The 53,563-nt window shown below is 45.1% G+C and overlaps 1 protein-coding gene and 1 non-coding gene across 10 annotated transcripts; one reads left to right on the top strand and one right to left on the bottom strand.

Annotated features, from left to right (window-relative positions):
- Positions 1 to 8,588: 8,588 nt before the first annotated feature.
- trnal-uag (transfer RNA leucine (anticodon UAG)) lies at positions 8,589 to 8,670 on the bottom strand. The gene has a single exon. It is a non-coding gene; the product is annotated as a tRNA-Leu (tRNA).
- Positions 8,671 to 26,166: 17,496 nt separating this feature from the next.
- LOC115144169 (eukaryotic elongation factor 2 kinase-like) lies at positions 26,167 to 50,371 on the top strand. 9 transcript variants are annotated; one of them, XM_065002484.1, is made up of 19 exons: positions 26,167 to 26,603; positions 29,336 to 29,600; positions 30,278 to 30,343; positions 31,829 to 31,929; positions 34,591 to 34,651; positions 36,304 to 36,341; positions 37,377 to 37,548; positions 37,673 to 37,822; positions 39,370 to 39,502; positions 39,627 to 39,754; positions 41,002 to 41,233; positions 41,558 to 41,625; positions 41,744 to 41,821; positions 42,349 to 42,423; positions 42,878 to 43,012; positions 43,104 to 43,292; positions 47,354 to 47,478; positions 47,666 to 47,844; positions 47,996 to 50,371. In XM_065002484.1, exons 2-19 carry the CDS (start codon positions 29,352 to 29,354, stop codon positions 48,109 to 48,111), a joined length of 2,295 nt encoding a protein of 764 aa, XP_064858556.1. In that variant the 5' UTR covers positions 26,167 to 26,603; positions 29,336 to 29,351; the 3' UTR covers positions 48,112 to 50,371. The 9 variants fall into 9 exon arrangements, with proteins under 9 accessions (XP_064858556.1, XP_064858555.1, XP_064858554.1 ...); XM_065002483.1 differs by having other exon boundaries at positions 29,322 to 29,600; XM_065002482.1 differs by lacking the exon at positions 26,167 to 26,603 and adding an exon at positions 27,803 to 29,056 and having other exon boundaries at positions 29,322 to 29,600; positions 41,005 to 41,233.
- The last annotated feature ends 3,192 nt before the right edge of the window (positions 50,372 to 53,563 follow it).

Below are 53,563 nucleotides of genomic sequence, written 5' to 3'. Positions count from 1 at the left end.
GGAGTTGCATAACAATTACTTATGAAGATCTGACTTTTGAGAAAGTGCTCATCATTATGATCAGATTATTTTACAAGTCTTATATGATCTTTCACTGTTCAAAGCTCTGGCCGAACAATAATACAAGTATGTTAAACAGTCTAATAAATATTCTGCAGTGAAGTGCATTAATAAACATTAATATGAAACTGTGATCTGATTGCACTGACATGGCCCTGTTTGAATTATTTTTTAACCAACCGTGCTATTTTGTTTGTTCTCTTGCATTGTTTGTAACTTATTTTGTACATAATGTTGCTGCTACCATGTCTTATAACCGAAAAGAGCTTCTGGACATCAGAACAGCGATTACTCACCTTGAATTGGACAAATAATTTTTCATTAACGAGTCGGACGGGAGGGATTTACTCCAGACACCCGAACAAGCCCTCATCCCCGTCATTCACAGGAGAAAGACACTGAGATTTCACGGAAGGAGATGGGGTGCCTTGGGAGGATCAGGCGACGAGTGGCTAATCTGCCTTTGCCATCCATACTGTTAGGCAATGTACAATCAAACTAAAAGCACAAACTATATGCTACCAACAGGACATTAAAAACTGTAATATCTTATGTTTCACAGAGTAGTAGCTGAACAACGACATTAATAACATACAGCTGGCAGGTTATACACTGCATCGGCAGGATAGAACAGCAGCCTCTGATAAGACAAGGGGTGGCGGTCTATGTATATTTGTAAACAACAGCTGGTGCACGATATCTAAAGAAGTCTCAAGGTTTTTCTCGCCTGAGGTAGTGTGGTCTACAGCTTATCATGAGATACTCTATCTACCTAGAGAGTTTTCATCTGTATTTTTCGTAGCTGTCTACATACCACCACAGACCGATTAAGACCACAGACCATTAAGACCGCACTCAATGAGCTGTATACCGACATAAGCAAACAGGAAAACGCTCATCCAGAAGTGGCGCTCCTAAAGGCCGGGGACTTTAATGCAGGGAAACCTCATTTCTATCAGCATGTTAAATGTGCAACCAGAGGGGGAAAACTATTCTAGACCACCTTTACTCCACACACACAGACTTGTACAAACCTCTCCTTCACTCTCCATTGGGCAAATCTGACCATAATACTATCCTCCTGATTCCTGCTTATAAGCAAAAACTTGGTCAATAAAATTGGTCAGATGAAGGAGATGCTAAATTACAGGACTGTTTTGCTAGCACAGACTGGAATATGTTCCAGGATTCTTCCGATGGCATTGAGGAGTACACCACATCAGTCGCTGGCTTTATCAATAATTGCATTGATGATGTCATCCCCACAGTGACTGTACGTACATAACCCAACCAGTAATACCAACATGTTTCAAGCAGACCACCATAGTCCCTGTGGCCAAGAACAAGAAGGTAACCTGCCTAAATGACTACCGACCCGTAGCACTCACGTTTGTAGCCATGAAATGCTTTGAAAGGCTGGCCATGGCTGACATCAACACCATTATCCCAGAAACCCTAGATCCACTCCATTTTATTACATTTGCAATCGCAACAAAATCATCTGCTCACACCCGTCAAAAAGCATCAAAAGTCGTGCTATAAATTCACAGACAACACAAAGATTCCTTGATGCCCTTCCAGACTGCCTACCCAAGGACGTAAGAGGACACCATTCAGTTAACCACCTAACTGAGGAACTCAATTTAACCTTGCGCAATACAGATGCAGTTGCACCCCTAAAAACTAAAAACATTTGCCATAAGAAACTAGCTCCCTGGTATCCAGAAAATACCCGAGCTCTGAGGCAAGCTTACAGAGAATTGGAACAGAAATGGCACCACACCAAACTGGAAGTCTTCCGACTAGCTTGGAAAGACAGTACTGTGCAGTATCGAAGAGCACTCACTGCTACGCGATCATCCTATTTTTCCAACTTAATTGAGGAAAATAAGAACAATCCCAAATGTATTTTTGATACTGTCGCAAAGCTAACTAAAAAGCAGCATTCCCCAAGTGAGGATGGCTTTCACTTCAGCAGTAATAAATTCATGAACTTCTTTGAGGAAAAGATCATGATCATTAGAAAGCAAATTACGGACTCCTCTTTAAATCTGCGTATTCCTCCAAAGCTCAGTTGTCCTGAGTCTGCACAACTCTGCCAAGACCTAGGATCAAGAGAGACCCTCAAGTGTTTTAGTACTATATCAATGATGAAAATAATCATGGCCTCTAAACCTTCAAGCTGCATACTGGACCCTATTCCAACTAAACTACTGAAAGAGCTGCTTCCTGTGCTTTGCCCTCCTATGTTGAACATAATAAACGGCTCTCTATCCACCGGATGTGTACCAAACTCACTAAAAGTGGCAGTAATAAAGCCTCTCTTGAAAAAGCCAAACCTTGATCCAGAAAATATAAAAAACTATCGGCCTATATCGAATCTTCCATTCCTCTCAAAAATGTTAGAAAAAGCTGTTGCACAGCAACTCACTGCCTTCCTGAAGACAAACAATGTATACGAAATGCTTCAGTCTGGTTTTAGACCCCATCATAGCACTGAGACTGCACTTGTGAAGGTGGTAAATGACCTTTTAATGGTGTCAGACCGAAGCTCTGCATCTGTCCTCGTGCTCCTAGACCTTAGTGCTGCTTTTGATACCATCGATCACCACATTCTTTTGGAGAGATTGGAAACTCAAATTGGTCTACACGGATAAGTTCTGGCCTGGTTTAGATCTTATCTGTCGGAAAGATATCAATTTGTCTCTGTGAATGGTTTGTCCTCTGACAAATCAACTGTAAATTTCGGTGTTCCTCAAGGTTCCATTTTAGGACCACTATTGTTTTCACTATATATTTTACCTCTTGGGGATGTCATTCGAAAACATAATGTTAACTTTCACTGCTATGTGGATGACACACAGCTGTACATTTAAATTAAACATGGTGAAGCCCCAAAATTGCCCTCGCTAGAAGCCTGTGTTTCAGATGGCTGCAAACTTTCTACTTTTAAACTCGGACAAAACAGAGATGCTTGTTCTGGGTCCAAAGAAAAAAATAGATCTTCTGTTGAATCTGACAATTAATCTTGATGGTTGTACAGTCGTCTCAAATAAAACTGTGAAGGACCTCGGCGTTACTCTGGACCCTGATCTCTCTTTTGACGAACATATCAAGACTGTTTCAATGACAGCTTTTTTCCATCTACGTAACATTGCAAAAATCAGAAACTTTCTGTCTAAAAATTATGCAGAAAAATTAATCCATGCTTTTGTTACTTCTAGGTTAGACTACTGCAATGCTCTACTTTCCGGCTACCCAGATAAAGCACTAAATAAACTTCAGTTAGTGCTAAATACGCTACAGTCACAAGACGCAGGCCTCCTAATTGTCCCTAGAATTTCTAAGCAAACAGCTGGAGGCAGGGCTTTCTCCTATAGAGCTCCATTTTTATGGAATGGTCTGCCTACCCATGTGAGAGACACAGACTCTGTCTCAACCTTTAAGTCTTTCCTTTAAGACTCATCTCTTCAGTGGGTCATATGATTGAGTGTAGTCTGGCCCAGGAGTGTGAAGGTGAACGGAAAGGCTCTGAAGCAACGAACCACCCTTGCTGTCTCTGCCTGGCCGGTTCCCCTCTCTCCACTGGGATTCTCTGCCTCTAACCCTATTACAGGGGCTGAGTCACTGGCTTACTGGTGCTCTTTCATGCCGTCCCTAGGAGGGGTGTGTCACTTGAGTGTGTTGAGTCACTGACGTGATCTTCCTGTCCGGGTTGGCGCCCCCCCTTGAGTTGTGCCGTGGCGGAGATCTTTGTGGGCTATACTCGGCCTTGTCTCAGGATGGTAAGTTGGTGGTTGAAGATATCCCTCTAGTGGTGTGGGGGCTGTGCTTTGGCAAAGTGGGTGGGGTTATATCCTTCCTGTTTGGCCCTGTCCGGGGGTATCATCGGATGGGGCCACAGTGTCTCCTGACCCCTCCTGTCTCAGCCTCCAGTATTTATGCTGCAGTAGTTTGTGTCGGGGGGCTAGGGTCAGTTTGTTATATCTAGAGTACTTCTCCTGTCTTATCCGATGTCCTGTGTGAATTTAAGTATGCTCTCTCTAATTCTCTCTTTCTTTTTTTCTCTCTCTCGTAGGACCTGAGCCATAGGACCATGCCTCAGGACTACCTGGCATGATGACTCCTTGCTGTCCCCAGTCCACCTGGCCGTGCTGCTGCTCCAGTTTCAACTGTTCTGCCTGCGGTTATGGAAGCCTGACCTGTTCACCGGACGTGCCACCTGTCCCAGACCTGCTGTTTTCAACTCTCTAGACTAGAGACAGCAGGAGTGATAGAGATACTCTTAATGATCGGCTATGAAAAGCCAACTGACATTTACTCCTGAGGTGCTGACTTGCTGCACCCTCGACAACTACTGTGATTATTATTATTTGACCATGCTGGTCATTTATGAACATTTGAATATCTTGGCCATCTTCTGTTATAATCTCCACCCGGCACAGCCAGAAGAGGACTGGCCACCCCTCATAGCCTGGTTCCTCTCTAGGTTTCTTCCTAGGTTTTGGCCTTTCTAGGGAGTTTTTCCTAACCACCGTGCTTCTACACCTGCATTGCTTGCTGTTTGGGGTTTTAGGCTGGGTTTCTGTACAGCACTTTGAGATATGTAAGAAGGGCTATATAAATAAATTTGATTTGATATTTACATACCGCTCCAACAGATCCACAGATGCAATCTCTATTGCACTCCACACTGCCCTTTCACACCTGGACAAAAGTAACACCTATGTAAAAATGCTATTAATTGACTACAGCTCAACGTTCAACACCATAGTGCCCTCAATGCTCATCACTAAGCTAAACACCCTGGGACTAAACACCTCCCTCTGCAACTGGCTCCTGGACTTCCTGACGGGCCGTCCCCAGGTGGTAAGGGTAGGTAACTACACATCCACCACGCTGATCCTTAACACGGGGTCCCCTCAGGTGTGTGTGCTCCTGTATTCCCCGTTCACTCATGACTCCAACACCATCATTACATTTGCCGATGACACAATAGAGGTAGGCCTGATCACCGACAAGACAGCCTATAGGGAGGAGGTCAGAGACCTGGACGTGTGGTGCAAGGACAACAACCTCTCCCTCAACGTGATCAAGACAAAGGAGATGATTGTGGACTACAGGAGAAGGACTGAGCAGGTTGAAAGCTTCAAATTCCTTGGCGTCCACATCACCAACAAATTATCATGGTCCAAGCACACCAAGACAGTAGAAGAGGGCACGACAAAACCTATTCCCCCTAAGCAGACTGAAAAGCTTTGGCATGGGTCCTCAAATCGTCAAAAGGTTCTATAGCTGCACCATCGAGAGCATCCTGATGGGTTGCATCACTGCCTGGTATGGCAACTGCTCGGCCTTCGACCACAAGGTACTACAGAGGGTAGTGCGCACAGCCCAGTACATCACTGGGGCCAAGCTTCCTGCCATCCAGCCCCTCTATACCAGTGTCAGAGGAAGGCCCTAAAAATAGTCAAAGACTCCAGCCACCCTAGTCATAGCCTGTTCCCTTGGTACCGCACGGCATGCGGTACCGGAGCGCCAAGTCTTGGTCCAAGAGGCTTCTAAACAGCTTCTACCCCCAAGTCATAAGACTCCTGAACATCTAATCAAATGGCTACCCAGATTATTTGCATTGACCGCCCCCCACACACTGCTGCTACACTCTGTTATTGTCCATGCATAATCACTTTAATAACCGGTTCCCCCACACATTGACTCTGTACCGGTACCCCCTGTATATAGCCTCACTATTGTTATTTTACTGCTGCTCTTTTATTATTTGTTACTTAAGCATTTCACTGTAAGGTCTGTTGTATTCGGCGCATGTGACAAATAACATTTGATTTGATTGACCGGTTGGAGACCAATGCTCAAGAGAAACAAGTTAAATAATTTAGAGGCAATGCTACCAAATACTAATTAAGTATATGTAAACTTCTGACCCACTGGCAATGTGATGAAAGAAATTAAAACTGAAATAAATCATTCTCTCTCTTATTATTCTGACATTTCACATCCTTAAACTAGTGGTGATACTAACTGACCTAAGACAGAGATTTTTTTTACGAGGATTAAATGTCAGGAATTGTGAAAAACTGTGTTTAAATGTATTTGACTAAGGTGTATGTAAACTTCTGACTTCAACTGTAGATGTGACCCAGCCATGGCAAGCTGCAGGTTGGGCACCCATGATCATGGATCTCTTATTTAGAGGGATTCACTGGAAGCCATTTGCAACAAATTTAAATACCACAAAATAATGTTCCAGATACAGACTTATTTCTTAGCAGTAAGCATTCTAACTAATAAATTATGGAATTGTCAACAATGCCCTTGAGTGGACTCCTCTTTGTAATGACTATGCAACACCACAAGATGGCAGTAAAGTGAAGGTCTTTGTCGTGGCTATTGTAGTTTCACCACTAGTCACCAGTCTACGCAACAGACATGTTTTATAGTTCACCTGAATTACCAAGGTTTTCTAACTCGTAATTAGGGCTGTCAGAGTTCAAATCAAATTGTTTTTGTCACATGGGCCGAATACAACAGGTGGTAGACCTTATCATGAAGTGCTTACTTTACAAGCCCTTAACCAACAATGCAGTTCAAGAAAGAGTTAAGAAAATATTTACTAAATAAACTAAAGTAAAAAGAAGTAACGAGGCTATATACAGGGGGTACCGGTACCGAGGCATCTCTGTATACCCGTCGCAAGACCCACCGGTTGATGCTTATTTATAAAACCCGCTTCGGCCTCATTCCCCCAATCTGAGAGATCTACTGCAGCCCTCATCCTCCACATACAACATCCGTTCTGCCAGTCACATTCTCCCCAGAGCACACACATCCCTGGGTCGCTCGTCTTTTCAGTTCGCTGCAGCTAGTGACTGGAACGAGCTGCAACAAACACTCAAACTGGACAGTTTTTTTTTATCTCAATCTCCTCATTCAAAGACTCAATCATGGACACTCTTACTGACAGTTGTGGCTGCTTTCCGTGATGTATTGTTGTCTCTACCTTCTTGCTGCTGTCTGTTCCCAATAAATGTTTGTACCATGTTTTGTGCTGCTACCATGTTGTGCTGCTGCCTTGTTGTGTTGCTACCATGTTGTTGTCATGTTGTGTTGTTACCATGCTGTGTTGTCTTAGGTCTCTCTTTATGTAGTGTTGTGATGTGTTTTGTCCTATAAAATAAAAATGTAATCCCAGCCCCCGTCCCAGCAGGCCTTTTGGTAGGCCGTCATTGTAAATAATAATTTGTTCTTAACTGACTTGCCTAGTCAAATAAAGGTTACATTTTAAAAAATTGTACATGTTGGTAGGGGTAAAGTGACTGCTTAGACAATAAACAGAGAGTAGCAGCAGTGTAAAAACAAAAAAACAAATGGGGGGGGGGGACAGGCTATGACTTGGGTGACTGGAGTCTTTGACAATTTTTTGGGTCTTCCTCCGACCCCGCCTAGTATATAGGTCTTGGACAGCAGGAAGCTTGACCCCAGTGATGTACTGGACCGTACGCACTACCACCTGTAGCGCCTTATGGTCGGATGCTGAGCAGTTGTCATACCAGGTGGTGATGCAACCAAACTTTTTGAGGATCTGGGGACCCATGCCGAATCTTTCAGTCTCCTGCAAATGTGTTGTCGTACCCTCTTCACAACTGTCTTGATGTGTTTGGACCATGATAGTTAGTTGGTGATGTGGACACCAAGGAACTTGAAACTCTCAACCTGCTCCACTACAGCCCCGTCAATGGTAATGGGGTCTGTTCGGCCCTCCTTTTCATATAGTCCACGATCAGCTCCTTTGTCTTGCTCACATTGAGGGAAAGGTTGTTTTTCCTGGCACCACACTGCCTGGTCTCTGACCTCCTCCCTATAGGCTGTCTCGTCGTTGTCGGTGATCAGGACTACCACTGTTGTGTCGTCAGGAAACTTAATGATGATGTTGGAGTCGTGTTCGGCCATGCAGTCGTTGGTGAACAGGGGGTACAGGAGGGGACTAAGTACACACCCCTGAGGGGCCACAGTGTTGAGGATTAGCGTGGCATATGGGTTGTTGCCTACCCTTACCACCTTGGGGCGCCCCATCAGGAAGTCCAGGATTCAGTTGCAGTGTTTAGTCCCAGGGTCCTTAGCTTAGTGATGAGCTTTGAGAAAACTATGGTGTTGAACACTGAGCTGTAGTCAATTTTAATGCACTCATTTGTTTTAATTGTATTGTCTGAAAGCGTTCAAAATACACTGAAAGTATCCAAAATACATAAGCGATGAAAACAACAATGCGATTTCAAAACATTTTGATATTTAGACGTGAGTGCTTTATCAATTTAGACTTCAATATTCTTGTAATGCTTTTTGTATAAAAAAATCTTAATTTACAGTTCAATTTGAGAAAATGAATTGTGATTAATCACAGCAAATCCTGCAACTAACTCTTAATTTTTTGTATATTGTTTGACAGCCCTACTCCTAATACATTGTTCTGTGTAGTGTAGAGATAATTAAGACGTTTAATCAAAAAGATATGGCAGCGGTGGGATTCGAACCCACGCCATCGAAATGACTGGAGCCTAAATCCAGCGCCTTAGACCACTCGGCCACGCTACCTTCCGAAGACTTGCAGCGTACAGAAACGGATTTGAATATATACAATATTTCATAGGGGGTTCAAGAAGCAATAATATTTTAGTTTTGACCTTACCATGCCAACACAACAGACGAAGACGTCCATAACACCAGTGGTGGTAGGTTTACTTCGCTGGAAGATTACTAACTTGTTGCCGCCAGGGACCGACCCTTTCATGGGGCTAACTACCGTAGCTAGACTTGGGCTAGAAAGTTTAGCTGCAGAATCATGCATTGCAGTCTTTTGAAAAGTCGATAACCTTAGAGAAGAAAACTTCAGGTAAATATTGCGATAACAACCCCTTTCATTTGTGGCCACTTACTTGAGATCCACTTTTAACACTAACAGTTGTTTTTAATTTGGACTTTCACCACGTGGCTCACTAATGCTGCGTTCATAACCAAGATGGAAGGTGGTAATTTACCTGGATAACAGAATTTATGGAAGTTAAATCAGAATCACCTTTATTCGCCAGATACATGTGAATGTAAAGAAATTTGACTGTTAAATGGTGCTGCCACAATAAAAAAGAACATGCACACAATAAACAGAATATAGAGACAGGATATATAGACGCAGAATTTACACAAACCACATACAGTATTGTAATGACCTGACTAGATCATAAATGAACAATTGTCCAGACAGAGGCTTGAGTTTGCGAATTGACGGTTTATTAAACCAACTTTACACAGGCTACTGTTTGGGCCGTAGCACACGCCAAATAGATGACAGATAACCCACAAGCCAATCGCGACCTTCTCTTGTGAAGCCCAGACGTAAGAGAGAGAGAACAAAGAGGCTGAACCTGGTCTTAACTTCCAATGCTCCACCCCCCTGCCCAACCCCCCTCCACGCCACTCCGCCAACCACCAGGATGCCCGGCATCAGAACATTCCAGGCATTCCCGTGATTGGCAGATAGCAGGTTGATTGACATGTCGGACCCCGCGAACACCGGGTACTGGTCAGTACAACACAACCACCTCCTAGCCTAACACATAACACACAGCTGTCTGTGCGGGTCGCTACACAGCCCCCCCACCACAAAGTCCCTCGTCCCCGAGGGAACAAACAAAGTCTCTGAAGCGACCCGGAGGTCTCCTTTGCCTGCGTGGCCGTGATGGTCGCAGAGTGCCCCTCTGGGAACCAGGGGATGAAGGCAGGGATATGGGGGACAAGGAAGCGGAACGGGTAATACAGTCCGTGGCTCTGGGGAACCACGCGGTGACACAGGGGGAGACAGGGGAGTGGGCTGTCTGGAGCCTTGTCTGCGGCACCTGAGGGTGGGTGCCTGGAGAATGTCATTGCCAGAGAGGGAATTGTGGGGGTTCCTGGGGTTTGGGGAGAAGAGGCCCCTCTGTATGGGGCTAACCTGTCCCGGTGCAGTGCCACCTTTCTCCCCCCTGGGAGGAAGCTGCACCCGGTACACAACCTCCCCTACCCTCTCAGGACACTGCAGGGTCCCACCCAGTGACTGTCCAACTTGGGGCATCTGCCTTTTTTCCTTCGGGAGCTGTAGACCCAGACCAGCTCCCCAGCCACAAAGTGCCTTCCCCGGGTGTGCACGTCATAGTTCCTTTTCTGCCTCACACCTGCATTCACCAGCTGCTCTCTGGCGAAGGTGTGGGCTGTCTCCAGGCGGTCCTGGAGTCTCCGGGCATACTCCGGCCCCGGAGGAACATGAGGGCTATCCAGGGGCCGACCAAACGCCATCTCCGCAGGGGTGCGGATCTCTCTCCCCAGCATGAGGAGGGCAGGCGTGCAGGAGGTGGAGTCTTGGACAGCGGAGCGGCATGCCATGAGGACCATAGGCAGGTGCTTGTCCCAGTCACGCTGGTGTTTGGAAGAGACGATGGCCAGCTGCTGTCCAAGCGTTTTGTTGAAGCGCTCCACAAGGCCATCACTTTGAGGATGGAGAGGAGTAGTGCGGGTCTTGTGCATACCCAGCCTCTCACACATGGTGGCGAACACACGGGACTCAAAGTTTCTGCCTTGGTCGCTGTGGATGGACTCTGCAGCTCCAAACCTGCTGAACATCCCCGCTGTCAGGGCGTCGACGATGGTCTCTGCCTCCTGGTCAGGCAGAGCATAGGCCTCGGGCCATTTTGTGAAATAGTCCATGGCCGTGAGCACCCAGCGGTTTCCACTGTCTGTGGTGGGGAACGGCCCAACTACATCCACTCCCACCCTCTCCATGGGAGCCCCCACTGGGAACTGTTGGAGCTGAGCATGAGAGCGGCCTGGAGGGCCCTTTCTCGCTGTGCAGTTGTCACAGCGGCGACAAAAGTCCTCCACATCCCTCTTGTGCTTCCCCCAGTAGAAGCCCTGACGGAGACGGCGCAGTGTTTTTGTGACCCCAAAGTGTCCAGTCCCCACCCCCCCATGAGTACTCTGGAGCACAGCCTCCCGCAATGCTTTTGGGACCACCACCTGCCACCTCTCCTCTCCCGTAGCTGACTCCTTCCATGCCCGCTGTAGCACGCCATCAGCCAGCCGCAGTCTCTCAAACTTCGACCACAACCCTTTGGTCGCGAGTGAGAGCGCTGTCACCTCTTCCCATGGTGGCCTCACCTGCGCCTCTACCCACTGTAGCACTGGCTGTAGGTCTGTGTCCCGTCCCTGCTGCTGCCGCCATTCAGCCACGTCGACAGTCTGCAGCTCACAGCAGACAGGCCCGCTCGCCCGACACACTGTGGCACAGACACCCTCCTCTGCCCGCAGCTCTCTCTCCCGTCCCTCTCTCCGTTCACAGTGGCGGCAGCCGTCTGCAGTACAGGGCCGACGGGACATGGCGTCGGCGTTGGAGTGGCGTGCCCCTGCCCTGTGCACCACCGTGAAGTCATACGGCTGAAGCTCCTCCAACCAGCGTGCCACCTGCCCCTCTGGCTCTCTGAAAGACATGAGCCACTGGAGAGCAGAGTGGTCAGTCCTTACAGTAAAGGGCAGACCACCCAGGTAGTACTTGAAGTGTTTGACGGAAGCCACAACAGCCAAGAGCTCCCGCCGGGTGACACAGTAGCGGCGCTCATGTTTGTCAAATGTTTTGCTGAAGTACGCCACCACTCTCTCCCCCTCTGGCCCCACCTGGGCCAGCACCCCACCCATGCCCACATTGCTCGCGTCTGTGTCCAGGATAAAGGGCAAGGTGAGGTCAGGGGGGGCGAGCACGGGGGCCTCGATCAGTGCACGTTTGAGGGTGTTGAACGCCTCCTCACACTCCACTGTCCAAGTGAAAGCCTTGTCCTTCAGCAGCAGGCGGTTCAGTGGAGCAGCAACGCTTGAGAAGCCCCGTACAAACCTCCTGTAGTACGAGGCCAGGCCCAGGAAGCTCTTCAGCTGACGCTGGTCGGTGGGGGTGGGCCAGTCTCTGACAGCCCCTACCTTGTCCTCCATGGTGCTGATCCCCTCCTTCCCCACTCGGTGGCCCAAGAAGGACACCTCTCTCCTCATGAAGTGGCACTTCTCGGGTGGAGCTTCAGACCTGCGGCAGCCACCCTCTCCAGCACACGCCGTAGCGCCCCAGGGCTGACTGGAAGGAGCTGCCATGGGCCAGGATGTCATCGAGGTATACCAGACACTGCTGTCGGGGATGCCATCCAGCACCCTGTCCATCAAACGCTCAAAAGTAGCTGGAGCGTTGCACAGGCCAAAGCACAGGACCTTGAACTGCCAGTGTCCTCTGTTAGTGGAGAACGCAGTTTTGGCTCTGGCCTCTGGGGAGAGGGCACCTGCCAGTAGCCACTGCGGAGGTCTAGTGAGGAGAACCAGGAGGACCCCTAACCAGGTCCAGCGACTCATCGATACGTGGTATGGGGTATGAGTCCTTCCTGGTTACCTCATTCAGCCGCCTGTAGTCCGCACAGAACCTCAGCTTGCCCCCTTCTTCGGAACCATGACGACTGGCGCCGCCCAGGGGCTGTCTGAGGGCTCAATGAAGTCTGCCCGCTGCATCTCCAACACAGCCTTGTCTGCCGCCTCCTGGCGTGCCAGCGGGATACGGCGGGGACGCATCTTGATGGGTCGAGCATCACCTGTGTCGATCTCATGCTGCACCAGATGAGTCTGACCCACCTCTTCCTCACTCAACGCAAAGCTGTCTCTGAAATCAAACAGCAACTGCCACAACCGTTCCTGCTGCTCGGGGTCAAGACCAACACAGTTCCTCCCCATATCTCCCTCACTGCAGACAGTGTCCTCTCCTCTCCCATCTGGGGTAGCTGGGCTGGGGGTGCGGCCCGGGCTCACAGAGGGCTGTGTCATGGAGGTAGCTGGGGGAATGTAACACACCGCCGTAGGTGACAGGGGGACTGGGGAAAAGTCACACACAGCTGTGGGGGAGGGGCGCAGCCATGAGTCTCTGCTGCTTTAACTGTTGGAGTAAAGGGTTTGTTGGGTTGAGTGAATGTGACATTAGGGGGGGCCATGGTGACTTCCGTCCCTCCGTGGAAGCTCAGTGTGCCCCTATTTAGGTCTAACTGGCAGCCTGTGCTCCTAAGAAAGTCCAACCCCAGGATACAAGGGTCCTGCACAGCCGCCACCCACACAGGATGACGCACAGTCCTGCCCCCTACTGTCAGAGTCATTATTCCCTTCCCTTTCATGGGTGCCAGCTCACCTGTGACTGTGCGGAGCTGCACAGTTGTAGGCTCACACTGAGTCCAACCTGGCACAATATCTGGCCTCACCAGGGTTACTGTGGACCCAGTGTCCACCAGGGCGGAGCAGGGCACCCCCTCCACAGTGACAGGGACATGACAAAAGTCCCCAACACAGGTCCGGCCCACCACAACAACAGGCTCCATCCGCTTGCCCTCGTCTGCTTCTGGGGGAAGTGGAGCCTTGCTTCCCCGTCTGTCCCGGTGGGCTCCTCCTGAAGATGATGGTGGTTGGGATAGAAAGCCAGGGGTCCGCACTACCCGGTCTATGCGGACCCCGAGCCGTTTCCCTGAGCTCTGGGGGACATGGGGCAATCTCGGCGCAGATGGCCTGGCTGGCCACAACCCCAGCAGACCCTGGGACCAGGGCTTGTGTTTCGTGCCGCCTGTAGCGACACAGCCCGAATGAGTTTTGTCATTTCGGCCACCCAAGCAGGCTTTTCCGGCTCCGGGCTGCTCTGCCCCCCAGCTCGCACAGAGGGTGTGTCTCCCTGCACCCCCACCAAAGCCCCAGCTGAAGCCCCAGCCCACACCAGCTCCCTCTCCAAAGCCATCTCCAAGGCTGTCTGCAATGACTCAGGATGCGCTACATTACAGATCAGCTACTACAGCGAGTTAAATTACTGCAACACTTAAAGAGCAGCAGTTAGTTTCAGAATGGGTGGCAAGAAATAAGTTAGTCATAAATATTTCAAAAACTAAAAGCATTGTATTTGGGACTAATCATTCACTAAACCCTAAACCTCAACTAAATCTTAAAATGAATGATATGGAAATTGAGCAAGTTGTGGTGACTAAACTGCTTGGAGTAACTCTGGATTGTAAACGGTCATGGTCAAAACATGTTGATGCAACAGTAACAAAGATGGGGAGAAGTCTGTCCATAATAAAGCGATGCTCTGCCTTCTTAACAGCACTATCAACAAGTCAGGTCCGACAGGCCCTAGTTTTGTCACACCTGGACTACTGTTCAGTCATGCGGTCAGGTGCCACAAAGAGGGTTTAGGAAAATTGCAATTGGCTCAGAACAGGTCAGCATGGCTGGCCCTTAAAAGTACACTGAGCTCTAACATTAATAATATGCATGTAAATCTCTCATGGCTCAAAGTAGACGAGAGATTGACTTCATCACTACTTGTTTTTGTAAGAAGTATTGCTTTACAATTCTGGCGAAAACTTGGACAAATGTTGGGATTAAGTGAGTTAAAATCTTCCTAGAAGTCACAGAGGGTACATTGAGGGATGTCAAAATGCTGAATCTTGGCACTTTAGCAAGTATAATTCATATTTAATTCTCCATGTGTTCTATATTAAAGGACACTTCGTTTCATAAAAGAGGCTTTAAATTCAATATTGGTAGGCAATTTCTACTTCAAATATCAAAGGGGCAAAAGGCACTCTTCATGGAATGACCCTCGTGCAGTTGAACGAGTATATAAATAGAACAGCAGTGTCGATTGTGTGTGTGTGTGTGTGTGTGTGTGTGTGTGTGTGTGTGTGTGTGTGTGTGTGTGTGTGTGTGTGTTGTGTGTGTGTGTGTGTGTGTGTGTGTGTGGAGTCCGTGCAAATAGTCTCTAAGGTGCAGGTCTGAGCTGATAGACAGCTAGGGTTAGGTGTTCAACAGTCTGATGTCTGATCGCCTTGTGGTAGAAGCTGTCTCGGGGGCTGTTGGTCCGAGACCCGATACTCCAATACCGTGGTGATAAATATACTTGTGTATTGTGTACAGTACTTACGGTTTCTACTGGCTCGCTGCCAGCTGCACAAGAAGGGGTGAGGCCAAATTCTATTTGATGTGACTATTGGCCAGAAATACTTTGTGGTTGTCAATGACAAAGTAATACGTGCAGGGAGTGCATGTTGCCATGGTGGACGGGTGGACCACAGGCGTGTTTAGCAGGACACAAAGTTTTAAAACATTCGTGAAATTTCACATATTAAGGAAATTACTTTGATAACAGAATTTTCGGCAGTTAAATCAGAATCACCTTTATTCACTAAATACATATGCATGAAAAGACATTTGACTCAGTAAAATAGTGCTGCCACAATAAACAGAATAAACGGACAAGACAAGTATTCAGACCCCTTGACTTTTTCCACATTTTGTTACGTTGCAGCCTTATTCTAAAATGGATTAAATATTTTTTTTTATTTCTTATCGATCTACACACAATACCCCATAATGACAAAGAAAAAACATTTAAAACTGAAATATCACATTTACATAAGTATTCAGAACCTTTACTCAGTACTTTGTTGAAGCACCTTTGGCAGCGATTACAGCCTCGAGTCTTCATGGGTATGACACTACAAGCTTGGCAAACCTGTATTTGGGGAGTTTCTCCCATTCTTCTCTGCAGGTCCTCTCAAGCTCAGTCAGGTTGGATGGGGAGTGTCGCTGCACAGCTATTTTCAGGTCGCTACAAAGATGTTCAATCGGTTTCAAGTCCGGGCTCTGGCTTGGCCACTCAAGGACATTCAGAGATTTGTCCCAAAGCCACTCCTGTATTGTCTTGGCTGTGTGCTTAGGGTCATTGTCCTGTTGGAAGGCGAACCTTTTCCTTCTATCCTGACTAGTCTTCCAGTCCCTGCCGCTGAAACACATCCCCACAGCATGATGCTGCCACCACCATTCTTCACAGTAGGGATGGTGCCAGGTTTCCTCCAGATGTGACGCTTGGCATTCAGGCCACAGAGTTCAACCTTGGTTTCATCAGACCAGATAATCTTTTTTCTCATGGTCTGAGAGTCTTCAGGTGCCTTTTGGCAAACTCCAAGTGGCCTGTCATGTGCCTTTTACTGAGAAGTAGTTTCCGTCTGGCCACTCTACCATAAAGGCTTGATTGGTGTACTGCTGCAGAGATTAACTCTGTCAGAGTGACTATTGGGTTCTTGGTCACTTCCCTGACCAAGGTCCTTATCCCTCGATTGCTCAGTTTGGTCAGGAGGCCAGCTCTAGGAAGAGTCTTGGTGGTTCCAAACTTCTTCCATTTAAGAATGATGGAGGCCACTGTGTTCTTGGGGACCTTCAATGATGCAGAAATATTTTGGTACCCTTCCCCAGATCTGTGCCTCGACACAATCCTGTCTCTCGACACAATCTTGTCTCGGAGCTCTACAGACAATTCCTTTGACCTCATGGCTTGGTTTTTGCTCTGACATGCACTGTCAACTGTGGGACCTTATATTGACGGGTGTGTGCCTTTCCAAATCATGTCCAATCAACTGAATTGGCCACAGGTGGACTCCAATCAAGTTGTAGAAACATCTAAAGGATGATCAATGGAAACAGGATGCACCCGAGCCCAAAGTTCAGTCTCATAACAAAGGATCTGAATACTTATGCAAATAAGGTATTTCTGTTTTTGCTTTGTCAATATGAGGTATTATGTGTAGATTAATGAGATATTTTTTTATTTAATCCATTTTAGAGTAAGGCTGTAAGAGAACAAAATGTGGAAAAAGGGAAGGGATCTGAATACTTTCAGACTTTCAGAATAATGCACTGTATAGTGTACTTCTGTCTTCGTTAAAAACAATTTGTCATCCAGGAGACTTTGATAAAATGTCCAAAATCCTTGCCCATGTTGATATTCTGTAAGAGTAATGTGTATGCCAATTATTTGATAGACTGGCCGTGTGAATGTTAAGGTCTTACTCACATCGGAAAGCGTGGTCACAGTCATCAGAGGGCGACCTGGCCAAGACTTTCGACTATGTCAATCACCACATTCTTATCGGCAGAGTCATCAGCCTTGGTTTCACAAATGACTGCCTCGTCTGGTTCACCAACTACTTCTCAGACAGAGTTCAGTGTGTCAAATCGGAGGGCCTGTTGTCCGGACCTCTGGCAGTCTCTATGGGGGTGCCACAGGGTTCAATTCTTGGGTCGACTCTATTCTCTGTATACATCAATGATGTCGCTCTTGCTGCTGGTGATTCTCTGATCCACCTCTACGCAGACGACACCATTCTGTATACTTCTGGCCCTTCTTTGGACACTGTGTTAACTAACTTCCAGACACGCTTCAATGCTCTTAAATGCAAGTAAAACTAAATGCATGCTCTTCAACCGATCGCTGCTCGCACCTGCCCGCCCGTCCAGCATCACTACTCTGGACAGTTCTGACTTAGCATATGTGGACAACTACAAATACCTGGTTAGATTGTAAACTCCCCGCGATCAAACCAACATAAAAAATAAAATGATACGCAGGCTAACGCGGTCAGAAATCTCTACTAGCAAGCAAGTTGCAGCAATGAATAATTGAGTGCGTGCGCGTTCACGTGAAGGGGGCAGGGGGAGAATTCTGGGAGGTGGGAGCTTTTCGGCACAACACCGGCCCAATGGCAAGGATAGGTGGTTAGCTAGCATGTCACCACCACAAAATCTAACTACACGAACAGTGAGCTAATGTTAACTAGCTAGCTAGCTAGATATCACCTGGTGGGATGGCTAGTAAGGCACTTTGATTGGCTAGTTAGCTACATTAGCTAAAGTTGGCTAGCTAGCTCACAAAGGATTTGTGGGCTCAATGTTTTCCCCATACAAAACACAGAAACAGTTTTGTTCCATGAGTGCATCTGTTGTACATGACTAATCAAATGACCTGTGAAGTCAGTTATAAATGTCAGCAGCAATGGAAATGAAGCTAGCCCGAGGCTAATACTTTTCAGACTAGGCTAGTAGAAAATGTGCCAAAAATGGCCTGACACAGCAGGGAAATTTTGCCTTTACAAACATCACATTACACAGATGTAGGACCAGAATGTTACCTGGGCTAATACAAATTGTGGTCTGCTGGGCATTGCCCAAAATCCTTATGTTCCATCTCTGCATGACAGTCCCTTTCAGAATATCCCCCTACCACTGTTGGTCCACCTCAGTGACCTCACGGCTGAGGGTTTAACTTTCCTCTTGAGAATTAGAATCATAAGTACAGCCATATAGCTCATTGCAATACTTTACCTCTTCTGGCAAAAGGTACCCTAGACTGTCCTGATCGTCTAGTTGAGCATTCCAGATAATTCCTCCATCCCAGCAGAAATGTCCCATCCACATAGTAGTATTTTAGATCTGCAGATAGACCAAAGCCCAGTCTATTTTAAAATGACTATAGTCAAGTCTGTTGATTATAGTATTTAAAAACAAATGTTATCATTTTAGTAATCAACCTAGCTAGCTAGTAAAATGTACTTTTTTTGTCTTTCAGATGGGCGGACTGGAAGCCCAATGACAACAGTCTGGGTCTGCAGCTGCTATTTTCCGTTGGGAAAGAGAAATGGCCCTATTTTTTACCAGAAAAGGTAGCTCATCCACCATGGCAGACGAGGAAGATCCAGACTGTTGATTGGGAAACAAGAAGAAACTTTGAGACATGTTGAGGGACCACTTGCCACGTTGTCCGAGGTGGGTTTGTGTTATGATAAACAATGCATTTTCTGTCCAGATAAAGATGATGATACAGCATTGAAAAATACCTACCAGTGCATTCCTCAGACCATCCGGTGCATGGATATCCTGTGCCAGTGTGATGACATCCTGTACCAGTATGATCTGAGCGCAAGCGTCCAGTTGTAGAGACTACAGCAGATCAAGCCTGTGGACAGACAGGTCAGTAACTCATCAAATGTGATACAACAATTCATGTGTATATTTATCTGCAGAGTATGTTTGTGTATGGTTCCAATGATTTAAGATTGGGTGTTGAGGGACCACTTGTCATATTGTCCAAGCTGTGTTTGTGTTATGATAAACAATGCGTTTTCTGTCAAGATAAAGATGGTGATACAGCATTGAAAAAGACCTACCACTGACCAAATGTCTCTTTGTTTTCCAGTCTAACAGGAGTGCATCCTTCAGACCATCCGGTACATGGACATCTTAGGCCAGTGTGAATCGAGCATCCAGTTATACCAGGCGGTGTCGGAGGAAGGCCCAAAAATTGTCAAAGACTCCAGTCACCCAAGTCATAGACTGTTCCCTTTGCTAATGCACGGCAAGCGGTACCAGAGTGCCAAGTCGAGGTCCAAAAGGCTCTTACCCCCAAGCCATAATACTGCTGAACAATTCATCAAATGGCCACCCGGCGTATGTGACAAACATAATTTGATTCGATTTTTGATTTGATTTGGAGACTACAGCACATCGAGCCTGTGGACGGACAGGTCAGTAACTCATCAAATATGATACAATATTGTGTAAAACATTGAATTTGTAGATGCATCAAAATGTTGACTTTATGTTCCCTTTTCCCCATGTTTTAGACATGAGGCGTGACATACGGAACATCGGGCTCACCCCACGAGAAGCCGTGCATGATCAACGACACCCTCAGCAGGGAGATCTGCTGGCGGTGATGTACTGTACTCTCTCACTCTGGTGATAAGACATCATTTAAACATCCCAGATATAAATTCCCACTGTACCCATGATAAAATACAATGTGAATTCAGACTAGCCTTTGTGATTGAATCTACATGAACTAAATTACTTTAGTTGGCTGCTTTGAGAAAAACTTGAATGTAATATAACCTATTCTAGGAGCCTATTGTTTGTATGATCTTTATTCCTTGTTCACTTGTTTTTCAACAATGTCATGTACAGGCAGGGATGACTGGGGCCTTCAGCAAGTAAGACACAGGGGTAAGATATAATTTGAACCTCACAGATTTAAATTCCCACTGTGCCCATGATAAAGTTAACTACATTACTTTAGTTGGCTACTTTGAGCAAAACTTGTATGCAGTGGTGATTTTAGGATGTAAATCTTGGTGGGGCAAGCTCACACTGGCCTAAGATGTCCATGCACTGGACAGTCTGAAGGATGCACTCCTGTTAGACTGGAAAACAAAGAGACATTTGGTCAGTGGTAGGTCTTTTTTTATATGCATGCCAGCAAAGCCATTACACAACACAACACAAAACAATCCATCAATTGGACTATAACGGTGACAAACAGTGCCCACAAACTGTGATGGCCTACATGAAGCTGTCCCAACAGCAGTCCCAACACCTTTACAACCACTACACATGGCTGTCAGCGGAGCCTTGTCTGGCAGCAGAACAGTTAACTCAGCCTCATTTACTCCCTTTTAAAAAAACATAGCTGACATGGCTGACTTGCTTAAAAATATTTTGGTTTCTACTGACAATTGAGATGTACAAACTATGGCATAGGGGGACGACGAGCGGATAAGAGGCCATCCGTAATTTCGATTAAGGCAATGAGCGAGCTCGGATGGACGTAGTCAATATAACTATTTGTTCAGCACTTTTGAAATGTACAGCGACAGAATTCAGAACATGGGTCGTTCTTACAGTATTCTCCCTGTACACCAAGTCAGAACCGTAGGATAAATAAAGGGGGCATATAAGCAGACAATGAAATGTCACGACTTCTACCGAAGTCGAAGCCTCTCCTTGTTCGGGCGGTGTTCGGCGGTCGACGTCACCGGTCTTCTAGCCATCATTGATCCATTTTTCATTTTCCATTGGTTTTGTCTTGTCTTCCTACACACCTGGTTTCAATCCCATTCATTACCTGTTATGTATTTAACCCTCTGTTTTCCCTCATGTCTTTGTCAGAGATGGTTCGTTATTCAGTGTTGTGTTGTTTTTGTATTGGTGCGCGACGGGTCCTCGTACCCACTTTGTTTATTGTTACATTTAGTGTTTGGAGTATGTTTCATTTATTGTTATTTAATAACTCCATTACACTCAGTTTGATTCTCCTAAGCCTGACTTCCCTGCCACCTATACACACGACTCTGACAGAATCTCGGACCAAAAAATGAAGTCAGCAGGAGAAGGTACCCCGGCCATGGAGGTGGAGGAGCGCGTCATGGAACACACGGAGATGATTGACAATCTGAGCGCTGCTATGGATCGCGTTGTCCAGAATATGGACCGCTGGGAGAGACAGGGAGTTTTTCGTGCCTCACCGGGAAAGCCCTGGAGTGGGGCAGCGCTGTGTTTGGAGAAGAGGATGCGGCGTTGGACCATTTTGAGGAGTTCACTCGCCATTTCAGGACAGTATTCGACCACCCACCCGAAGGCAGAGCGGCAGGTGAGCGCCTCCACCATCTGAGGCAGGAGACGAGGAGCGCACAGGAGTTTGCTCTGGAGTTTAGGACCCTGGCTGCCGGCGCTGTATGGAGCGACAGGGCCCTGATCGACCATTACCGCTGTAGTCTACGCGAGGACGTCCGTCGGGAGCTGGCCTGTAGAGACACCACCCTCACCTTCGACCAGCTGGTGGGCATGTCCAACAGGCTGGACAACATGCTGGCTACTCGTGGACGTCTAGATCGGCGTCTGGTTGTTCCATCCTCCCGCACCCTCTCTCCTGTACCCATGGAGTTGGGAGGGATGGTGTGCAGGGAGACCGGAGGGGGTTCCCGCTCGAGCACCATATGTGGTCGCAGAGGTCACACTGCTGGTCGGTGCCGGGTTGGTTCCTCTGGGAATCAAGGCAGGAGGCAGGGCACTCTGGCGTCACCGCAGGCGAGTAGGCACCATTCTCATCCAGAGCTCTCTGTTGCACATATGTTTGTCTCTGTCACTTTTCCTGAATTTTCCCCGCATTCCCAGTATAAGGCGCTAGTAGATACAGGCGCGGCTGGGAATTTCATTAATAAAAGTTTAGCTCATAGTTTAGGGATCCCCATTGTTCCTGTGGATATGCCTTTCCCTGTTCATGCCTTAGATAGTCGACCATTAGGGTCAGGGTTTATCAGGGAGGCCACTTCTCCTTTGTGTATGGTAACGCAGGGGGGTCACAAGGAAAAGATGAGTATTTTCCTTATTGATTCTCCCGCGTATTCTGTGGTGCGAGGCCTACCCTGGTTAGCTTGTCATAACCATACTGTTTCTTGGCCACAGAGGGCTCTCGTGGGGTGGTCACGAGAGTGCTCAGGTAGGTGTTTAGGAGTTTCCGTTGGTGTTACTACGGTGGAAAGTCCTGACCAGGTCTCCACCGTGCGCATTCCCCCCGAATATGCCGATTTGGCTCTCGCCTTCTGTAAAAAGAAGGCGACTCAATTACCACCCCATCGACGGCGGGATTGTGCGATAGATCTCCTGGTAGACGCTGCATTTCCCAGGAGTCACTTGTATCCCCTGTCGCAAGCGGAGACGGTGGCTATGGAGACATACAGTATGTCTCCGAATCCCTGCGTCAGGGGTACATTCAGCCCTCCATTTCACCCGTCTCCTCGAGTTTATTTTTTGTGAAGAAGAAGGATGGCGGTTTGCGCCCGTGCATTGATTATCGAGGTCTCAATAAAATCACGGTGAGATAGTTACCCGCTAGACCTTATCACTACAGCGATTGAGTCAATGCACTGGGCGCACTTCTTCACCAAACTGGATCTCAGGAGTGCGTACAATCTGGTGCGTTTTCGGAAGGGAGACGAGTGGAAGACGGCATTTAGCACCACCTCAGGTCATTATGAGTACCTCGTCATGCCATATGGGTTGATGAATGCTCCATCAGTCTTCCAATCATTTGTAGACAAGATTTTCAGAGAACTGCACGGGCAGGGTGTAGTGGTGTATATCGATGATATCCTGATATACTACGCTATACGTGCCGAGCATGTGTCCCTTGTGCGCATAGTGCAGAAATGCTTGTTCTTCCAACAATCTGTCTCCTTCCTATGGCATCGGATTTCCACGTCAGGAGTGGAGATGGAGAGCTACCGCATTGCAGCCGTGAGTAATTGGCCGACTCCCACCATGGTAAAGTAGTTGCAGCGATTCTTAGGGTTTGCCAACTACTACCGGAGGTTAATCCTGGGTTTTGGTCAGGTTGCTGCTCCCATTACCTCACTGCTAAAGGGGGTCCCGGTGCGCTTGCAGTGGTCGGCTGAGGCGAATAGGGCTTTTAGGCACCTGAATGCTCTGTTTACCTTGGTTCCTGTGTTGGCTCATCCGGATCCCTCTTTGCCATTCATAGTGGAGGTGGACGCATTCGAAGCTGGGATAGGAGCAGTGCTCTCTCAGCGCTCAGGTACGCCACTGAAGCCCCGCCCCTGTGCCTTCTTTTTGAAGAAGCTCAGCCCGGCGGAGCGAAACTAAGATGTGGGGGACCGGGAGCTGTTGGCTGTCGTAAAAGCCTTGAAGACGTGGAGACATTGGCTTGAGGGGGCTAAACACCCTTTTCTCATCTGGACTGACCATCGCAATCTAGAGAACATCCGGGAAGCGAGGAGACTGAATCCTCGTCAGGCAAGGTGGGCCATGTTTTTCACTCATTTTGTGTTTACCCTCTCTTACAGACCAGGCTCCCAGAACGTTATGACACAGAGGAGCGGTCCATGGATCCCACTCCCATACACCCAGCTTCTTGTTTGGTGGTGCCGGTAGTGTGGGAGCTGGACGCGGACATTGAGCGGGCATCACGTGCAGAGCCCTCTCTCCCTCAGTGTCCAGCTGGGTGTCTGTATGTTCCGTCTGCTGTCCGCGACCGACTGATCTATTGGGCCCACACGTCACCCTCCTCTGGTCATCCTGGGATAGGTCGGACAGTGCGCTGTCTTGATGGGAGGTACTGGTGGCCCACTTTAGCTAAGGACGTGAGGATTTACGTTTCCTCCTGCTCAGTGTGCGCCCAGTGCAAGGCTCCTAGACACCTGCACAGAGGTAAGTTACAACCCTTACCCGTTCCACAATGGCCGTGGTCACACCAGTTGGTGCATTCTTTAACTGATCTTCCACCTTCACAGGGTAACACCACGATCCTGGTCGTTGTGGATCATTTTTCTAAGTCCTGTCGTCTCCTCCCTTTGCCCGGTCTCCCTACGGCCTTACAAACTGCGGAGGTCCTGTTTACACACGTTTTCCGGCACTATGGGGTGCCTGAGGATATAGTGTCTTATCGGGGTCCGCAGTTCACATCAAGGGTCTGGAAGGCGTTCATGGAACGTCTGGGGTTCTCGGTCAGCCTTACCTCAGATTTTCACCCCGAGAGTAATGGGCAGGTGGAGAGAGTTAACCAGGATGCCCAGAACTCGCTACGCCACTCCTCCACTAACCTTTATCCCTTTCAATGTGTATTAGGGTATTAGCCAGTTCTGGCTCCTTGGCATCAGAGTCAGACCGAGGCTCCTGCGGTGGACAATTGGTTCCGGAGCGCGGAGGAAACCTGGGAGGCCACCCACGTCAACCTTCAGCGCACCATACTGCGCCAGAAAGTTGGCTTAGACAGTCACTGAGTACCTCGTGGACTGGGAGGGGTACGGTCCAGAGGAGAGATGCTGGGTTCCGGTTGAGGACGTATTAGATCCTTCCATGCTGCAAGAATTCCACCGTCTCCATCCAGATCGCCCTTGCAGCTCACCCTCCGGGTTGTCCCCGGGGCCGGTGTCGACGCGCAGCTGGAGCCGCGCTTCAGGGGGGGTACTGTCACGACTTCTGCCGAAGTCGAAGCCTTGCCTTGTTCGGGCGGTGCTCAGCGGTCGACGTCACCGGTCTTCTAGCCATCATTGATCCATTTTTCATTTTCCATTGGTTTTGTCTTGTCTTCCCACACACCTGGTTTCAATCCCATTCATTACATGTTGTGTATTTAACCCTCTGTTTCTGTTTCCCCTCAAGTCTTTGTCAGAGATTGTTCGTTATTCAGTGTTGTGTTGTTTTTGTATTGGTGCGCGACGGGTCTTCGTACCCACTTTGTTTATTGTTACATTTAGTGTTTGGAGTATGTTTCGTTTATTGTTATTCAATAACTCCATTACACTCAGTTTGATTCTCCTGCGCCTGACTTCCCTGCCACCTAAACACATGACTCTGACATGAAAGCTCTTACAATATTCGACGATGACATTTCTCTAAAACAGGCTATAGGCTACATGTGCACCACCAAGTCAGAACAGTAGGCTAAATTATGAAGCGAAAAGGGACCAAATTAGCTCTAGAAAGAGGCCTGAGTTCCCGACTTGGAATTCTGAGCTTGTTGTCATTGCAGGCAATCTCAACGCTGTGCGTTACAGGGAATGCCAAGAGTGTGCAAAGCTGTCATCAAGGCAAAGGGTGGCTACTGAAGAATCTCAAAATTAAAATATATATTGATTGTTTAACGCTTTTTTGGTTACTACATGATTCCATATGTGTTATTTCATAGTTTTGACGTCTTCACTATTATTCTACAATGTAGAAAATAGTCAAATAAAGAAAAACCCTTGAATGAGTAGGTGTATACAATCTTTTGACTGGTACTATATATATATATATAGCTAAACAGGTGGGGCTCAAAATGATGGGTCGCCCCTGCTTGTAATATAACCTATTGGGTCGCCCCTGCTTGTATGTAATATAACCTATTCTGGGAGCCTAGTGAGTGTGTTTGTGTGTGTGTGTACGAAATATTTGAAGTGTTTGTAAAATTCACGATGTCAAAAATGAATGGCGGAAAAACGATTGTAACGATTTCCGTGTTTTACTGCTAGGTTGTATGGATATTATGACACATTTCCCCCCAAAGAGTTGTGGATTTTTGTCAACCCTCCCGATTCAGGATATATCATTAACATAGTCATCGCACGCTTTGTGTAAGACCTATTGAAGATTGATATGTATTTATTACTATGGTGTGGATCGTTCTCCATTGTTCAGAATATACTGTACCATCTTCAGTCATATGCTTGAGTCAATAGCTTTTGACGAGAGAAAACCAAATATCCACCGAATATCAAATATAAAACACATTTTATCTTAGTAAATAACCTTGTTTATTTGTGTACAGTACTGGCAGTTTATATTGGCTCACTGCCAGCTGCACAAGAAAGGGTGTAGCCAGAAATACTTTGTGGCTGTCCTAGACTGCAAAGATACGTGCAGGGAGTACAAGTCGCAGTGGCGGACCGGTGGACCAAGGGCGCCTTCAACAAAAAAAAACGTTTTGGAATGTTCAGATAGAGATGTCATGAATAGATGCAACATGGTCTTGTTCTTCTATATATTTATATCTGAAACGTTCGACAACGTTTGGTAACTGAACGTGGCCCAGGGAATAGACAAAACAGAGAAGCGCGACTCGCCCTGGATCCTCAGGCCAGAATCCACCACAGTCCAGCAGTGGTCCTCTGAGTTGGCATGCACCTGGAGTAACAGCTGTCAAGCTAGCAACTACCTGAAAACTGCAAATACCGCCAGACAGACAAACCGCAGGAGACGAAGAGGAAGTTGGTGGAGGATTGTCAGGGCATGCATATTTTCATCAAGTAGTCTCTGTCCACCGTTATTCAGATTAGGTAAGCAATAGTAGTACTGTCTGTCTTTGCACACACGTGTTACGTAACTGCACTGCAGCAAATGTTTTTATAAACCCGGGTCTTTACAATAATATTGTTAACAGGTGAATTGGCGACAAAGGTCTAGTATCAGCGTACAGCAGACTGGGGGTGTGTCGTGTGGGGATTTGTGTCGTGACGATCGCCTGCACACCAATACGTGCCACGCGAGAGTTGGGTTGGCTACACTAGCAAGCTAACGTTACTTCTCACGCCATAACGTTATCAGAACTACGGGAAAGCAGTGCTCGACATGCGTGGGCGAATGACACTGTACCGATGTTGTGAAAAACTGACTTTCCGTCCAGGCTGCTATGCTACTTAAAAAAACTTGGAGGAAAATATTTGGCCACGTTAACTACTGCCGAAAATCTCCACCTGCCAAAATCGCCCCCCCCTTCGCGTGAACGCGCACACTAAATTCTTTGCTTGCTATTTGAGATTTCTGTTCTTCCCTCCCTTGTCAGTTTAGCCTACATTTCACTGATCTTAGTAGCAGAAAGCATTTTTATTTTATTTGTGTCCCTTCAAGGCAGCTGTCAATGATCACGTTAGGCGGCATTTCATTATATTTTTTTCTGGCGGTTTGATCGCAGGGGAGGCACTAGTAAAGTGCAGTTTTCGGTTGGTTTCTAGTGTATTAGTCTATAAATACATGTCTTTGCCAAAATTCGTCATCTCTCCCACGTCTTATTCGACTAGTAGTTGTTCTTAACTGTTTATTGCCTGCCTACATTTTACTCCCTCTGTTTAATATAACACACATACATTCATTTCGGTTGCCTATCTTAACGTTTGTTCCATAGAAAGTATTTGACTCTAGTGACCAAATTAAGGAAATTAGAAGGTAGGTGGGTGGGTCGGCAGGCAAGAAAATGGCTTTACCCCCCCCCCCCCCACGCGATAAACATTTCAGAACACCTACTAGTCGAATAAGACATGGGAGAGATTATGAATTTTGGCAGATCTATTTATAAACTAATACACTTTTGAAACAAATAACTAAACCGAAAACTGCAAACATTGCTTGTGCCTCCTCTGCGATCAAACCTCCATTAAAAAAAAACGCAGCCTAACGTGATCATTAACAGCTGCCTTGAAGGACACAATTGTTTTTTTTAAAGGCTTTCTGCTACTAAGATCGGTGAAATGTAGGCTAAACGGACAACGGAGTGAAGAGCAGAAATCTCAACTAGTAAGCAAGTCGCAGCAATGAAGAACACGAATGGGGGGAGAATTCTGGCAGGGGGGGGCACACAACACTGGCACCGTGATACAGCTTCCCAGTGGGAAACAGGCACCTTGATACAAGGGTTAGCCAGAACTGTTCCGATCTGAGATTCAGGCAGGCAGTAAATACATTTTAACCTTCCAGGTTGGAATGTACAGCTGCCTGGCCTCTGCCCGAGCCCCTTTGCCCTCCTATAAATAAGTGCCCTCGCAGCTCATGGATTTTTTTTTTTTTTAATGAGTAACATTTTGAGTTAAATGTTTTGTTTATTTTCAATGTTTTAATTTTAAATGTATCGAGTTTCAAATCAAATTAGCTAATTTCGTAAACTCTTGAACCAATGAATATTCCCCGCCCCATGTCCCCTTTATTAACTGGGGGGTTCGAGCCTTGAATGCTGATTGGCTGACAGCCATATACCACAGGTATGACAAAACATTTATTTGTACTGCTCTAACTAGTTGGTAACCAGTTTATAATAGCAATAAGGCACCTCAGGGGTTTGTGGTATATGGCCAATTTTCCACAGCTAAGGGCTGTAGCGTTGCGTAACACCCCGTCAGGCCTTATTGCTAAAGTGGCCATTTGCCTACATTTCAGATGTATCTTTCATGTTTATCTCTCACTTATGGACAGAGAAGAGGGCAGATTTACTTTTTTTAAAGAGGCAGTTGTCAGCAGCCGAACAAACAGCATAATTGGTTAGCAGGTAGACCTCATCATTCACTATCAGCTGATAGCCTCTCTTTTCCTGAAGTCAATTGCCTCCAGTAGTCAAGTTAAAAGGCCTAGCTGGCACTTGCTTGCTAAGAATGTCAGGAGTGAGTGTGTTGCAGAAAATGAGTAGGCCTGTAAATGTTGAGATTTTGGCTACAGAGGTGGTTGGTGTGTATTTAGAGTTATGTATTATGGTGGTGCCGTTTTTTTTTCTGAAGCGGCTCGGGTTATTTTTGGGAAAACATACCTCAATCTAAAGATGGAAGATGTTGCTGTACCCCTAGTTATACCATTATCCAAAATAATTTAAATGTGGGCGTGGCATGTAGTGAAATGCTAATGAACGTTTCGTGTGGAGTTGTACCTTGTAGGAACTGCAGTCCGTATATAGACATGGAATTTGCGGGTGTGATTGAGTGAACCCTGACCGAGCGTTCCTACAGTCCTGCTGCATTTAAAAAAAATGGTAATGCCTGTAGTAATAATTATATCTTAGTTATAAAATAGTTGTAATATAGTTATTTTCAAAATTGTTCCTGTATGCAAAGTAATACTATCATCCACATGGGACAATTTCATTGTTGCATTTGTGATTGATTGAACACAGTTAAACACACTTAGCTAGATTGTCATTGACTCAAAAGCAGCCATCTGTCGGTTTGTCTCTGTGTGTACATTAATATTCACATCTTTGTGTGAGTGTATTTTTTTCTTGTGTTAACCCATCCCAGTACTCATCACACAGACCCCTACCAGTCAACATGGAGGATGAACTGATATTCAGTATGGATGAGGTGGGCAGTGCCCAACGTAACCCACTGCAACAGAGGACCCCTGATCAACGGGCCCCATCTCTAAGCAACGCTTACGATAGCGACGAGGACGACTACTACATCTGTCCAATCACAGACGACCCTGTCAGCCAGGCCGAAGACATCTGTGGCTATTTAAAGAATCTCGTCCACAGCAAGCAGCTGTCTAACTCCCCTAAAAACTCCTTCTCCTACAAGGTGAGCAGGAGTAGTGTAGGTGCAATATTCACACGGTTCAGTACATTCTGAAAGTGCCATGGTGTGCTGGGCAAAAGCTGACAGGACAAGAGCTGACTTGTTGCTTTGTACTGTTGCTCTATTGTCAGTATGCAAAATGGTGCCCCTGCTCTCACTGCTAGAGATGTGGTCAGAACAACTCTGCCTTAGAGAGAGGGCTTTCTCCTTATATCTTTCTCTGCATGTCTGTGTATGTGTGCATCTGCTGTGGTTGAGAGCAGCAGCTCAGCTGCCTCTTGTCTGTGTGCTCTTTCTCTCTCTCAGAACAGTAAGTACCCAAAGAGCGTATCTCCCTTCACATAATGATGTGATATGTAAACATCCCTCTCACAGTGCGACCCTTGGCCTTCTGATCCAGTAGGCCAGCCTGTAGAGTGGGCTTGATGTGAAGGAATTAATAGCCCTTCCTCATCAGCGTTATAGTTATACATACAGAGTTGGGAAGACTGTTAGAGATGTAGAATTTATGGGTCGCAAGGTTGGAACCAAGTTCCAAAACACATTCTACTCTCAATAAGGCCAAGAATTCCGTTTTCATGGAACAACATAGTCAACTAAACTCAATAAGTATTTTTCTCTGCTGCTCATGTATGGTTAAGTTGCTGATATAAAACAGTTAATTTCTCTACTCCACATAGAATGAAACGGAGAAAGAAACTACACAACAGTCTGTCGGGTTTGGGGCGTTTTCTGACAATGCACGGGTACGTTAATCATCATGATTTATTTAGCCCTCCTTTTGCATCAGTGACTGCCTCCTTCCTCCTCACCTTCCTAACATTAATTTACTCTTTAAATCATGTATTCCTTTCTTTTTCCATTGTACCTGCATGATCGTTTCCCTACCCAAGAAATGTGTTTTTTCCTTTAGTTATTAAACAAAAATCTAGATCCTTAATCCACCTAACTGTCATGTTTAATCTCCCCTAACCCATGCAGCAGTCCTCAGGAATCTTATGAAGAGTTAGGCTAATGTAAATGTAATAAGCAGCAAGTAAGCACATTATGATAATGGTTGAAACAAACAGTATTGTTTCTCTTATTCTAAATGTAATTTTCAGCTCCAGTGCAGTAGAAAAGCAGCAACCAGGCATGCTGTTTATACAGTACCATAGTTTACCACTACTATATCTTATGTCTGGTGGTCCGGTTTTGTGAGGAGATGGTGTCTCATCACAAGGGTACAGCTGCACCAGAGACACAGTATATACCATCAACTGGGACGTGTGAAGGGACACGCAAACTTCAAGTGACCAGGGGGTGACGTGCAATATCTGGTGTATGTTTCTCACCAACCAGCAGTGGCCTTCAGCCTGTTAAAAACATGACCTTCATATATCAATGTAAATAGTTCAGGCTAAATATACACCAGCCTAAAATACCACATGTTTGTGAGTAGGAGGGTGCTACTGTAGGGGAGGTTCAGGTTACTAACAGGTTTACGTTAATAGCTAATGCCACTTGGACCAATGTTAGTTCTGAGAAAGTGGAGTGCAACAGTCCAGAGTTTTTGTTTGGAAAAACCCCTGGCCCCAAGTGCTGGCTGTGGTTATTAGCTGGTTATTGTGCAATGTAGGGCTCATGGGTGACAGCTAGTGTGACACTTCTCAATCTTCCAGTAGGTCGTTTGTGGTCAGAAAATACTTTTGGTCCTGTGTCATATAATCCTGTCCTGATTGAAGCAACCTTCTCATGATCCTCTGTTGATGTGTGTGTGTCTGTTTGCCATATCTCTCGCTGTATTGTGTTTTCCTCTATCAATTCAAAAGAGTGATTTGAGTTCCTCAACACTTCCACAGAACCGGAAAGATTAGCAATCCACCTGTCAGGACACTTAAAGATGGAATCCGCACCAGCGTGGTTGTATTTGTTTTGTTGATGAACCGGATGTGAGAAGCGTTACGCAATGTGGTAAATAAAAATGGCAGCACATATTCTGCGTGTGAAATGATGTCGGAGGGGGGAAAAAACTGTTTGTTGTTTGCAGAAACTTCTTTGTTTGTGTAATATTGCAAACACCATTAAGGAGTCCAGCTTTAATCCTGCTATCTGGGTTTGTGTGTAGACAATGTATCTGTCTGTTTCATGTATATATCCCCAGGGTCTGACGCTTCCCTTAACATAAGCTGTATTACACAGTGAGTGTGATGGTTACCTAAAATATATGTCATGTTTCCCCGTTGTCCCAGGCGGTGTGGAAAAGAGCCATAGAGAAGGCCAAGGCCATGCCTGACCCATGGGCTGAGTTTCACCTGGAAGAAGTCAAGACAGAGCCATGCATACGATACAGGTACATATTCCTGTGTTTGTGTGTCAGTGGGCTTGATCCCTACCCTGTACTAGAGTTTAGAGGTTGACCGATTAATCAGAATGACCGATTAATTAGGGCCGATTAATTAGGCCCGATTTCAAGTTTTCATAACAATCGGTAATCTACATTTTTGGACACCGATCATAGCCGATTATATTGCACTCCACGAGGAGACTGCGTGGTAGCAAGGAGCCAAGTTAAGGTGCTAGCTAGCATTAAACTTATCTTATAAAAAACAATCAATCTTAACATAATCACTAGTTAACTAGACATGGTTGATGATATTACTAGTTTATCTTGCTTGTCCTGCGTTGCATATAATCGATGTGGTGCCTGTTAATTTATCATTGAATCACAGCCTACTTCGCCAAACGGGTGATTTAACAAGCACATTCGCGAAAAAAAACACTGTCGTTGCACCAATGTGTACCTAACCATAAACATCAATGCCTTTCTTAAAATCAATACACAAGTCTATATTTTTAAGCTGCATATTTAGTTAATATTGCCTGCTAACATTAATATATTTCAACTAGGAAAATTGTGTCACTTCTCTTGCGTTCTGTGCAAGCAGTCAGGGTATATGCAGCAGTTTGGGCCACCTGGCTCGTTGCGAACTGTGTGAAGACCATTTCTTCCTAACAAAGATCGTAATTAATTTGCCAGAATTATACATAATTATGACATAACATTGAAGGTTGTGCAATGTAACAGCAATATTTAGACTTAGGGATGCCACCCGTTAGATAAAATACGGAACGGTTCCGTATTCACTGAAAGAATAAACGTTTTGTTTTCGAAATGATAGTTTCCCGGATTTGACCATATTAATGACCTAAGGCTCGTATTTTTGTGTGTTATTATGTTATAATTAAGTGTATGATTTGATAGAGCAGTTTGACTGAGCGGTGTAGGCAGCAGCAGGCTCGTAAACATGAATTCAAACAGCACTTTCCTGCATTTGCCAGCAGCTCTTCACTGTGCTTCAAGCATTGCGCTGTTTATGACTTCAACCCTATCTACTCCCGAGATTAGGCTGGCAATACTAAAGTACCTATTAGAACATCCAATAGTCAAAGGTATATGAAATACAAATGGTATAGAGAGAAATAGTAATAATAATAATATTAATAATTACAACCTAAAACTTCTTACCTGGGAATATTGAAGATTCATGTTAAAAGGAACCACCAGCTTTCACATGTTCTGAGCAAGGACCTTAAACGTTAGCTTTTTTACATGGCACATATTGCACTTTTACTTTCTTCTCCAACATGTTGTTTTTGCATTATTTAAACCAAATTGAACATGTTTCATTATTTATTTGAGACTAAATAGATTTTTATTGATGTATTATATTAAGTTAAAATAAGTGTTCATTCAGTATTATTGTAATTGTCATTTTTACAAATGTGTATATATATATTTATAAATCGTCCGATTAATCGGTATCGGCTTTTTTTGGTCCTCCAATTATCGGTATTGGCGTTGAAAAATCATAATCGGTCAACCTCTACTAGAGTTGTTGACAAATACACACCATCCCCCACCCCTGCCCTTTCTGAAGGTACAGTACATGATATCACTCCATTTCCAATGGCCCTTCCAAGTTTTCTTGGCCAGTGCACAAAGTTCCCTCGTGGCAGATATCAGGGCTGCCTGCCCACACCAAAACGCTTAGTTTGAAGCCAAAAGGTGCATTCCGGGGTCAGTCTTTCCAGTATCGCTGCACATCTAAGAATAATGCTATATCGTTGTTCCTGAGACGTTGAACATTTCTCCAGGCATTGAGATGACATAGAACTCGCCCAAATTCTCCAGGCAGTGCAGCCACGAGAACAACTAGAGGGATGCCCCCCTTTAGATAATAGGGGTTAGACTTCTGCATTCTCTAACGTGTTTGTTTGTATTACTAATCACCTCTTACTGTATGACAAAGCCCTGCCTAGACAGAGCCAGGTTAGTGGAGAGGTGTGTCTGGGTTGATTTTTAACCCGGTTGTAACCTTACTCTTCCTAAGCCTCTCTGGTCTCTTAGCTATTGGCTTTGTGCCATCTTCCTGTTCCATGCCTCCAATATGACAAACATGGTACACAGAGTTCTGGGCCGAGAAATACGCATGGAAGGGCAGGACAGACTGTGTAAATATTAGCCTTAGCCTCTGGGTCTGCTGTGTGTCTTCTTATCTGTGTATGGCTGACCCAGTCTCAGACAAACCAAGCTTTCAATATCAGTGTGCGTGTTTGAAATGTTCCCCTAATTTATTGTGACATGTAACATCAATATCATATTGGTGATAATGGCATTCCAACAGAACAGAGTACAAACAGGCATATTTGTTGAGTTTGTTGTTGGTAAACACACACTCAATTGGTTGACAAGAATTACAGGCTATTACAACAGATCTGAGGATAAGCAGCTCAGGTCCTGGTCAGAACAAATCCATGTACTCTGTTTGTTTCTATTTTCTGTCCTAATCCTGACCCCTTCAGTGTACATACGTAGATCATTGTGGTCGAGGTTACACTTTCTAGTCATCACCATGTTGGTTACACAAGTCCAGAATTCTGGCCCATATAGAATGGAATAATAATGTTTGATTAATGTTTGGTGAATGTTATTTGCTTTATCTTTCCTCAGGTACAATGCAATCACGGCGGCATGGTCTCAAGACACAGTGCACATCAAGGTTTCTGGCCAGGTATGCCTCCTCTCCTAAATCATCAGTAATCTATAATTGTATTATTGATCAGAACATATGTATGTGGAATATACAGTGAACAAAAATAGAAAGTTTTGGTTTCATGAGCTGAAATAAAAGATCCCAGAAATGTTCCATACACACACATTTTATTTCTCTCAAATGTTGTGCACAAATTTGTTTACATCCCTTTTAGTGAGCATTTCTCCTTTGCCAAGATAATCCTTCCACTTGACAGGTGTGGCATATCAAGATTAATTAAACAGCATGACTGATTAAACAGCATGATCATTACATAGGTGTACCTTGTGCTGGGGGCAATAAAAGGCCACTCTAAAATGTGCAGTTTTGTCACACAACACAATGCCACAGATGTCTCAAGTTGAGGGAGTATGCAATTGGCATGCTGACTGCCTGAATGTCCACCAGAGCTGTTGCCAGAGAATTGATTGTTAATTTTTCTACCATAAGCCGTCTCCAACGTTGTTTTAGAGAATTTGACAGTACGTCCAACCGCCCTCACAACCGCAGACCACGTGTAACCACGCCAGCCCAGGACCTCCACATCCAGGTTTTTCACCTGCAGGATCGTATGCGACCAGCCACCCAGGACAGCTGATGAAACTGGGTTTGCACAACCGAAGAATTTATCCACAAACTGTCAGAAACCGTCTCAGAGAAACTCCTCTGCATGCTCGTTGTCCTCACCAGGGTCTTGACCTGTCTGCAGTTTGGCATTGTAACCGACTTCAGTGGGCAAATGCCCACCTTCGATGGCCACTGGCACGCTGGAGAAGTGTGCTCTTCACGCCTGAATCCCGGTTTCAACTGTACAGGGCAGATGGCAGACAGTATGGCGTTGTGTGGGTGAGTGGTTTGCTGATGTCAATGTTGTGAACAGAGTGCCCCATGGTAGCGGTGTGGTTATGGTATGGTCTAGCATAAGCTATGGACAACAAACACAATTGCGTTTTATCAATGGCGATTTGAATGCTCTGAGATGCCGTGATGAGATCCCGAGGCCCATTGTCGTGCCATTCGTCTGCCACCATCACCTCATGTTCAGCATGATACTGCACGGCCCCATGTCACAAGGATCTGTACACAATTCCATGAAGCTGAAAATGTCCCAGTTCTTTCATGGCCTGTATACTCACTAGACATGTCACCCATTGAGCATGTTTGGGATGCTCTGGATCAACGTGTATGACAGCGTTTTCAAGTTCCGGGCCAATATACAGCAACTTCACACAGCCATTGAAGAGGAGTCGGACAACATTCCACAGGCCACAATCAACAACCTGATCAACTCTATGCGAATGAGATGTCGCACTACATGAGGAAAAAGGGTGGTCACACCAGATACTGACTGGTTTTCTGTTCCATGCTCATAGTTTTTTTTTTTAAAGGTATCTGTGAACAACTGATTCAAATCTGTATTTCTAGTCATGTGAAACCAATAGATTAGAGCCTAATACATTTATTTTAATTGACTGATTTCCTTATGAACTGTAACTCTTAGAAATGGTTGTGTTTTAAAATATTTTTGTTCAGTGTAGTGACACTGTTTACTTGAATGTGAACGTTTACAAAAGCTTGGTGAATTGATTGACTTTCTCATATGATTGATTTGTAATTTTTGTTTCTCACAGCCTTTTGGACGCGGGGCCATGAGGGAATGCTTCAGAACGTAAGTTTCACTCATTATCTAACCTGTACCCCCGCACATTGACTCTGGTACCCCCCTGTATATAGCCTCGTTATTATTTTGATTATATTTTTTACTTTATTTAGTAAATATATTTTTTAAGTAAATATATTTTTTACTTTATTTAGTAAATATATTTTCTTAATTCTATTTCTTGAGCTGCATTGTTGGTTCAGGGCTTGTAAGTAAGCATTTCACGTTAAGGTCTACTACAACTGTTGTATTCGGCAAAGGTGACAAATACAATTTGATTTGGATTTCATTTGATTATCGTTCAGAATCGTTCAGAATAATTAGTCATGTTTGCCATACAGTCTGAAAAGACGGCACAAGATGCACAGGTCCCCAATTCACGTTCCACAAGTATCGCTCTTAGACCCATTTAGTCCAGCGTAGAGCAATACATAGATATCCAAATGGAACCAAACATTCCATAACTACAACATTCTAATTCACATTTTTTTTATGGAATGTGATCACCATTAAACTTGTCATGGCACCCAGTAGAGTTCTCTATCTCAAACTTAGTTTGCTGAACTCTGGTCGAGCCTGACTTTTGCCGCTATAGGCAGCGGGAATATTATTAATATTATGACCTTATTATGATTTGACCTCTTTCTGTGGGAACAGTGTACGGGAGGCAATGAGGCATCCGTCATGTCTAGATCAGACCACTGGCAGTCCATATGCCTTCCACAGAAGAACATCCCTCTCACAAACACACAGAGGAAATAAGCCCTTGCCCTCTAACAAGCCCAAACACTGTTTCTAACCACAAAAAAAACATGTTTATGGTTTATCATCAGAAATACACAATGCCCAAGAGATACACAATTTCAAAACCTTGGGAATATTGTAGGATTTAGTTGGGTAATACCATCTTAGTTTGTTGTCAGTCTGATACACAACTAACATTCTTCAGGGTTTACTTTTTTTAAACGTTCCTTTCATTTTAGTACAGTGCCGTTCTTGTCTTTCAATGCCTCTTTTTCCATATTTCCTGTCCTTCTTCTACAGGAAGAAGCTGTCTAACTTCTCCCATAGTAGTAACTGGAAGTGTGCGTGTAACTATGTGACGAAGCGCTACATGGAGCCTGTGGACAGGGATGTGTACTTTGAGGATGTCAGGCTGCAGATGGAGGCCAAACTCTGGGGAGAAGAGTACAACCGCCACAGGCCACCCAAACAGGTATGGATGGAACATTTTAATTAACCAATGAGTCATCCTGTTGATTGATAGATTGATTGATAGGATTGTGGATTTTCCACATTTTAAGTTAAACTAACCACTCCTCCCTCTCTCTCCCCCCCAGGTGGACATCATGCAGATGTGTGTGATTGAGATGATGGAGCGTCCAGGTAAACCTCTGTACCACCTGGAACACTACATAGAGGGGAAGTACATCAAATACAACTCCAACTCTGGCTTCGTCAAGGATGACAACATCAGGCTCACTCCACAGGTACAGTGGGTGTTACTACTGTAGATTTATTGTCCAACTCTATGTATAACTCCTGAGCTGCAGAAACCGAAGATGCATCTTCATCTTTCTGTTATCAATTGCTAGATTTTTCAATATAATAGATGCGGTAAAGAGGTCAATAGAACTTGATTATGTTTTAAGTTTTTAATTATCCGTGCTAATTTTTAGGTGCCAGCACGCATCTTTCTCATTCTAGTCAGTCAAGTGAGGCACTACATGGTCTAAATAACTCAACAGGCTAGTTTGCCTGTTTGTAAAGGGGGGCTGTACATTAATCCTGCTGCTCTGATTGGATAGAGTGTTGCTGTATTTCTCTGTTTCGGTCTGATCATTCAGACTGCTGCTGCCTCCTACTATTTGACCTTTTATTTAACTAGGCAAGTCGGTTAAGAACAAATTCTTATTTTCAATGGCGGACTACCCCGGCCAAACTCGGACGACGCTGGGTTCAATTGTGCGCCGCCCTATGGGACTCCCAGTCACGGCCGGTTGTGATACAGCCCAGGATCGAAGCAGGGTCTGTAGTGACGCCTCTAGCACTGAGATGCAAGGCCTTAGACCGCTGTGCCACTCGGGAGCCCATAAATGAAATGGTAAAGACGTTGAGGACAGACACAGGTCAGACATGCACACCCCTCCACTGAGTTTAACCTGCAGCTTGTTTGGTCTATAAACGTGCATGGAGATGGGTATTTTCTACTTAGGCATATTAAAACATTTAGTTTTTTTTTGATCACAAGTATCATTCGATCCGACTGTCAATTTATGGATATGAGTATGGCCATGTCAGCACACCCCTAGCTTGTATGGATGTCAACCCCAATACATGTTTATCAACTGCATTGTTGTTAAAAAAAGACTATAAACGACCAATGCCAATTTCTGTATGTTAGCTATGCTACCAGCTTATACGAACGGGAGTTAGCATTTAGCAGTCACTTCTTCTAAACCTGAAAATGAACAACTTCTAATGTTATGCAGCGAAAACAGCGTCCTTCTTTCCCTCATGGTCTGTGTTCCATTGACCTCTTTACCAAATCTATGCTTTTTCCCCCCTTTGTTCTGTGAACCTGCAACCTTTCCAAATATCTGTAAGCCGCCATCTTTTTGTCTGCCTGTAACCCTAGTATTTATCTTTCTGCCTGTACCCCTAGTATTTTTCTCTCTGCCTGTACCCCTAGTATTTTTCTTTCTGCCTGTAACCCTAGTATTTTTCTTTCTGCCTGTAACCCTAGTATTTTTCTTTCTGCCTGTAACCCTAGTATTTATCTTTCTGCCTGTACCCCTAGTATTTTTCTCTCTGCCTGTACCCCTAGTATTTTTCTTTCTGCCTGTAACCCTAGTATTTTTCTTTCTGCCTGTAACCCTAGTATTTTTCTCTCTGCCTGTACCCCTAGTATTTTTCTTTCTGCCTGTAACCCTAGTATTTTTCTCTCTGCCTGTACCCCTAGTATTTTTCTTTCTGCCTGTAACCCTAGTATTTTTCTTTCTGCCTGTAACCCTAGTATTTTTCTTTCTGCCTGCAGGCATTCAGTCACTTCTCGTTTGAACGTTCGGCCCACCAGCTGATCGTGGTGGACATCCAGGGGGTGGGGGACCTCTACACGGACCCTCAGATCCACACAGAGAGGGGGACAGACTTCGGAGACGGAAACCTGGGTACGGCTTTCTCTCACACAGTCAGTGTTAGCAACACAATGGGGTAGGCTGACATTTTGAATTGTGACCCACCTTAGCGAAAGACTTTCAAATAGATTACAACATACGTGTGTGTGTGTTACAGGTGTGCGGGGCATGGCACTGTTCTTCCACTCCCACCTGTGTAATAAGATATGTAAGAGTATGGGGCTCACACCCTTTGACCTCTCCACTGCAGAGAAAAGTCATCTAGACTGCACCAACACACTGCTGGTGAGACCATAGAAATACAGTGCATTCGGAAAGTATTCAGGCCCCTTCCCTTTTTCAAATTTTGTTACGTTACAACCTTATTCTAAAATGTATGAAATAAATAGTTTTCCTCATTGACACACAATACCCTTAACCTTATTAATAACCTTATTTACATAAGTATACAGACCCATGGCTATGAGTCTCGAAATTGAGATGAGGTGCATCCTGTTTCCATTGATCATCCTTGAGATGTTTCCACCACTTGATAGGAGTGCAACTGTGCGAAAGGCACACACCTGTCTATATAAGGTTCCACAGTTGACAGTCCATGTCAGAGCAAAAACCAAGCCATGAGGCCAAAGGAATTGTCCGTAGAGCTCAGAGACAGGATTGTGTCGAGGCACAGGTCTGGGGAAGGGTACCAAAACATTTATGCACATTGAACTTCCAGAAGGACAACCATCTCTGCAGCACTCCACCAATCAGGCCTTTATGGTAGAGTGTCCAGATGAAAGCCACTCCTCAGTAAAAGGCACATGACAGCCCTCTTGGAGTTTGCCAAAAGGCACCTTAAGGACTCTGACCATGAGAAACAAGATTCTCTGGTCTGATGAAACCAAGATTGAACTCTTTGGCCTGAATGCCAAGCATCATGTCTGGAGGAAACCTGGCACCATCCCTACGGTGAAGCATGGTGGTGGCAGCATCATGCTGTGTGGATATTTTTCAGCTGCAGGGACTGGGAGACTAGTCAGGATTGAGGGAAAGATGAACGTCAAAAAGGTCTCTGAATGTCCTTGAGTGACCCAGCCAGAGCCCGGACTTGAACCCAATCGAACATCTCTGGAGAGACCTGAAAATAGCTTCAATTTTCTATTTTTAATAAATTTGCAAACATTTCTAAAAAACTGATTTTGTTTTGTCATTGAATAAATGTATTCAAAAACAATTTAATAAATCTTTGGAACAAACCTGTAACATAACAAAATGTGGAAAAACTCAAGGGGTCTGAATACTTTCCAAATGCACTGTATAATCATCTTGAAGTAGAATCAAAGGGCATGTGGCTGACACACAGCATCACATATCTTCTAGGTATAGCCACAGTCGTCATATTACCACAGAAATTATGTCAGTACATTAGACAGAATACTACCTCACCACAGGCTAAGACCTCAGTCACTGTTTGCAGCTTTTATGCAGCTATTTAGAATGGTAATTTTAGTAATCTTTTAACAATATTTTCAACTCTCTACTCCAATCAGAAGTCGGCCCAGACGGTACTGAGGGGTAGTGAGGAACAGTGTGGTTTCACTCGTTTTCGTACTATATCAGGGGGCCGTGTGCCCCCACTTCTCTCCCACCTGTCGGAGACCTCGTCTGGGGATGACTCTATGAGTGACATAAGTGACTCCATCCCCTGCTCGCCCCTCGCCTTCCCCGGCTCTCCACTAGGACAGCACTTCTCTATGGGCTCCATGGGCAGGTCTCCTCTGGGTAAGAATAGTTTTTAGAGGTTATAGTTCACCCAAATTACAAATGTATCAAATATTTTGAAGATCTAGAAGGTAATCTGTGGGCCTGTAAAGTCAATGCATCACCATATGGGTTTGTTTTCTTATTTTCAGCTCAGCATTAACATTATGTTCCAAATAGCATGCCTAAATCCCCATAAAACTGACTTCAAAACAGTTTTATTTGGTACCCGAGGCTAGAGGGCTCTGTTTGAGATATAGTTGAACTACTTCAACTTGATTTAAAAAAGATAATAATTATCAGCCATTAAACATTATAATCTAACGTCTGGTTTCTCACCCTCAGGGTGGTCTTTCATAAATGAGATGGATGAACGGGAGAAACACAACCGCAGCCACAGCCCAGAACACAAGGTCAGTCAAGGCTTTGTTGAAATGACTCTGGTGATTCTGATCACAAGAATGACATTAGTTATGGTTGGTTGGCATGTACTGAGGGCTGTGTTATTTATTTTTCTTCTTCTTCCTGTAGGACTCAGAGAATGGAGGAGACAGTGGTTGTCCAAGTGAGAGGAGGAGTGAAGGGGACCCAACCGACCATGCAGATGGGGTACATCTTCTCCACACCAACACTTGGTCTTAGTGAGCCTGTCCATCATAAATGCTTTATGGAAACTGTCAACTGCTGTAACTGTCAACTGCTGTTATTGTTCATGTTTGCTCACCATGACATGGATTCTTTCTTGACTCACCAGCATTTAAAGCTGTTCAACTATTACCCTTTGTATAGCTATGTTAGTGTGAACCTGGCCCTCTCTTTAGCTCTGTTTATGGCCTCTTAGCAGTTGGTTTTATACTGTATGATGTCACCATGTAGGCCCGCCCCCACCGCTACAACAGATACTACTCTGAGTCGGACGAGGACAGTGTGAGACGGGTAAACAAAAATAACGATGTCTAATCTTCCATCACCACCATAATCAACAAAGCCACCATCGCCATAATCAAATAATCCTGTCCTCATCCCTCTGTGTCACCCACTATCCCCTTGCTCACTAGTGTAATGTTCCTGCTATCTAATCTTTGCCTTCATCCATGAGCTAACTGAGTTCTTGCTGCTGTCTGTCTCCTTACTAGAGAAAGGTTCCCAGCAGATCTTCCCCTAACCCAAACTTAAACTCTCCTGCCATAAACACCCCCAACAGCCAACCGGTGATTCCCTGCCCTCTGCATGAAGGCCTGTAACACAGGCCTCTCCCTCTAGTGTGGAGCAGCTGTTGATTTGAAACTTGCTTGTTTTCTAATGACACATGCTTAGTATTGGAAAAAGTTTGAGTGCACCCAAAAAACTGAATGCAAACTTGTTGAAACACAACAGAGAAATCACCAGCAGCCTTGTGTTTTAGTCTAATTCCTTGTTTGGCCTGTCCATGTCAACATGTCTACCTGCCCCAATACTTATCAAATCACCTAACCAATCAACCAGTCTAACCAATCAATCAGTCTAACTGCCTGTTCACCAGAATCATGTTCCGTCTCTTAGTGCATGCCTGGAGTGTGAAATATGATTTGCATTAGTGCTTGAGTTGTTGTTACTTTGAACAAGCAATACTATAGATACAGTGCTTCATTTTCAATTTCCTAAGCTCTGTGTGTCTGTGTCCAGCTGACAGATGATAAATGGAGTGTCTACCACTCGTCTCGTTCTCACGTCCACCGGCCATCCTGTGTTGCTGTGGAGATGGAAAGACTTGACTCGCTGATCCTGGAGAGGAAGATTGGCAAGTCCATCCTGGGGAAGGTAAGTGGCGCACACGCACGTGCACACACACCCACTCACCCACCCACACACTAAAAACACACACTATATCTCCTCTGGACTCTTTCCCCAGGTGCACCTGGCAATGGTGCATTACCACGAGGCTGGTCGGTTCTGTGACAAGGAGGAGCAGTGGGACCAGGACTCAGCCATGTACCACCTGGAGAGAGCCGCCATGTGTGGGGAACTAGCGGCTATCGTTGCCCTGGGACAGTGTTACCTACAGCTGCCACACCATATACTGTCAGAGATGGAGCTAGAGGTATTTAATCAAATCAAATTGTATTAGTCACATGCGCCGAATACAACAGGCGTAGTAGACCTTACAGTGAAATGCTTACTTATGAGCCCCTAACCAACAATCCAGTTTTAAAAAATTCAGATAAGAATAACAGATAAAAGTAACAAGTAATTAAAGAGCAGCAGTGAAATAACAATAACAAAACTATATACAGGGGGGTACTGATACAATGTGCAGGGGCACCGGTTATTTCAGGTAGTATGTACATGTAGGTAGAGTTATTAAAGTGATTATGTATAGATGACAACAGAGAGTAGCAGTGTTTGGGAGGGGGCACTGAAAATAGTCTGGGTAGCCAATTGACTAGATGTTCAGGAGTCTAATGGCTTGGGGGTAGAAGCTGTTTAGAAGCCTCTTGGACCTAGACTTGGTGCTCTGGTACCGCTTGCCGTGCGGTAGCAGAGGGAACAGTCTATGACTAGGGTGGCTGGAGTCTTTGACTATTTTTATGGCCTTCTGTTGACACCGCCTGGTAGAGAAGTGCTGGATAGCAGGAAGCTTGGCCCCGGTGATGTACTGGGCCGTTCGCACTACCCTCTGTAGTGCCTTGCGGTCGGAGGCCGAGCAGTTGCCATACCAGACAGTGATGCAACCAGTTAGGATGCTCTCGATGGTGCAGCAGTAGAAACTCTGAAGACCCATGCCAAATCTTTTCAGTCTCCTGAGGGGGAATAGGTTTTGTGGTTCTCTCTTCACAACTGTCTTGGTGTGTTTGGACCATTCTAGTTTGTTGGTGACGTGGACACCAAGGAACTTGAAGCTCTCAATCTGCTGCACTGTAGCCCCGTCGATGAGAATGAGGGCGTGCTCGGTCCTCTTTTTCCTGTAGTCCACAATCATCTCCTTTGTCTTGATTACTTTGAGGGAGAGGTTGTTGTCCTGGCAACACACGGCCAGGTCTCTGACCTCCTCCCTATAGGCTGTCTCGTTGTTGTCGTTGATCAGGCCTACCACTGTTGTGTCATCAGCAAATTTAATGATGGTGTTGGAGTCGTGCCTCGCCATGCAGTCATGAGTGAACAGGGAGTACAGGAGGGGACTGAGCACGCACCCCTGAGGGGCCCCTGTGTTGAGGATCAGTGTAGCGGATGTGTTGTTACCTACCCTTACCACCTGGGGGCAGCCCGTTATGAAGTCCAGGATCCAGTTGCAGAGGGAGGTGTTTAGTCCCAGGTCCTTAGCTTATTGATGAGCTTTGAGGGCAGTATGGTATTGAATGCTGAGCTGTAGTCAATGAGTAGCATTCTCACATAGGTGTTCCTTTTGTCCAGGTGGGAAGTGTTGAGTGCAATGGAGATTGCATCATCTGTGGATCTTTTGGGGCGGTATGCAAATTGGAGTGGGTCTACGGTTTCTGGGATGATGGTGTTGATGTGAGCCATGACCAGCCTTTCAAAGCACTTCATGGCTACAGACGTGAGTGCTACGGGTCAGTAGTCGTTTAGGCAGGTTACCTTGGTGTTCTTGGGCACAGGGACTATGGTGGTCTGCTTAAAACATGTTGGTATTACAGACTCAGACAGGGATAGGTTGAAAATGTCAGTGAAGACACTTGGCAGTTGGTCAGCGCATGCTCGCAGTATACGTCCTGGTAATCTGTCTGGCCCTTGTGAATGTTGACCTGTTTAAAGGTCTTACTCACATCGGCTTTGGAGAGCGTGCTCACACGGTGTTCCGGAACAGCTGGTGCTCTCATGCATGTTTCAGTGTTATTTGAGTCTAAGCGAGCTAGAAGTAGTTTAGCTCGTCTGGTAGGCTTGTGTCACTGGGCAGCTCTTGGCTGTGCTTCCCTTTGTAGTCTAATAGTTTGCAAGCGCTGCCACATCCGATGAGCATCAGAGCCGGTGTAGTACGAATCGATCTTAGTCCTGTATTGACGCTTTGCCCGCTCAGTGCGGATGCTGTCTGGTTGGGGTATGTACGTACGGTCACTGTGGGGCCGACGTCATCAATGCACTTATTGATGAAGCCAATGACTAATACTCCTCAATGCCATCGGAGGAATCTCTGAACATATTCCAGTCTGTGCTAGCAAAACAGTCCTGTAGCTTCTTAGTATCTGCTTCATCTGACCACTTTTTTTATTGATATAGTCACTGGTGCTTCCTGCTTTAATTTTTGCTTGTCAGCAGGAATCAAGAGGATATAATTATGGTCTGATTTGCCAAATTGAGTGCGAGGGAGAGCTTTGTATGCATCTCTGTGTGTGGAGTGAAGGTGGTCCAGAGTTATTTTTCCCTCTGGTTGCACATTTAACATGCTAAAACGGATTTAAGTTTCCCTGCATTAAAGTCCCCAGCTACTAGGAGTGCCGCCTCTGGGTGAACGTTTTCCTGTTTGCTTATGGGGGAATACAGCTCATTCAATGCTGTCTTAGTGCCAGCCTCTGACTGTGGCAGTATGTAAACAGCTACAAAGAATAAAGATGAAAACTCTCTCGTTAGGTAGTGTGGTCTACAGCTTATCATGAGAAACTCTACCTCAGGCGAACAATGGCTTGAGACTTAGATATCGTGTACCAGCTGTTGTTTACAAAAATACATAGACCTCCGCCCCTTGTCTTACCAGGTGTCGCTGTTCTAGCCTGCTGGTACATTGTATAACCAGCCAGCTGTAGGTTAATGTTGTCGTCGTTCAGCCACGACTCCGTGAAGCATAAGATGTTAGTTTTTTTTACAGTGCATTTGGAAAGGATTCAGACCCCTTGACTTAAAAAATATATATACATTACAGCCTTATTCTAAAATGTATTAGATTGTTTTTTCCCCCATCAAACTACACACAATACCCCATAATAACACATTTATAAAAAACTGAAATATCACATTTACATAAGTATTCAGACCCTTTACTCAGTACTTTGTTGAAGCACTTTTGGCAGCGATTACAGCCTTGGGTCTTCTTGGGTATGACGCTACAAGCTTGGCACACACGTATTTGGGGAGTTTCTCTCGTTCTCTGCAGATCCTCTCAAGCTCTGTCAGGTTGGATGGGGTGTGTCGCTGCACAGCTGTTTTCAGGTCTCTCCAGAGATGTTCGATTGGGTTCAAGTCCGGGCTCTGGCTGGGCCACTTAAGGACATTCAGAGACTTGTCCCGAAGCTACTCCTGCATTGTCTTGGCTGTGTGCTTAGGGTCGTTGTCCTGTTGGAAGGTGAATCTTCACCCCAGTCTGAGGTCCTTAGCGCTCTGGAGCAGGTTTTCATCTCTCTGTACTTTGCTCTGTTTCTTTCCCTCGATCCTGACGAGTCTCCCAGTCCCTTCTGCTGAAAAACATCCCCACAGCGTGATGCTACCACCATGCTTCACCATAGGGATGGTACCAGATTTCCTCCAGGCGTGACACTTGGCATTTAGGCCAAAGAGTTCAATCTTGGTTTCGTCAGACCAGAGAATCTTGTTTCCAAGCGGGTCTTCATGTGCCTTTTTTACTGAGGAGTGGCTTCCATCGGGCCACACTACCATAAAGGCCTAATTGGTGGAGTGTTGCAGAGATGGTTGTTCTTCTGGAAGGTTCTTACATCTCCACAGAAGAACTCTGAAGCTCTGCCAGTGTGACCAAGGCCCTTCTTCCCCGATTGCTCAGTTTGGCCGAGTGGCCAGCTCTAGGAAGTGTCTTGGTGGTTCCAAACTTATTCCATTTAACAATGATGTAGGCCACTGTGTTCTTGGACCTTCAATGCTGCAGAAATGTGCCTCGACACAATCCTGTCTCACTATGGACAATCCTTTACGAGCTCATGGCTTTGTTTTTGCTCTGACATGCACTGTCAACTGTGGGACCTTATATAGACGTGTGTGCCTTTCCAAATCATATACAATCAATTGAAATTACCACAGGTGGGCTCAAATCAAGTTGTAAATGACTTTGTCATTATGGGGTATTGTGTGTGTAGATTGAGGATTTGTATTTTTTGAAATCCATTTTCGAACAAGGCAGTAACATAACAATGTGTATTAGAGAGGTGTCTTTTGAATCTCTCTCTGTTATTACATGGCTATATGTTGCTGTCTTGTCATCAGGACAACTCAGGGAGCCGTATGAAGGGCTTTAAGTTCCTTCTGCAGGCTGCTGAGGCAGGACACAGATCCTGCATGATCCTGGTGGCCAGGGCCTTCGACACCGGCATCAACCTCTCACCAGACAGGTCAGAGACTGGTGGAACATATCAGATACAGTATCAACTTGTGATGGGCTGTGTCTAAAATGGCACCATATTTATTGATTAGCCTACATGGTGATATCTACCTAGAGATCTGAGAAAGATTAGAATTGATCAGGACTGTGAAATGGATATTATAAAAACTATTATAAGCCTTCTCTGTGGTTCTCAGGTCCCAGGACTGGAAGGAGGCGATGAGATGGTACAACTGTGCCCTGAACATGACAGACTATGATGAGGGGGGCGAGTTTGATGGCATGCAGGACGAGCCTTGCTACCAGCTGCTGGCCAGAGAGGCTGAGATGTACCAGGAGGGGGGCCACAGCCTGGACCCAGACCCACAGAGAGCAGGTAAGATACAGCAGAGAGAACCACACCTGAGCTTAGAACCTAGAACTATTAGCCAACAGTCCTAACTCGAGCCTTCAGTGTGATAACCTTTGTTGTACTTACAGTAACGAACCAAAGACTCACTTTCTCTCTCTCTCTCTCTCCTGTGCAGGTGATCTGTTCACAGAGGCAGCAGACTCAGCCATGGAGGCGATGAAGGGCCGACTGGCCAACCAGTACTATATGAAAGCAGAGGAGGCCTGGGGCATGATGGAGGAAGAGGAGTAGGAGACGGGCTGGCACTCTGCAAGGCCAAAGGAATCGGCTAAAGCAGAAACAAGCTGGCACCCAGGATAATGTTGTGATGGATTTTCCTCCCTAATGGTTTAAAGTTTACAGACACATTTACTGTGTGATTTCCAAAATGCTGTGTGATTGTTTGATCTGTATATGACCTTTTATGCAGCCGTCCTCTAGCCTAGCTATCTTTCTTGGTGCTTCAGAGGGAATTATGTCTGGTCCTTGCCTTGTACATTTTTCCCCTTTTCTATTCCTGTCCCCCATTGCCCTTTGGACTAATGAATATGGTTGCATTACAGAGGCAATTTACCTAACTAAAAATAAGCCATTTCAAACTAGAAAAGTACACTTCCTAAAAAAGAATGTGCTTGCTAGCTTAAAGGGATATTTTAGGATTTTTTCAATGAGGCCCTTCATCTACTTCCCCAGAGTCAGATGCACTTGTGGATACCATTTTTATGACTTTGTGTCCAGTAAGAAGGATGTTGGACGTAGTTTTGTGTGCCAATGCTACCTAGCATTAGCACAATGACAAAGTCTATGGGTATCTGCTAGCATGCTAGTAGATACCCATAGACTTAGTCATTGTGTTAAAGTTAGCCGTGTTAATATTTGTAGCTGAAATTGTTACAGATAATTAGCATTGGAAATGTCTACCATTGTGTTCTTACGGTTGGCATTGAATTCATGATAGTTTATACAAATTAATTGAAGTTGGGATAGCCTAAATATTTTGAAGTTGGTATTGTAGTTTATTCCATGGGTCTCATTCAAACCCATGTTAATATATGTTATGTGAAATGGTTATAGTATAAAAAAATCTGAATGCAAGCATGCTAAGTTGATTTCAAAGTCTGGTTGGAGTTGATAGCTAAGCATCGCGACACTGTACAGCATCCCTTTCTTAAGGCGTGCTTCAGTTCGGCTGGCCCTTAGCCAAACTTGGCTAGCCAAACTGAACTAGTGTGCTCACATACACCCTTAAGACACATTCGCTCGAAAAACAGAACGAAAAGCGCCAATAGTACTGTTTGTCCATTTTGAGATGAAGTAGCAAGTTTACACTTCTTCAGAATAGTCAGAAATAATCTAAGATAACTCAAGAAATGTCATTCATTTGGATGTTTTTGCCTAGGAGATCTTAGACCCGCAATTTTACATCTAACTAGGATGTTTGGTGCAGTATTATTTTATGAAAACGAGTCATCTCTCGTTGAATGACAGACATTATGGAAGAATCCCTACTGTTGACCTACAGTAGACTTCGTTCGGCTCCAAACTTCGGCTTGCCTCCAGAAAGAAATGTGTGCCCGAACAGCCGGGGGAAAAAACGAATCGAAGTCCGAAACGTCACAAAATGTCGTCATAATATATGCACGAACTGTTTCGGCTGGAAAGTGTGCAGATAGATGCCTTTTAAAAATACGGTGACAATTTCAGAAATGAAACTTTTACTGCAAGTTCAGGTGAACACAAAACAACTCAAATATATGAAAATGTCTATACATTTCAGCTATTTCAAAAACATTGCTCTGCTATTAGTATTTTTACTGTATAAATGTTGGGCTCAACGAGAAAATTCTGCTTACACTGCCCTGCTTAGAGGGGGGGCAACGGTCGGCCGAGTGTCGTGTGCGACCTCCGGAGGTAGCGTTCGAGACGTGAGAAATGTGCAAGTTTACATTACGATTATGTCTCTCGAGAATCCCTCAATTCTCCTTAATACTCTTCAATGAGAATAGACCCTTAAACGGTTCAAGAGGAGATGCATTTTGACTTTTGACTAAAAGGGCCATTAACTAAAAGGTAATGGTCCTTTTATTGCCAATAAATGCATTGGTGATCAAATAAAAAATAAAATGTAGTTCAAAAAGTATAAATGCTCTAAAATGAATACATTCTCAAGCAATCTAAGTTTGGGCTGGTTGTATGTTTTTAAAGTTTTTGAGTTCATAACTTAAATCGTTTAAGCTCTAGAGCGGGCGGAAGATATCCAATAATAAGAATGCATATTACATTTTAAGAAATCTAGAGTGGTCGTGCCTTCAGCAAGCACATTAATTAATGTTTGATTCATGAAATAAAAATTTCTTGAACAAATGTTGTTTACTTTGTTGGTTTTGCCTAACACTTTTGTAATAGAGGGCACTTGTTGCATTGTTTGCATACTTGTGTATATGAATGCATGGAAGTAGCTATATGTAAATGTCTTGACTTTGGAATAAATATGATTTTATTGCATTGTAAATGTTTTTTATATATATATATATATATATACACATACATATACACACAGTGCCTTCGGCGAGTATTCCAACCCCATCACCTTTTCCAAATTTTGTTAGGTTACAGCCTTATTCTAAAATTGATTAAATGTTTATTTTCCCCCAATCTACACACAATACCCTGTCATGACGTGGCCCTCTTTGGGTATAGCGAGTACCCTCCCCTTCTATCTCACCACCTCTCTCTTTCCCCTACACCCAGTCTCTGTTATCTCATGTTGTAAATTCCTAGAGAAGACTCTCCTGAGGACCAGGCAGTATAGAGAGAGAGGGTTTCACAGTAGAACAAAGGAACTTCTTCTACATCACAGAACTTGAGAAATGAACAATATCCATGTTTTGGAGAATGTGTAAACAGTCGGTGGAGAAGCCAGCTATGACCGGTCTGTTTTGTTTAATGTTTGTGACCTCACGAGAGACAATACAACCACATTACCATAACTCTGTTTATACAAGAGCCTCCGTTATGAGGTTTGAGTCTAATTATTGGATTAAATGAATGAGTAAAGATGAAACTATTTGTGAAATTAAGTAATGTGCAAGACACCCCCAATAAAGGAGTGGTTCTGCAGGTGGTGACCACAGACCACTTCTCAGTTCCTATGCTTCCTGGCTGATGTTTTGGTCACTTTTGAATGCTGGCAGTGCTTTCACTCTAGTGGTAGCATGAGACAGAGTCTACAACCCACACAAGTGGCTCAGGTAGTGCAGCTCATCCAAGATGGCACATCAATGTGAGCTGTGGCAAGAAGGTTTGCTGTGTCTGTCAGCGTCGTGTCCAGAGCATGGAGGCGCTACCAGGAGACAGGCCAGTACATCAGGAGAGGCAACAACCCAGCAGCAGGACCGCTACCTCCGCCTTTGTGCAAGGAGGAGCAGGAGGAGCACTGCCAGAGCCCTGCAAAATGACCTCCAGCAGGCCACAAATGTGCATGTGTCTGCTCAAACGGTCAGAAACAGACTCTATGAGGGCCCGACGTCCACAGGTGGGGGTTGTGCTTACAGCCCAACACCGTGCAGGACGTTTGGTATTTGCCAGAGAACACCAAGATTGGCAAATTCGCCGCTGGCGCCCTGTGCTCTTCACAGATGAAAGCAGGTTCACACTGAGCACATGTGACAGACATTACAGAGTCTGGAGATGCCGTGGAGAACGTTCTGCTGCCTGCAACATCCTCCAGCATGACCGGTTTGGCGGTGGGTCAGTCATGGTGTGGGGTGGCATTTCTTTGGGGGGCCACACAGCCCTCCATGTGCTCGCCAGAGGTAGCCTGACTGCCATTAGGTACCGAGATGAGATCTTCAGACCCCTTGTGAGACCATATGCTGGTACGGTTGGCCCTGGGTTCCACCTAATGCAAGACAATGCTAGACCTCATGTGGCTGGAGTGTGTCAGCAGTTCCTGCAAGAGGAAGGCATTGATGCTATGGGCTGGCCCTCCCGTTCCCCAGACCTGAATCCAATTGAGCACATCTGGGACATCATGTCTCGCTCCATCCACCAACGCCACGTTGCACCACAGACTGTCCAGGAGTTGGGTGATGCTTTAGTCCAGGTCTGGGAGGAGATCCCTCAGGAGACCATCCGCCACATCATCAGGAGCATGCCCAGGTGTTGTAGAGAGGTCATACAGGCACGTGAAGGCCACACAAACTACTGAGCCTCATTTTGACTTGATTTAAGGACATTACATCAAAGTTGGATCAGCCTGTAGTGTGGTTTTCCATTTTAATTTTGAGTGTGACTCCAAATCCAGACGTCCATGGGTTGATAAATTAGATTTCCATTGATAATTTTTGTGTGATTTTGTTGTCAGCACATTCAACTATGTAAAGAAAAAAGTATTTAATAAGAATATTTCATTCATTCAGATCTAGGATGTGTTCTTTTAGTGTTCCCTTAATTTTTTTGAGCAGTGTATATTGATTGCAATTATTCCAGAATGAGTGAGCGTTCATGTGCAAAGGATTAGCATTTCAATCAATATAATTATCAACTGTGTAGTGACTTTTGTCTTTCGCGCCCTTCTCAGTCCACACCTACTTCTTTTTGTCTACCAAGTCATCATATCGGCTTAGCCCACTAGGGAAACTCCCCTATCATTTCATTGTAACCATATCTACTGTGTTGTTTGTTATGCATTTCTGTGATTATTTAGCTAGTCAATAAATGATTAAGACAATTGATGTATGGATGATTCATAGTGAAGGCTGGGTTCGTGCAGATAACCAACAACTTATGACATTTAGAATGAGACTAACGTGAGGTAAAGAATAATTAATTAATTAGAAGACTAATTGATCAGATATTAAAATATCAGAAAAGTTATATTAAGATTTTCCTTGGTGCCCCAACTTCATAGTTAATTACATTTACATGATTAGTTTAATCACGTAATAATAATTACAGAGAATTGATTTGATAAAATAACAGTCTTCAATTTAATGATGCCAAAGACACGACAACCCCATAATGACAAAGAAAAGACAGATTTAGACATTTTTGCAAATGTATTAATAATAAACTGAAATATTACATTTACATAAGTATTCAGACCCTTTACTCAGTACTTTGCTGGAGCACCTTTGGCGGCAATTATAGACTCGAGTCTTCTTGGGTCTGACGCTACAAGCTTGGCGCACCTGTATTTGGGGAGTTCCTTCCATTCTTCTCTGCAGATCCTCTCAAGCGCTGTCAGGTTGGATGGGGAGCATCGCTGCACAGCTATTTTCAGGTCTCCAGAGATGTTTAATCGGGTTCAAGTCCAGGTTCTGGCTGGTCCACTCAAGGACATTCAGTGACTTGTCCCAAAGTCACTCCTTTGCTGTGTGCTTAGGGCTGTTTAGGGTTTTAGGCTGGGTTTCTGTACAGCACTTTGAGATATCAGCTGATGTACGAAGGGCTATATGAATACATTTGATTTGATTTGTCCTGTTGGAAGGTGAACCTTCACCCTTAGTCTGAGGTCCTGAGCGCTCTGGAGCAAGTTTTCATCAAGGATTGCTATATACTTTGTTCCGTTCATCTTTTCCTCCATCCTGACTAGTCTCCCAGTTCCTGCTTCTGAAAAACATCCCCTGGTATTGGCCAGGTGATGAGCGGTGCCTGGTTTCCTCCAGACATGACGCTTGGCATTCAATCTTGGTTTCATCAG

This window comes from Oncorhynchus nerka, linkage group LG16, assembly GCF_034236695.1.
Source record: "Oncorhynchus nerka isolate Pitt River linkage group LG16, Oner_Uvic_2.0, whole genome shotgun sequence".
NCBI classification, from domain to species: Eukaryota; Metazoa; Chordata; class Actinopteri; order Salmoniformes; family Salmonidae; genus Oncorhynchus; species Oncorhynchus nerka.
The sequence above is the reverse complement of the archived record's forward strand: the minus strand, read 5'-3'. Positions and strand labels throughout refer to the sequence as shown.

Excerpts from the sequence above, each read along its gene's own strand:
- LOC115144169 (XM_065002481.1), top strand. Across the intron at positions 41,822-42,348 it reads CAACCGACCATGCAGATGGG|AGAAAGGTTCCCAGCAGATC; the intron begins GTACATCTTCTC and ends TCTCCTTACTAG. Across the intron at positions 47,845-47,995 it reads CCCAGACCCACAGAGAGCAG|GTGATCTGTTCACAGAGGCA; the intron begins GTAAGATACAGC and ends TCTCCTGTGCAG.